This window comes from Oryza glaberrima, chromosome 12 (genome assembly GCF_000147395.1).
Source record: "Oryza glaberrima chromosome 12, OglaRS2, whole genome shotgun sequence".
NCBI lineage: Eukaryota > Viridiplantae > Streptophyta > Magnoliopsida > Poales > Poaceae > Oryza > Oryza glaberrima.
Genome location: NC_068337.1, coordinates 12,970,011 through 13,042,099, shown reverse-complemented (window position 1 = coordinate 13,042,099; position 72,089 = coordinate 12,970,011). Strand labels below are relative to the sequence as shown.

The window sequence follows — 72,089 nt, the reverse complement described above, 5'->3', positions numbered from 1 at the left end:
AGGGCGACCAGCGGGCAGGACGGCGACTCGACGAGCCCGTGGGCCAGCAATGTAGACTGCAGCCTGCTGGTACGACAAACGACGATGATGAACAGATGACGCGGTATCGTGGACTCGCGGTGGGAAAAAAGAAAAAAAAGAGACGAGGTGCGGCGGTGATCGAGACTCGAGGCGAGGCGCATCGCTCCTGGGGGGCGTGAGGGGCTTCTCCTGGCGTTGCAAATGGGGCTAAGGCCTTTGCTTTCTTGCTCATGGGTCAGGGTGGTGCACACTGTTGGGCTGAGGGGTTCCCATATGGTGAAAATGAGGGGTAAGAATTAAATCTGAAAATTGGACCAGGTGCCTGTGAACCCCCCTAGGCTTATTGGGCTCCGCCCCTGATCCCCACCATCACTGGTGGAGAATTGCTTTTTAGTCCCGGTTCGTAACCCCTATAGTCCTGAATCCGGGACTAAAAGTCACTATCTTTAGTCCCGGGTGAAATAACCGAGAGACGATAGGGGCAGTCACTGGGCAGTCCATTTTCTTTTTATTTTCTCCCAAATCGAGTTGTTGTATATACCCAAATCAAATACCAAATCCCAAAATCCCCAAATTTGAGTGCCATGCATGTACCCAAATCCCCAAATCATTGTAACATTCCAAATCATTCACATCCCAAATACAAATCCTAAATCTTACAAAACATCACAAATCGTAAACAAATTACACACAAATAAAATGCATCACAGATTGATTATACATCTCAGATCTATGCAATGAATCACAAATTGTAATAGAAGAAATTATACATCTCTCAAATCACAAATTATTAAAAAAAAAAGGGGAGAACCGGCGCGCTACCGCACGCTTGCCGCCGCTTGCAACGGCAGCCGCGCGCTGCCCCGCCGGCAGCACCGGCCGCCGACGCTAGCCGTCGGATGTGAGGAGGAAGGGGGGGAGCTAGATCTGAGAGATAGGAGGAGAATCTGATGAGGAGGATGTTGGTCTGGAACTTAACCGATTAGATGTGGGAGAGAAATATATACTCCCGGTTAGAGTTTTTAACCGGGACTAAAGTGGCAATCGGTCCCCTGACATGCCTCTGACAGACCATGAACTGAACTAAAGATCAAAATTTTAATAACCGGGACTAAAAACAATCTTTAGTCCCGGTTCTTTTTTGAACCGGAACTATTGTGGAATTTGCCAGACCGACTAAAGATGGTTTCGCCACTAGTGCATGAGCCACAGTAAGAAGCAAGCTTGGGTGGAGATGCCTCTCCCCCCATTAAGATGACTTGTATCTTTCCTTTTCATTGCATGTTTAATTTTTTGCATTGCATTTATAAAATCAGAAAATAATACAAAAATTTGTAAAACTAAAAATACCAAAAAGATAGGTTAGATTTAATATGCTAGGCAAGACATGCTTAGTTATTCATGTTGATATGATGAATAGTTTCTTTGTTTTATGTCTTTTATGTATGGGTTCATAGTCAATTATTCTTGCTAGTTTTATGTCGGAAGGCCAACCATTGCTCGCGAACCTAAAATTTGTGAGTAGCAAATTGTCGGATCCAAGTCTAAGTTGTTGTGAGATATGAGATGGTAAAATAAAGTTTCTATGATACTGTTCTGAGTTTGACTGGATTTCCTCATTTGATATAAATTCCTACCAGAACCATATGATCTTTTATTGAAAAACCTTATATCTTATGGTTGCTTGTTCCATTGAACTTTGTCAAATTTCTTGTGACCTTTGGTATATACTTCTCATGCTTTATGATCAAGATCACACACTTCCACATATATGCACACATATGCTAAATCTTCCACACTGGAAGTTAGCATCCACTATATCCACCATATCCATATTTTATATTTTCTCCCATCATTACCACCAAATAAATACTCCATATCATATATGCCTTTTCCCTCCAAAAAGCTCAAAATAAAGAGAGGTGTGGCTGTGCAAAAAAAAAATCCTGCTCATACAAAGTATGGGGCATGATGTTGAAAAAAAGGGAGAGAAAAAAAAAGAGAGAAAGAAAAAGGAGGTAGCCATGCTTTCTCAAGGCTTGCAAAAATAAAGGAGGAGGAGGTATATCAAAAAGGAATAAAGTTTAGTTCTATATTTATCCACCAAATAGGTTTTAGTTCCACCACATATTCCACACACACATCTTGCACGATCTTGATCAGAAGTATGTTTTGCTATCTTCTTTGGTCCAGATTTTTGACTTAGTAATAAATGTGAATACAAGTATGCCTCATTTGGTCCCAACCAAACTCCACATATATGACCTTAGAATAGGGAAAAAAGGCAGTATCTTGGTAAGGAATACAATTATACACCGCTTAGGGACTGAGAGAATCATTTGAGGAACTTGGTTTTTATTTGCAAAAATCATTTGAGAAAACCTCCGGAATAAAGTTAGACAAGGAATGGGTGAGTAGGTCTTTACTAACTGTTCTGCCTCTCAACTGCCCAAGACAAGGTGAAGCATGATGCCTCATAGTTTAGGCGTATGGGTAAGCCACCATGCTGACTGACTTGATTCTGGTAAGAGTACCCATACTATGCATTTAGTACATTCGAGATATACAGTATTGCAGCAACTCCTGATCAACAACCAAGTCTTTGTTTCCTTTCATCCTTTACTCGGGACGAGCAAAGGTTCAAGCTTGGGGGTTTGTTGACGATCATTATCGACCAATTTCGACCGTCAATATTACCCAATATATGAAGACTAGCTATGCATAAATTCCAAATAAAATAACTACTTCCACTATATGCTATGCTACTAACGTGTATGCAGGAGAAGCTATCAAAAAGAAGCAAAAGAAGGTGGAGCAATCGGTCGAAAGTCTGCCGGTGGCATACAAATCCATTAGGAGGCCCAATAGTCCAAATTCAATATCTGAGTTTGGCCCAAAATGGATGTCACCGCCATAAGGGCCCACATATGAGTCCACCAGAGAAATATGGGGGCCAGAAGAGCCAGCCAGTGGTTGGCCGACCCTTTGGTTCGGCCGACCTACTACTGAGCCCAATCGGCCAAGATTTGACCGGGAGGATGTTATCCACTTGCTATGATAGTTGCTCACGATTCTACTGGTAAAAACCGCCATGAGTGGATAGATGGCATGAGGAGAAGGAAGCTGCTCCTTGGATGCTATGGAGGATCTCCACCCTCTCAAGTCATCTCCACCGATAAATACCCCTTCACTTCCTTCATCCAAAGCACACACTCAAGAAGAAGAGCTCTCTCCGTTTCTCAAATTTAGTAGTATCTTAGAGCTAGTGGAATAGGAATTGTATTCTTAGTCCTCGGGTCTTCAGGAGTATTAATCGGGTATGGCTGTAGTAGCTTTCCTCTCTTCTTTTGTAAGACTTATTGAATTAATAAAATATTCTTCTTTATACATCTTCGGTATTTTATTCCATTTATATTATTTGAGTACCGACTTTACTTTATACTTGTATCAATATAGTTGTGTAGCTAGCCTACCAGAGAGGTGCAATGGTGTGGGTTTAGTCTCCGTTTACTCGGTTGCTCTATGTCATCTCGGGGGATGTAGAGTAGTATTTAATAATGTAGATATGGTGTCTGGATTATTAAGTATCACTATGTGGGCATATATGCTGCGGGACAGTAAAGGTGGGCCGCTGATGGTGATAGCTCAGTACGGGTATTCCTCCACATTAGTATATATTCCTAAGACAAATTCCTATGAAGGGTACTCCTCCGTATTTAGCCCCGGTTGGACGGCCATGACATGTTGTTGTAAGAAACTCGGCAACCCGGGGTGGTCTCTCGAAACACCAAGAGGCAACTGTTATGGTATTGGTTGCATGGCTGTATACTAACAAGTGGAGACTAAATGTATATGTATACTAGAAGTATAGGAATGATTTTTTTTTATTTTTTCTCCACTTAGCTTAGATTATATTTTAGTGAGAGTATCATAGTTCTTTCTTCTGTGTGTCACCTACCCTTTGAATTACTTAACCACTGCATAGACCTTGATGTATACAACTAACATATAAATTATTAGCATAATATTCTCTTATTATATCTTTTTTTGGGATTAAATAAATACGATACCTTGGAATACTCCAGGGTGAAATGCTACAATGGTATATCCATGCACTTGCGGATCATATCTATAACCATAAATATACCATGAATATTTCTACGTCATTGCTGAAAATTATATTTTAATGTAGTTAAGAAATATCAACAATTACTTTCCTTAACCGAATATAGCATGAATCCGACTATTGGCGACTTGATAATTTCCATCTGCCGATTCTAGGACTCTGAAGCCGATACTGACTCACTGATGTGACTTCGGGGCTTACCAAATTTCACTGTTAACAATTATACACCATAATGTTTTACCATTATTTGGTAAAAGTTTTCAAATTTGAGTTCTAAAAATTGTTGAGACCATCAAACACTATGCGCATTGTATTGAATTGATGCACCATATAGAAATTTTAAATGCATGAGCAGTTTTGTTCAGTAACAATGAATTGGTAGCTTCGGTGGAGTTACACAAGCTGTGCTCCGTACCACTAAAAATATCGTAGATTGTTTAGTATTAGCTTTTTCAAAATTTAGTAATTACTAAATCCATAATTAATAAGAATTAATAGACACGAAGTAGCATATGACTGTCCATTAAGTATTCTCTATTGATTAGCAAGTTGTTATTCTTATGTACTCTTATTTTAATCTAAGCCAACGAAATTAATTTTTTATGATGTTTATCAATGAATAACCCGTGCAACACACGGGTCGACAGCCAGTAACTTTAATTTTGTACTATACTTTTTCATACTTTTTTATTGGTTTATTTTTGCTCTGTTTTAATTGCAAGTCATACTTTTCTTGTTCGTGGAATTTCCTTTTTTTACTTAAATTGTAATTACAGATTGTTCACACGATAGAATAATTCAGAAAAAAGTATGCCATTTCTCATGAATTGATGGTTTTTCGACCCATTAATTCAACCCAATCGGTCATTATAGATGCATGTATTTTATGCAGGATGTTGCTTGTTTACAGAGGACCCAAGCTTTCTGTCAATGTTTGTCTTTATTTTCGCAAACCACGTACTTACCCCAAGGCTTAATGAAATTTGGGCAGCCAATTACTTCAGTCGTCACAGCTAGAAACAATAAATCCTACTGAATAAAATGTCTCAATTCAGAAATGCCTGCAATAGTCCATCTTGGTACCACCAGTATAAGAACTGGTCATCGTGGACGGACTATCATGAATGAACTATCTATATATGCTAGTGCTGATATTTCTTATGGTCACAGATAAAATCCGCAATCGCATGGATATACCGATGTAGCACTTCACCCGAGAGCATTCTAATGTATCGATTTTTGCACGGAACGTGAGTGTTTAACTCTTCTTCAGTTTCATGTAAGGATAGAAGGCAAAATAGGCAAAGGCAGAGAGGATTTCCTAGTGAGAAGTAGTGTCTATAGAAATCTTAATTTAATCCTATCGCAAAACGCCAGACACTGGCTTGCATGCTGCTACTAGAACGCGCTCTACTCTATACCCGAATAGGAAGGACTGCGGTGATCTTGAGGGCTATCAATACCCCTATACCGACCTCTAACAATTCGAGCGGTACGCAGCAATCATTGGAAATTAATAACCTAGACACCATGTCTAAGAAATTAATTACTACTATAGTGTTCGTAACTCACAAAAGTAATCACTATGTATAAAGAATAGGGAACAATGATCCAATATGCTAATAGGAACTGACTAAAAGATAATTCTCACAAAGTAAATATATTTTTATTAAAGTAGAGTAATTAACAAGGTAAAAAAGTAAGAGGAAAATACCGACAACTCCAGAATTCCACTGATTTTTTCTACTTTACTCTCTCCCTTATCTAGTGTACATAAAAAAATACGATAGAGCCTCTTATAATACAACTCTATCTAGGTCTGTATTGAAATGGAGGATCAGGGCTCCTTTTATAGAATTCCAATGACGGTTATGGCAGTTGGAATAACCGGAAATGCCCTGCAACTGCAATCACACGGAGTTGGAGGCCAGTGCGCGCATGTTGTGGGATGGCCGGTGCGGGCCACACGTAGCCGCTAGGGGGATAGGCCTTCGTGGCCGGCGGGAGGACTGTGCAGCCGCTGTAGCCAGCAGGTGGAAGCGGACGACGACACGCATAGTAGAGGCCACCACGCCCATGACAACGGTAGGGAACGATACGACAAAGAGAAGACGATGTGGACGGGCAGCCTGTGGCAACACGGTCAATCTGGCCAAGGCGGCGACGATGGTGGTGCCCTGAGGTAGACTTGCGGGTCACGATTCCAACACTAGTCCTCTTGTGGCAGCGTATTGCTACCACAAGATGACCACGTTGGAAGGCTAGTGTGGGGGGAGAGGCAATCCATTCTTCTCTCTCACCCTCTCCCTCTTCAACTTAACTGCGTGGATGGATATGGAGCACGCATTACTACAAAAACGAATTTTCATGACGGTATCGTATTTTTTTCGCTGGGGTCAGATGACAAATCCGCTTATGAAATTCTAACCAGGGATGGAGGGTTTATGACTATTAGTGAAAATCCATTTTCGTTGGTGGTGATTTTAGGACCGCCAGTGAAAATCCATTTTCGTTGCGGTTGCTTAAGAAGTTCTCTTGCAAAAATAACCCTATTTTTCCTGGCGGGCCTCTTAACCTATCGCCAGCGAAAATCTGTCACCGCCCTAGAAAAAATATCACGCACTTAAAAATATCAATGCCCATTAAAAAATCGCTACCCACCACTCCTTATCCATCTACCAGTCCTTATCCTTTAATTTCTCCTCCTCCCTCCTCTCTCCAGATCCATGAGCACCCTCTCCTTCTCCATCCCCACAGGCTGCAGTTCTCGTCGGTGGCTGTGGCAGCTCGACCAATGGTGCGTGGCGGCAACGGTGACGGAAGGCGAGCATGCGACGGTTTTAAGGTGGCAGCGCGCAGCAGCGGTGGATATGTGGCGGCGACGACGATGTAAGCCGAGCACGCTTTGGTTCTTGGGCGGCAGCGCACGGTCCCTCCGCCTCCCTCCTCTATCCACCTCTCTCCCTCCTCTCTTCTTTCTCCACCACCGCTAGCCACCCTTCACTCTCCACCGCTGTGCGAGGAAGGGGGCTGCGGCGGTTCTCGATGGCAACGGCGCGGCAGAGTAGGCAGTGAGGTGTGGGTCTGGCGCCGCCGGGCCTAGGGAGCGGCGCACGGGAGGGTGCAATGGCGGCACTCGGTAGCATTGGCGTGTGGGAGGCGCGCTGGGACCAGTGCTGGTGCCGGCGATCCCTGGCTGATCGGATCCGCTGTCGGCCATCCACGGCCTCCCTCGAGAGCAACAAATCCATCATCACGTCTTAATCTTTGTGATGTGATTTTTTTTGCTCGATCTATGATGTGGAACTTGTAGAATTTCTATTGGGATGTGAATGTGGCATTTTTGTGGAATTTGTGCTTGTTGTGGGTTTGGGAATGCAGGGTAGCAGCAAGCTGGCATATTCATTTTTTCTGGCGGCTACAGGGCAGCTGCATGGTTTTTTTTTTTTGCCCCGAAATCGATTATCTCTAGTGGCCAGTTTTACATAACCGCCAGCGAAAGTGATTAGCGCTAGCGGTCGAGGTTCCGCTTGTGAAACCTTAGATTTTCACTGGTCTTTAGATGCTGCCGGTTAGCCTAGCCTCCAGGAACAACATAGCTTGACCGCCAGGAAAGACTTTTTTTCTAGTAGTGACGCCAAATGTTGAGCTTCTATTTCATGGCCGGCCGATGGTGAGGCGCTAACGCAGTGGCTGTGCATCAAAGGAGTGCGGTTAGTGGTGACTCTGTCTCTCAAGCGTCCTCGACACATGGGAGCAGAAAGATGACAAGCGAAAGCCTAGCTTTGTTGGGCTAGAAACGACGACACTCGAGGGTGCCGCTTACCCCTGGGGGTATTGTTGAGTGACCTTTGCTACCCCTTGATGGATTCTTCTAGGTGAAATCCACATCCTAGGGCGGCAGCGGCTCTCTTGGTGTTGTATCTTTCCTAAAGGCACCATTTTGAAGATCCTTTCCTGCGGGAAGTTGAGTTTCTAGTCTCAATTGTAGCGGGATCCAGGTGTAACGCGTGGTGTGGTTATCTTTTTTCTTTTCCGGGTATAGCCTTCAAAGGCTATAGTCTTGTAATTTTTTTGTGCTCTATCAATATGCAACTTGCACTATATTATGCGTGTTGTTTATATATATATATATATATATATATATATATATATATAGTAGCTCTATTATACACCCCTCCCTTAGAATAACTATTCTACACCCCCCTCCCCAACCAACTCCCACCCGATCCCGCCCTCCCCCCTTTCTCGTCGCGATCCCGCCCCTCCCTGGAGCCCCCCTACTCCCTCACCCGACGCGCCCCCTTTTTTTTCTCAATCTCTCTCCCCTCTCCCGGCGCCCTCTCCCTCTCTCTCTCTCTCTTTTCTCTGTCGATCTCTCTCCCCTCTCCCGGCGCCCTGGTTTTTTTTTCTCTCGCCCGGTGGCCTCTCCCCCTCTAATTTTTTTTCACCTCACCTTGGAAAGAAAATTTAAAATTAAAATGACAAAACCAAGACTTGAACCCATGACCTTATGGTTCAAAGAAATTCTCTATTAACCAATTAACCATATGAGATCTTGTGATTAGAGTTTATTGCATCAATTTTATGTCTCTATTCAAGCTTTATGAGAGCAAATCACATATATTGTTGTGAAACTTATAATCTGTTATTATGTTCTAGTAGTAATATTATTGTAAAAGTGCAATAACATGTCACGTTACTGCAAAAGTAAATAGGCTGTTACTGCAAAAATATATAGGTTGTTACTGCAGTTCTGACAGTAACATCATGTGGATATTGTAGTAACACGGAACATGTATGTAGTAGTAACGGTACTTCTACAGACTACGAATGTTGTTACTACGAGCAAGTAATCATGTTACTATAATATGGTTGTCTTATTACTGCGCAATTCCTGGGAGATGAGGACACGAAAGAGGTGGGCATGGAGGGAAGTAAGCAACACAAAAGATACATAATAGCAAACAAAACACAAGTGGATTATTTGAAATTATAATCTTTAAACAATCGTATCTCTCGCATCACATATTATATTTTTTGAACCGTTTCCATCATAATGCTTTAAAAAAAGAGCTTTACAAAACTAGATCCATCATCACTATATTTTGACAACGTTATAATATTGTTATTGCAAGAAAGTAACCCTGTTACTGCACGATGGTCGTCTTGTTACTGAGCAATTCCTGCGAGACAAGGACAACAAAGAGGTGGACATGGGGGGAAGTGAGTGGGCGGGTTTGACCGAGGTCTGACCGGCGGGAGGACGCTTTGACCGACCTTTGACTGGGGTGGGAGGGGGGTTTTGGGCCCAAATATATATATATATATATATATATATATATATATATATATATATATATATATATATATAGTGAATCTATTCTACACCCCTCCTCTAGAACAACTATTGTACACCCCCCCTCCCATGGGTCAAACCCACCTCCCCCACCCTCCCTAGGGCCCAAAACCCCCCTTCCACCTCGGTCAAAGCGTCCTCCAACATTATCGCAGTAACAACGTCAAAAAATAGCCATGATGGATCTAGTTTCATTAAGCGTTTTTTTATGAACTTCATGGTGCAAACGGATTGGAAATACAAGATATGATGTGAGAGATATTGCTCTCTAAAGATTGAGATTTACCTCTTTTTTAGTCCTCGTCTCACTGGAACAATGTAGTAACACGATGGCCAATATGCAGTAACAGTATGCTTTTCGCAGTAACAACGTTAAAAAATAGTTATGATGGTTCTAGTTTCGTTAAGCACTTTTTTTTACGAACGCCATGATGCAAATGATTTAGAAAAATAAGACATGACGTGTACATTAGTACTCTCTAAAGATTGAGATTTAAAATACTCTAGATCTAAAAAACATTACTACTATAGGGCCACTGTTACTATGCAGGTTCTCTGTTACTACAAATTTCGTCATGTTGTTACTGCCAAAAGTGCAGTAACAAGCTATAAATTTTATAGTAACAACATATATAAATTTTGTAGTAACGTATCATGTTACTACCCTTTCATGATTATATTTCTGTCGAATCATAATAATAATATATGATTATTACAATTACATAACTAGCTAATTTGTTCTCATAAAATTTGGACATACATACAAAGCAAGCAAACAATGATCAAATCACATAATCACATAGTATCATAAGGAAAATTGCCTAGAAGAGTTTGCTATGAAACATGAGATCATGGGTTCAAGTTTGTCATTTTAATTTTTAATTTTCTTTTCAAGGTGAAGCAAAGGGAGAGAAGAGAAAAAAAAAAGAAAAACGAAAAAAGAGGGAGGAGAGAAGGATCGGGAGGAAAAGAAAAAAAGGCAGGAGAGGAGGGAGAGAAAAACGAAAAAAGAGGGGGAGAGAGGCGTGAGAAGGAGGGGGACGCAGAGGAGGGGAGAGAGGCGCGAGAAGGAGAAGCGGATCGGGAGGAGGGGGAGAGAGGCGCGAGAAGGAGGGAGAAAGCGGATCGGGAGGAGGGGGAGAGAGGCGCGAGAGGAGGAGGGGCCACGCGTGGGATGGGGAAAGGGAGGCGGGGACGGATGGGAAGGGGGAGGGGGGTGTAGAATAGTTATACTAGGGGAGGGGTATATATATATATTATGCATTTATACATATACACATATGCACATATATATATATATGTATTATATATATATATACATATATATATGTGCATATGCGTATATGCATAAATACATATATTACACACATATGTATAATTTAAAGCACTTAACATTTTATTTGCATATATGTTACCAAAATATATATTAACACTAAGTAAATGTGTACATATATAAATATATATATACAGGCATATATAGTACAATTCATTTGCTCGCTAGTTATAGCTATGACTTCGATGCCGGCGTTATGTCAGAAGAGGAAGGACCGACGTTATGAATTGTCGATCCGTCGTAGTAGAATTCACCATTGGGACTAAGGACTTCTTCATTGATAAATCCCATTAGTTGTTCTTGAACAGCCGTGATAAAATCCTTGTGTGGGAGATTTTCCCTCATGTGAATACGCTATCATTCGAAAAATAATGACATATCAACATCTGAAATTAATAATCAACTTAACAAATCGATACGCAATGAAATTTTGAATGGTTTATGTCTACGTACATCGAGCTCTCGTGTGGTGAATATTTGGTTTGATAGGCAGTGGGCATACTCACATACGTAGTAGCCACATAAGTTAGTTCCCTGGTCTTGCTTTGTACACTACATGAGAAACGATGAGAGATTTAATATACTCTTTATATTAACTGTAATTAGAGATTCAATTCAATATAATTTTGAATCATGCATGTACTCACTGGAAAATGAAACCTCCGTCCAAGTTTTTCTTTCTAAGTCCCGTGGACCAATTGATGGAACCGATCCCAAGCCCTACATATACAGTTGCAAGCTATGATTAATTAATTATTACCCGAGATCAACATAATAGCAATAGAATCCCCGCGACTTTGGAATAGATGACATTATATTACCTGTCTATCAGTTGGAAGACCTTGTCAAAAATCTTCTCCTCTTTACTCATTGAGTCGTACACAGTGACTCTGCATGCGTCCAAGTCAAAAAATAACAGGACCCAGTGGAATCTAGAATATGCGTGAGACGAGATATCTATATCTATACTAATATAAAAAGGAGGAGTTGTACCGCTCCAATGCTACAAGCCAAATCACTCGGATTAATCCCTACCGTCCATCCGCGCGCACGAATTCACCACCGCATGATTCCACGCGCAAACTTCGCTCCTCCTCCTCCACACGCGAAGACTTCGCTCCTCCTCCACGCGCGGACTTCGCTTCTCCTCCTCGCTCGCTCCTCCTCCTCTCCGCATGTAGCGCCGCCGCATCCTCGCCGGAGCCGCTACCCACGCCGACATCTTCTGCTGCCGCCGCTAGATCCGGCTTCTTGCCTACCGTCGCGGCCGTATCCGACCTCGGCCCCATCTGCCGCCGCCGCCGCTGCCGAGGTCGGCCCCTCCTGTCCCTGCCGCCGGAGTACATCCATGTTTCCCTCCTCGCTGTTGTCCACAGGCTCCGCCAATGCAATGGCCTCTTACCTTCCCTCAACCACCGTCTTCTGGACAAAAAGCAGAAGTACCAACAGGTAAGGTGAAAATGCCCAAAATCATCATCTTCTATTTTGCAATCTGGCTACTCTTTTGCATGTATTCTTCTGTCATATGGGCTGGAAGGGGTGAATATGAAACTTTCAGATTAATTAATGTGTTGCAGTTTGCCGAACAAACAAATCAACAGTTCTTTATATTATATTGGTATTAGAATGTGGTTAAGAAACTTGTTTTCTACTGGATTCATGTTTTTTCTCTAACGATTTGTTTACTACACGCTTGCAGACAATTATCTGAACCACAAGGGGATATCACACCAACTCACTCTCTCGGCTTGTTTCTGGTATTTATCACACCCAACCTATTCTCCAAACATAATATTTGTACTGCAACTCACATATTAGAATTACTGTACCGTTGTTTCAATAGATGGGAACACTTCAATCAAAAGTTGTGTTGTCTCACTTTCGTTATAAAATAAAATAAAATTCAGTGCTCTTCAACCATGTTGGCAACATATCCGAGTGTGAATTGTTGGGGATGATTATTCTTTTTTGATTGTTTGGTGAGATTTGATAATTCTATTCTATACAATTCTCTATTCTTGTGAATTACTGATATTTTTTGAGTCTTTTAGAAGGATACCCTAGAGTTGATGCCGATAAATTGAGGTTTATTTGTTGGTAAAGGATATTTGTAGGCTATTTGATTCGTTCTATAAATTGCAGAGCAACTTTGCAAAATACAAGTGTTGTAGGGCTAACCCTTAGAATTTTGGATCATTTTGGTTGCTATACATGTCATCCTGAAGCAACACTTCTTTCCAAATACTACACAGCACCATAGCAGCTTACCATGGTGATCTAATCATGGCAGTTAGGAGGGCAGTAAATGGCGATCTCACACAAGGATGCCATGCATGATGGCGTTATACCAGCATTCTCATCACAGCTGAACAACGACCAACAATGATAGGTGAGGTTTCTCTCAAAAGTGATAGGTGAGGTTGATGTATGTTGACTAGATACTTTGGAAATTAAATGAAGGCATTGAGCTGGCAATTTGGGCAAAGTAGATGGGAAATGTTGAGCACTATTAGTATGCACATATAATTAGAACTTACAGCATGCACTTTAGTTTACAACTCTCTAATGTTTTCTGCCAAGAAGTTCCATATCAAAATGCCTGCTAAAATATTTCTGGGTGTTTGCTTTCAGAAATATTTCTATTTATAATAGAAATGTAAAATCAATCAGGGTTGTCAAATCAAGGCGTAAGGCGTAATGTTAAGATTTAGTAAGGACTGCTAGCCCTGTTAACCAGTTCAGCATGCATGCCTGAATTCATTTTTCTTTCTTACTGCCACCTGATTGTAATATTTGATTGATGTGAAACAGGGTTGTGGTCCGACGTGAGAATCTGAACAGCTATTCATATCCTAGATATCATCTGTCTAAGATTTTATTTTTCAGTAATAGATTTGAGATTCATGCAGTTAAAATTACTGCAGAGTATATCAACTTTACAGTGATATGCTATGATCCTATGAGTTATGATCTTGTTCTTTTCTTTTCAGGTTCTCCAAAAACTGGAACTACACCAAGCAGCAGCAACACCAAGCGATGTATCTAGCGTCACTGGCGGAATCATTCGTGACCTATCAATGATGGTCATCCCCATTGAGCATCACATGGTTCACAGAGGCCATGGCATCTTTGATTTCCAACAGGTTAATCCTTGTCGTCTCATGTTTTGAATTTTTCATCTCCACGTTTGCTTTTGATGGTCTACACTTTAAGTTTGACACTAAAATGTTCATACTCCAGATGAACTGGTTCTTGATCATGTGATCATCAGATACTTGAAAATTTGCGCATTTGGTACTGAAATTAGACTCAAAGTGGACTCTGCATTTATGTTTCCAACTACCCGGTCCAAAAAATGCTTGTAGTAAATTACAATTATCACCTAAAAATGTTGGTGGCACATAACTTAAGAAATTACGATGGTTCTTTCGATATAAAGTGATGTCATCGGAATTGCTTCATGAATTACTTGCAAAGCTGTTTAGCAGTTGAATCTTGTGCTTATTGTAATTCAATAATCTTTTGATCATCAAATTGACCTTGAAAATATTAGCCTTTACTATCTCTGATGAGATATCCTTTATCTTTATGATTGGAATCTGGATTTTCTTTGATCAATGTTAATTTGACTTGACATACATTGTGCATAAGAAAATATTTTACTATCAATATTGATATCCTTTATCTTGGCATACATTGTTTTGTGTTTTACTTGATGGATAAAGTGCTAAAGGCGAAAGAAGTTGGACAGACCTTCTCGGTGTGACACTTGAAAACACATATGAGGCTGTGGATGTATGAGATGTGAGCAACTGGGTGTGTGCATGATCCTGATTTTGTCATAAGAGGGAGGTAGTGAAGTTAAGTCGTGTGGAATACACTGTAATAAGCAAGTATAGTTTCACATAAAATAGGCTTAGCACTTTCACTTATTTATATACAGTATATATTTATTCTGGTGATGGATTCTTTGGTGCTACCATGCATGTATAACTTGCTTGCTGTTATTCTTATTTTTCTCCCACAATGGTTTTAATTTACATTTGTTACTACGCGCATAGCACGTGCACGGTTACTAGTATATGAAAATGTACATGTTATATGTATGGGAACGAAATTTGTTCGAACGACAATAAAAACTCACTCTGTGTTGTACGGCAGTAGTATGAACGTCTTGAAATGCTGCTGCGTTAGGAGATGGACGAGATTGTCCTCTATGTCTTTTTCGTACTTGTCGATCATTTCGGTGTTGATTTTCCAAGGGTCGATGAACTCAGTATCGTAAACCCCCCGCCGTCGGGCCCTTTGAATCTCCATTCTACAACGATAAAATGAAATTATTATTGTTTACATATATGCAAGGAGCTAGTTATTGAACGAAACAAATCAAACTCAAAGATACTTACAAAATCCATGCGCTCAGAAAAGAGACGTCGAGGGCGTCCAGATGGTACAGATCGAAGGCATCCTTGAAATGGATCCAAAGAACATCTTCTCCTTGCAAGAAGTCGGGGTTTCTGATCCTGAGAAATTTAACTATTTGCCACTCTTGTGAGATGGCAATTAACGATTTGCCACACCCTATCAATGACATGTGGGCCCTCATGTGTCTATGACATGTGGGCCTAGTGGCAAATCGTTAAGCACCACTTGTAAGAGTGGCAAATAGTTAAAAGCCCCTCTGATCCTCGCTCCGAACATCTCTCTATCCTTGGCGCTCATTTCCATGTACCGTTCATGGAATTTGTACATCTGTGTCGGTAGGGACTGCAGCTGCTCAGGAGTGACAAGCGGTTTACCGAGTTTAAACTTGTATGCCACTTCCGCCTTCGGGATTGGTGCGCCTCCAATCAGCTGATCCACAGTTAGACCGGTGTCTGAAATGAAATCCGTTATGACAAAATCTCCGCCGGTCACCAACGGCTAGACCTCTTGGTTTGGTTGTTCTCCAAGCTGAGGGACTGGTTTGGACTTCTTAAATAGGCTTTCTGAAGTGTTCGGTCATAGTCGGTTAGCTTTAAGGCCTCCTTGTTTGTTGTGGACATTCCCTTGAAGAAGTTCTTCACGCTCGGGTCAATAGGTATCTTGTTTTCAGGACTCCGAGGCTTGAGTTGCCTCTTCACTTTTCTTGCCACATAAGCATCAAGCTCCTCTTGACTGCAATTGTACGATGGTTCCTTGTTTTTGGTGGCGTCAACTTTCGCCTTCTTCGTTGCCCTTGTGTGGGCAGGCGGTGGAGCTTGGCGAGACCTTGTCTTGGGAGGTGCAGGCGGACTCGGTGGAGGTGGAGGAGGCGGAGGAGCCGGAGGAGTCAGAGGAGATGGTGCAGGAGGAGGTGGCGGAGGAGCGGGAGGAGATGGTGCAGGAGGACGTGGCGGAGGAACCGGAGGAGATGGTGCAGGAGGAGATGGCGGAGCCGGAGGAGATGGTGCATGAGATGCCGCTTGTCGCCCAGGGAGGATGATGTACCACTTGCGCCATAGTATAATGGCATGGTTTGTGTCTCGTAGATGCGTCTCACCGTCTCCTCCTTGGTAGTCCAACTCGAGGTCCTCGTACGCGGCTTCCACCAGCTCAACTTCGACCCTCGAGTATCCTGCTGGAATCGGCCTGTAGTGGTAAGTCCCTGAAATGTCCGTTGGGATGGCCATTCCCGACGCCACCTTCACGTGATGAGAGGTTATCTATTAGTAATCAACCTAAGCAGCAACTTGCGGAATGTACAAGTCAAAAATAATAAAACTACGAGCATACCTTGATTGATAAGTTCTTGAAGGGAATATGCAGCTCACATGGTGTCCGCTACGTGATCTCATCAACGGGGCAGGTGGTTTCGTCCTAGGTTTGCATGGCGTCCATGCTCTGTGATCCTACCTGCCCCATTGAGGCGCAGCTGCTACGATTGCCTGATGGGCTGACCATTGCAGGAGGAATGTACGGCTGGGGATCCTGGGACCGATGTGCGGCCATGCGTTCATCCACCTTCCTTGCCACCTCCTCTTGCATGCTAAGCTCGTAGCTCGATACCCTGTACTCAAGATCTGCAATCTTCGCCTCGGTATCTCTCTTGCTCCTCATCCGACTCCTGTACGTGTGTATGTCCTCCTTGAATCCAATCTTCTAGGGAATCACGCCTTTCCCTCGTGTTCGTCCTGGATGCTCGGGAGTCTGTAGAGCGAGTGATATCTCGTCCTTCTCTCTGTCGAGTCGGAATGTGCCCTGAGAAGCGGCTTCCACTGCGTCCGTTAGTCGACTGGCAGCCTCGCATATCTGATCACTGAAGACAAGGGAGTCATCAACTGGGTTAAGCGTTCCACCGTGAGCATAGTACCAGAACTTCGATCGATCTGACCATTTAGCGGTGGCCGGTTCGATACCCCTCTCAATCAATCTTGCCTCCATCTTCTCCCACTTCAGCATTGCGACGCTATAGCTGCCTGACCCCAAGTGGTGATGGTACTGGGTGGCATTTTCTTTGTTTCTGACCATAATCGCTTGCCCTTGTTGCCCTGTCTTGTAAGCAATGAACTCGTCCCAATGATCCCTTAGCTTTGGGAATACGTAGAAGCTCGGTGTTAGTCCCTTCAGGTTGTATTTCTTGTAGAGATCTCCCTTGAAGCTCTGGAACTGTTCTGCCATTTTCTTAAGAGTCACTGTTTCACTATGTTCTCCGTACCCGCTGGGAGCGTGAACGTCTCGAGCATTGTGGTCCACAGCATCTTTTTCTTTGATTCCGGGACAAAGCTGTCATTATCCCCGCGTGCCCTTGTTCTGCACCAGTACACCGTGCTGATAGGCACGTTATCCCTCACAACCCAACCACTGTGGCGTACAAAATTCTTGGCTGCTTCTGCCGGGGCACTAGGTCGGCCGTCTTCGTCCACCTCAGTTATGATGTGCCGACCCTCTATCTTCTTCGCGGCACCTCGTTGTCCGCGTGCCCTCTTCTGTCCAGCGGAGGGATGACTTCTACTAGCCTCCTCCTCCTCGTTCCCCTCCTCGTTCCCCTCCGCATCCCTCTCCACGTTCCCCTCCTTGTTCAAGTACTGGTTTGGATCCTCGATCCCCTCTTCTTCGTTCCAGTACTGGCTGCTTCCCTCTGCAGTTGTATCCTACAATATCTGTTCCTCATCGCGATCAGCCATCTATTCATACAAGAAATATTTGCTAATTCTATAGGTCATATTTGCTAAGCGTAATATTAAAACTCTACTAATCTTATATTAAAACTCTACTAATCATATATGCTAAGTCTAATAATCTTATATTAAATCTCTACTAATCTTATATTAAAATTGTAATAATCATATATACTAAGACTAACAATCTTATATTAATTAAATGGTAAATTGGAACCATGCCATTATAATTTTGCAATGTTTGAGATATGCCATCGGTATCTCAATGATATGTAGGACCCACATGAGTCAATGACATATGGGTCAGGATGGCATATCTCAAATTTTGCAAAATTATAATGGCATGGTTCCAATTTTCCCCATTAAATCGCTACTAATCTTATATTAAAATTGTAATAATCATATATGCTAAGTCTAACAATCTTATATTAAATCTCTTCTAATCTTATATTAAAATTGTAATAATCATATATGATAATTCTAACAATCTTATATTAAATCTCTACTAATCTTATATTAAAATTGTAATAATCATATATGCTAAGTCTAACAATCTTATATTAAATCTCTAATACAATATGATCAGTCTAATAATCTAATAATCTCTAACACTCACATTTGCTAAGTCTAATAATCTAATAATCTCTGACACTCACATTTGCTAAGTCTAATACAATATGCTAAGTCTATCACGAATCTCTAACACTCACATATGCTAAGTCTGATAATCTAACACTCACATATGCTAATAATCTAATAATCTTATATTAAAACTCTAATAATCTTATATTAAATCTCTAACAATCACTTCTTTACATCACTTGCCTGTGCGAATTCCTTCGATGGCTAGCTACCTGTGGACCCCCCTTTTTATAACAGAAATCATTCGTGTAAACAGTACCATTTCCCTGGATCAAGTAGTCTGGTACACACGAGTTCATAGCTGAAATACCAAAAACACATACACGAGAGTCTAGTGCTAATTATTACATCATAAGCCCGCAGGCATTGTTTTAAATCATCGAACCGAGCGGTCCGGAATACATTCCAAAAGCAGAAATAGATAAGGCAGCGGAATTCAGGCAGCGGCATGCCATTGCCATAGGCAACGACCGTACTAAGACCTACTGAGCGCCATCGTCTTCATCTCCTTCCTGGTAGTAGGCATAGGGATCCTCCGAAGCTTCATCTCCCGCTTCTGATTAATTTTATAGTTGCAAGGGTGAGTACCAACCGTACTCAGCAAGCCACCACAGCAACAATGCATATGAAAGGGGTATTTCAAAGGATGGCTATGGCTCTTTTGCGTAAAGCTAGTTTTGTAACTCTTTTCACAAGCCTAAGACCTAGTATTGACTGATCAAATTTTAGTACCAGTATTTATATTTAAACAACGATGGTTCTGTCCACCATCCATTGTGTTCCCAAGGATAGCTTCCCGCCATTGAGTCGTCATGGCTTTCTGGGGACGCCCACATTCCTGCCTCTTAGGAAGTGGCTCCATCAGCAAAGAAAATCATCATGCAATATCCCATCCCACGCAAGTTATGGAATTTATAGTCTAGCCAAGTGTAATACATGTCCCGGTGCTCAATAACCGCGAGCACGGCTATTCGAATAGATTTGGTTTACTCACACTGCAGTGGATGTACACTTTACCCGCACTCCGCGACTGCCCAACACATGAGCCTCGTCCCAACACATGAGACGCGTCACGCAAAGCTTTTCGGTAACCTCGCATTGGCAGTACCCGCTCCATGAACTTTAGACCTATGGCACTCTTGGCGTCATACGTTTCTAGCAGTGAGAGGAGTTCTGACGCTCCCGGGAAGGGAAAAACACACACTCCTACGTTGATTCTTGTCGTTGAACCTAGTCCATCATGATTGTTTTCTTATGGGTATCCTCATGTAGTATTGCCAAGCCAGCCTCTGACCATCCGGAACGGGCATCCGCCATCCAGCCTCTGATTATAGCATTATTTTGCAAATACTATATTTTCGTTAATCCTATACTTAAATTCTAATATTTTTAAGTGTCCTAAATTTCCCCTAATTTTTCCTACTTATTTCCTTCTCTTTCCCCCCTTTTCTTTTCCTTTTCTTTTCTTTTCTTTTTCTCTTCCTTCTTATCTTTTCTTTTCTCTCTCTCTTCTCTCTTTTTCTTTCTTCTTCCTCCTCCCGGCTCCTCCCTGCCCCTCTCTCTCTCAGCTCCCTCTCTCCCTACCCGAGCGGCGACGGCGGTGGATGCGAAGGGGGGGGAGACGGCTCACCGGCAGCGGCGGCGACGATGACGACGGCGGCGGCGGCGATGCAGACGACGGCGGCGCGGGCGGCGCGGTGGCTCAAAGCGGTGGCGCAGCGGCCTAATGCGGCGGCGCGGCGGCGTGGCGACGGCGGCACGTGGGGTAAGGGAAAGGGGAGGGGAAGATGGGGGATGTGTGTGTGGGGAGGCTTGGGGATGGAGGGAGGGCTTATATAGGGCGCGGGAGAGGGGCGGCGGCCTTATGGCGTCGGCGGGGTGACGCGGCGCGGGCTCGACGCGGCGATGTGACGACGACGCGGCGCGGCAGGGCGCGTGGAGCGAGGCGGCGACGCGACGGGCGACGGCGACGGCGGGGTAGCGGCGCGAGGGGCGAGCGGCGTGCGGGGCGCGGGGCTCGAGGCGGCGCGCGGCATGAGGCGGCGACGCGACATCGGCGCGGCGCGGCAGCGGCGTCGTGACGGCGATGGGACGGTGCGGCAGCGGCGGTGCGCGGCGCGAGGCGCGGGGCGCGGGCGCGGGCGCGTCGACACGATGGCCGCGCGGCGACGGCGATGGCGCAGCAGTGGGATGGCGACAGGCGGCGGCCGCACGGGGCTCGGGGGCGCGGCGCGGCAGCGGCGACGCGACGACGGGTGCCGCGGCGCGACGGGCGGCAGCGGTGACACGACGGTGGGCGGCGCGGTGCGGCGGGCGAGCGGCGCGCGGGCGACGGTGGCGACAGAGAGAGGAGAAAAAGGAGGAGCTGGGTTATGGGACCACGTCGAACACCTGGCGGCCGATGAACAGTGTAGTTTCCTATTTTTCCCGATTTTAGCCCATTTTCTATTTAAATTTGATTCCATAATTCTTAACTTTTGTACATATGATGTTTAATCAATATTTGTGTTATTTTAACTAATGAATTCACCCTAGATTAATATTACTCATATTTTATTTTTATATAATTTATTTGAGTTTTAATTAGGGTTAATTCTTATTCCATCGTATTTAAATTTAATTGATCCAATTATGGTCAAGTTAATATTTTATTTATTTCTATCCACACCTAATCTTTATTTTAATTTATATTTATTTTACCAATTTGTTTTTTTAAGGTTTATTGCTAATTAACTATTCTTTACTCACGATTAATAAACTTCGAGATCAAATCAAAATAAAATAGGCGAATAAGATCGGCATGATGTAATTAATTTAAAAAGTTTTTGAAAAACCGTATTTTTAGAGTTTAGATTTTTGTCGTCGAATTTTCAGGGTGTTACAAACCTACCCCCCTTAAATAAATCTCGTCCTGAGATTTCTTACCAGTTCTCGAATAGATGTGGGTATTCTGTCCTTAAGAACTCCTCACTTTCCCAGGTGGCTTCATTCTCGGTGTGATTACTCCATTACACCTTGTACATGTGCCACACTTTACTCCTAGTTCTCTTTTCGACTTCGTCCAATATCCAGATCGGGTGTTCTGGATACGTGAGATCATTGCTATTGTGAATTTCTTCCAACGGAGCCTGCTCTTCCGGCACTTGTAAGCATTTCTTTAATTGTGACACATGGAAGACTGGGTGCACATCGGCGATATTTCCTGGCAGCTGTAACTGATATGCAACTTCCCCTCTTCTAGCCGTGATTTGAAAGGGTCTCACATATCTTGGTGCTAGTTTTCCTTTAACCATAAACCTTTTTGTTCCCCTCATCGGAGAAACTTTGAGATATACGTACTCTCCTTCCTTAAATTCTAGGTCCCTTCTTCGGGTGTCGGCGTAACTCTTTTGCCGTGATTGTGCCACTTTTAGACGATCTCGAATCAGGCGAACCTTTTCTTCGGCTTCTTTGATAATGTCAGGTCCAAATACCGCCCGTTCACCTGTCTCAGACCACATCAGTGGGGTTCGACATCGTCGACCAAACAATGCCTCATTGGGTGACATCTTTAGGCTTGCTTGAAAGCTGTTGTTGTAGGAGAATTCAGCGTAGGGCAAACACCTCTCCCAGTCTTTGCTAAAATCCAATGCACAGGCTCTCAGCATATCTTCCAGGACCTGGTTTGTCCTCTCCGTTTGACCATCTGTCTGCGGATGATAAGCCGTGCTAAAAGCAAGATAACTCCCTAGGGCTTCGTGTACTTTCTCCCAGAAGTGCGAGGTAAACTGTGTGCCTCGATCAGATATAATCCTCTTAGGCACTCCATGAAGGCACACTACCCTGGTCATATGTAGCTCGGCGAGTTTAGCACTGCTATAATTTGTCTTGACGGGGATGAATCTTGCTGTCTTGGTAAGTCGATCCACAATCACCCAGATGGAATCGTACCCTGTTGCGGTCTTGGGCAACCCAACAATAAAGTCCATACCTATCTCATCCCATTTCCATTCGGGAATCCTCAGGGGTTGCAGCAAACCTGCCGGTCTCTGGTGCTCAGCCTTCACCTTCTGGCATATGTCGCAGAGTGCTACGTATTCAGCCACATCTCTCTTCATGTTGGGCCACCAATAACCCTCCTTCAAGTCCTGGTACATTTTGATACTCCCGGGATGTAACGAATATGCCGACTCGTGAGCTTCCTTTAGGATTAATACTCTCAGTCCACCCTGTTCGGGTATATAGATCCTCTTCTTGTACCATAGAACACCTTTTTCATTGGTTGAAAATTCCTTTGCATGTCCTGCAGCTAAGCATTCCTTTACTTCTCGGATTTCCTCGTTGTCCCTCTGGGCTTCTTCTATTTGGGTTCTCAAAAGAGGTTGAATGTCCAGGGTGTTTCTTTGTCCACGAGGTACTATATGTAGGTTCAGCTGGGCCAATTCTTCTTTAAGCTTAGGAGCCATCTCTCCCAAACTCAGATGATTGCAATGGCTCTTATGACTCAAAGCGTCGGCTACGACGTTTGCTTTGCCGGGGTGATAGTGAACCTCGAGATCGTAGTCCTTGATTAATTCCAGCCACCGTCTTTGCATCAAGTTCAGGTCTGACTGGGTGAAGATATACTTCAGACTCTTGTGGTCAGTGTAGATATCGCAATGGTTCCCAATCAAGTAATGTCTCCAAATCTTTAGCGCATGAACCACAGCTGCGAGTTCTAGGTCATGGGTAGGGTAGTTTTCCTCATGTGGTCGCAGTTGTCGCGATGCATAAGCCACGACCTTTCCTTCTTGCATTAGTACTCCTCCTAGTCCTTGCCTCGATGCATCACAATATATAACAAAGTCTTTCCCGATGTCGGGAAGAACTAAAATAGGTGCCGATGTCAGCTTCTCTTTGAGTTGCTTAAAGCTTTCCTGGCACTGTTCTGACCACGCAAACTTCTTCTCCTTTTTGAGTAGTTGTGTCATTGGCCGGGCTATCTTTGAGAACCCTTCGATAAACCTCCGGTAGTATCCGGCCAAGCCTAGAAAACTCCGAATTTCGGTCACCGACTTGGGTGTTTTCCATTCCGTAATGGCCTCTACTTTTGCAGGGTCTACTGCTACTCCACCGGCTGAGATTACGTGACCAAGAAAAGCGACTTCCTTCAACCAGAATTCGCACTTGCTGAATTTTGCGTATAATTTGTGCTTTCGGAGTTTCTGGAGTACCAATCGTAAGTGTTTCGCATGTTCTTCCTCATCTTTGGAGTAGATCAGAATGTCATCGATGAATACTACCACGAACTTATCCAAGTAATCCATGAATACTTTGTTCATAAGATTCATGAAGTACGCTGGGGCATTGGTTAGACCAAATGACATCACTGTGAACTCATACAATCCATAACGTGTGGAAAACGCGGTCTTGGGGATATCTTCGGTCCTAATCTTCAGTTGGTGGTATCCTGATCGAAGGTCGATCTTTGAAAACACCTTAGCCCCCTTGAGTTGGTCGAAGAGATCATCAATCCTTGGTAGCGGGTACTTGTTCTTAATAGTTACTTCGTTCAGCGATCGGTAGTCTACACACATTCTCATGCTACCGTCTTTCTTCTTAACGAATAATACTGGGGCTCCCCAAGGTGACGAACTGGGGCGTACAAATCCCTTTTCTTGCAACTCTCTGATTTGCTTTTTAAGTTCCTCCAACTCATTGACCGGCATCCGATACGGTCTCTTGGATATGGGAGCAGTTCCAGGTATCAAGTCAATGATGAACTCTATGTCCCGATTGGGGGGCATTCCAGGTAGGTCTTCTGGAAACACATCAGGAAATCGTTGCACTACTGGCATCCCTTTCATGGGTAGCATGGTGAATATGCCTCCGGCACGTTCGGCCAATCTGGGATCTTGATCCATAGTTGTCCTCATATCTGATCCCCAGGGTGTGGTTAAGGTCACCTCTCTACGCCTACAGTCGATTACACCTCTATTCTTTGTTAACCAATCCATGCCCAGTATGACATCCAGGGTCTGAGGTATTAAGACCATAAGATTGGAGGGAAACACCACGTCCCTAAGACGAATTGGTACGTCTATGCAAGCATGACTCACTGTTATCTCGCCCCCAGGTGAGTGTACTATCATAGGCTTTCTAAGTCCCACTAGGGTTAAGTTGTGCTTTTGACTAGCCTCCAGGGATACAAATGAATGCGATGCGCCAGAATCGAAGAGAACTTTAACTGGAGTGGAGTTGATAGAAAACGTACCCATCAGTACGCCCTGGTCTTCCTGTGCCTCTTCAGCTCGAACGTGGTTCACTTGTCCGTGCCCAAACCCGGTAGCGGTCCTGTTAGTTTGCGGGGTCTTGAACAGGCCTCGTCCAGCAACAGGGGTAGTAGTTCCGCGAACAATCATTGCATTAGCGCCAGTATGGACAGGAGTTTTGCGTGGATGAGGGCAGTTGTTGGCGTAGTGCCCATACTCCCCGCAGTTGAAGCAGTCCACATTTTTTGTGGCTCCAGGGGCAGCCAAAGTCGATGTAGGGGTATGGTTCTGAATTGCGACTAGCCTGTTGAAGTTGCTAGGTGCAGCGGGACGGTTGGTCGCCACGACAGGGGGCTTCCATCCGGACGAAGTGGCTCCCTTGGATCGCTGAGGCACTGTCTGAGGTGGGCGACTCATAGCAAGCCTCCTCTTGCGGTTGTGTTCCACCGTCCTTTGGTCGTTCTCTAGCCTGACGACTTTGTTGATCAAGCTCTGGAAACTCTCGTGATCCTACCCGATCATGGGTCCACGCAATTCATCATTCAGCCCTTCTATGAACTTGTCGATCTTTTCTTCTTCATCCGCCAGGTCTCCAATTGCATAGCGGGCCAACTGAGTGAACTTGTTCAGATATTCTTGCACCGTTGTATTCCCTTGCCGCAGTCTTCTAAACTCGTTCTTCTTCATGCGCATCACTGTAGCAGGTACGAAGTTCTCGTGAAACGCTGCAGTGAACTCCTCCCAAGTTGGTTTTCCAACATTGGCTTCCCGAGCTTCCTTGTAGGTATCCCACCAATCACTAGCGGGTCCTTCCAGTTGGTTTACTGCGAAGATTACTTTGTCGGCTTCGCGTACCCTGACAAGAGTTAGTTTCTTCTGTATGATGCGTAGCCAGTCTTCCGCTTCCATGGGCTCGTCTGCTGTAGCGAACGTGGGTGGCTTGGTTCTCATGAACTCTCCAAAGCTTGATCCTCCGCGGTTGCCTTGGTTGTTTGCGATAGCTTGCAGAAGTTGTGTTTGGGCGGCCATAATTCCGGCCAGAGTGGTTAGGTCGGGTGTCTGAGTTTCATCGTTGCTGGTTGATGCCCGACGTTGGCTTGCCATCTGTGTAGGTTGATTGATTGAGTAAGTATCCTAATTTCCTAAGTGTCTTTTACGGCTTTGCCCCATTAGGGAAGATTGGTTGATGTGAACTTTGTTTTGCAAGCATGGTGGAATAAACTCATTTATAACACAACAACAATAGATTTCATAAATAACATCATAGAGTTTCACAAATAGTACATAAATCATGGTGCAATCGACTGCATACATACGCAGTCCAAATAAGGTTCATCCAAAAGATACATCGAACTAATCATCAATCTACTCGTCAATCTAGGTAGGGGGGTGCGTCTCGCATGCTATTCAAAAACCACCTGACACGAGATCGAAGCTGCGAAGAGTCCTCTAGTCTAGTCCTCCAACCATCCGCAGGATCCTGGTGCAGGTAGAGGGTGGTCGCTGGCACGGGCAAACCTGAGTCCCCACGGCTCAGAAGTAGTGGCCTCTGGATCTGGCTTGGGCCTCTTGCCCGGAGGTCGTGTGCTCTTGCAAGCAGTGCTGAGGGTGCGAGGGCCTCCGAGGAGGTGATGCGGGGAACAGGGGTCTCATCCTCTGAAGGATCAGTGATGTCTGGCTCGATCTCTGGCTCGGTGTCGGTCCCCTCTATCTCGGAGTCGACCTGGATCGGAGTCTCCAAACTGGAACCCAGCTACGGAGAAGGTGTAGGGATCAGTGGAGTGTGCACAATCTCTGGGGCAGGTGGCTGTGTCACTGTCGGGTCCACCAGGTAAGGTGCTGACTCGGTAGCTAGCATACTAGCCTCTCCCAGAAGAGCGTGGAACGCTGGTGGGTACGGCGGGGTGAGGAAGAAGTAGCGGTCACGGCGTACTGCTGTGGAAGTAGAAGCCCCTGTGGTGCTGATCGTGGCTGCTCGAAGCTACTCCTCCAGCTGGCTGACGTGCTCCTGACTCTCTCTCAGCTGCTCCTCCAGTGTATCCATCATCCCGCGGCGATCGTTGTACTGGTCAGATAACTGCTGGAACTGGTCGCCGTGGACCTGGAGCTGTGCCTTCAGTGAGTCTATCTCACTGCCCCAAGCCTGGTGCTCCTCCTCCAGCTGAAGCTGCTGCGCTGTGAGGTCGGTCACCTCAGTCTCTAACTCTCCCATACGTCTCTGGTGGTCGTCAATCTCCAACAGAGCCTTCTCGTAGTAGTCATCTACTGCCTCAGCCCATCGTGACAACCGAGTCACCATCGGGTTGTAGCAATAGGGCGTGTCCTGAACTGTGCAAACTGAGTTGCCCTCCTCCCAGAACGGGTGATGAGCAAACTCGGTACTCGCTAACTCAGCTCGGTGGATAGAGCTGAGTCGGAGGAAGGCCTCCCGGGCTGCATCCTGCATCGCGGTCTCTGGCAGGTCTCGGTGGTGACGTGTCTGAAAGTTGTAATCCAACTCGGAAGGGACTCGGGGGTGAACCTCGACCCGAGCCTCCCAAACTGAACCACACTGTCTCACTCGGTATGACGGGAACCCAGAGTATCGCAGACGCCTCAACATCCGATGCAGCTCAATAATATACCCCTCTGACTGAGGTAAGCTCAACTCCTAGGTAGCGGGTGAATCCTGGTCTGCCATCTAAGTTTAAGAAAAACCCAAAGTCAGCTAAGAGTAAAACTTGTTTTATGAAGAAAATAGTTAAGAGTAAGATGAAAATCGTTCCGAGTTTTGTAAACATAGCGTTTTTATTTTTGAAAGTATTACTAAATGGGAATTTCTTCCTTGGCCAACTTAGAAAAGGGGTGGGGCATCTTTTTGGTCTTTCCTACAGTCGTATGGCTCTGATACCAGCTCTGTGGACCCCCGTTTTTATAACAGGAATCATTCGTGTAAACAGTACCATTTCCCTGGATCAAGTAATCTGGTACACACGAGTTCATAGCTGAAATACCAAAAGCACATACACGAGAGTCTAGTGCTAATTATTACATCATAAGCCCGCAGGCATTGTTTTAAATCATCGAACCGAGCGGTCCGGAATACATTCCAAAAGCAGAAATAGATAAGGCAGCGGAATTCAGGCAGCGGCATGCCATTGCCACAGGCAACGACCGTACTAAGACCTACTGAGTGCCATCGTCTTCATCTCCCTCCTGGTAGTAGGCATAGGGATCCTCCGAAGCTTCATCTCCCGCTTCTGATTAATTTTATAGTTGCAAGGGTGAGTACCAACCGTACTCAGCAAGCCACCACAGCAACAATGCATATAAAAGGGGTATTTCAAAGGATGGCTATGGCTCTTTTGCGTAAAGCCAGTTTTGTAACTCTTTTCACAAGCCTAAGACCTAGCATTGACTGATCAAATTTTAGTACCAGTATTTATATTTAAACAACGACGGTTCTGTCCACCATCCATTGTGTTCCCAAGGATAGCTTCCCGCCATTGAGTCGTCATGGTTTTCTGGGGACGCCCACATTCCCGCCTCTTAGGAAGTGGCTCCATCAGCAAAGAAAATCATCATGTAGTATTGCCAAGCCAGCCTCTGACCATCCGGAACGGGCATCCGCCATCCACCTGGCCATCCGAACCGGGCATCCGCCAGCAGACTGCTTGCCGCATCACACACCTAAAAGAAGACCACTACGCATGGATACTACCTCCGCTCAGATATCTACTCCACTAGGTCTATACCCATACGAGAAGTGCGGTTGTACGGGGGTCGTTTCATGCTTAACTTCATGGATCGGTCCTTAACTGACTAGGGATGGCACTAGCCCTTTCCGGACACCACCCAAATCCTCCAGCCGCCCCAGTCGAAAATAGTTGTTTAGCTTTTATTTCTCCTTTCACAAATCATGTCATCAATATCATGGCAATGTGGCGCTCATGTCTCCACATGCCGCATCTCAATTACCTTCTCAAAGGTAATTGCCCAAGCATATAACATTTGATAAATATGAGTATGCATGATTCTAAAATAGCATTTCTAAGCAATTGTCATAATTGACTAGGGACTCATACGTAAACATGGTTACAAGGATTTTAAGGGTAAACAATAATCACGGCATGGCATAATCACAAGTAGGATGTTTATCATTGCATGCAATTTTATTTGTAAACAAAATAATTTCGCAATTGGGATCAACATGTTCAAAGAATAGTGATGACTTGCCTTGCTCAAGGTCTTGCGGGTCTTGGTCCATTCTTGGATCCACAACTCCCTCGGGCTCTACAAGTACGTGCGAAGAATCGATTTTGAATTCGGTTAGAATTCAAGTAAAATCCAAATAAATCCAAATGGGAGTCGAATGCGAAAGTCAATTCTTTTATATTAACTTTACTATTTGCGAACTAAGGCAAACCCAATTTCGATTTTAAATATTCTAAACTATTTTGCGGGTGTAAATATGTGGTTAGCATAAGTTTTTGATTGAATCTACCCGAGTATTATATTCATATATTAGGTTAGAAATTTCTACTGCGAGCTAAACATCGGACGGAATCCTAAAATTATCTTATAATATTATACGATTTAATTTAGTCTATGACTAAATTATTAAATATAATATACGTCTAAATTCCTAGTGATTAAATCCGAATTTCTATCGTGAATCGATTTCTTATAGAGATTACCCAAATATAATTTATAATAGCCTATAAGAATTCATCTAATTAATTATATCTAAATTACTACCGCGAATTGATCATTTGTAGAGATCATTAAAACAATCTACAATAATCTATATAATTCACCTAATTGTTTAGTTTTTAAATACATCTATGATCATAGCATTATTTTGCAAATACTATATTTTCGTTAATCTTATACTTAAATTCTAATATTTTTACGTGTCCTAAATTTCCCCTAATTTTTCCTACTTATTTCCTTCTCTTTCCCCCTTTTCTTTTCCTTTTCTTTTCTTTTCTTTTTCTCTTCCTTCTTTTCTTTTCTTTTCTCTCTCTCTTCTCTCTTTTCTTTTCTTTTCTCTCTCTCTTCTCTCTTTTTCTTTCTTCTTCCTCCTCCCGGCTCCTCCCTGCCCCTCTCTCTCTCTCTCGGCTCCCTCTCTCCCTACCCGAGCGGCGACGGCGGTGGACGCGAAGGGGGGGGAGACGGCTCACCGGCAGCGGCGACGATGACGACGGCGGCGGCGACGCGGACGACGGCGGCGCGGGCGGCACGGTGGCTCAAAGCAGTGGCGCAGCGGCCTAATGCGGCGGCGCGGCGGCGTGGCGACGGCGGCACGTGGGGGAAGTGAAGGGGGAGGGGAAGATGGGGGATGTGTGTGTGGGGAGGCTTGGGGATGGAGGGAGGGCTTATATAGGGCACGGGAGAGGGGTGGCGGCCTTATGGCGTCGGCGGGGTGACGCGGCGCGGGCTCGACGCGCGATGTGACGACGACGCGGCGCGGCAGGGCGCGGGGCGCGAGGCGGCGACGCGACGGGCGACGGCGATGGTGGAGCAGCGGCGCGAGGGGCGAGCGGCGCGCGGGGCGCGGGGCTCGAGGCGGCGCGCGGCACGAGGCGGCGACGCGACATCGGCGCAACGCGGCAGCGGCGTCGCGACGGCGATGGGACGGTGCGGCAGCAGCGGTGCGCGGCGCGGGCGCGGGCGTGGCGTTACGACGGCCGCGCGGCGACGGCGATGGCGCAGCAGCGGGATGGCGACAGGCGGCGGCGGCACGGGGCTCGGGGGCGCGGCGCGGCAGCGGCGACGCGACGGCGGGCGGTGCGGCGCGACGGGCGGCAGCGGCGGCACGACGGTGGGCGGCGCGGCGCGGCGCGCGGGCGACGGTGGCGACAGAGAGAGGGGAAAAAGGAGGAGTTGGGTTAGGGGACCACGTCGAACACCTGGCGGCCGATGAACAGTGTAGTTTCCTATTTTCCTGATTTTAGCCCATTTTCTATTTAAATTTGATTCCATAATTCTTAACTTTTGTACATCTGAAGTTTAATCAATATTTGTGTTATTTTAACTAATGAATTCACCCTAGATTAATATTACTCATATTTTATTTTTATATAATTTATTTGAGTTTTAATTAGGGTTAATTCTTATTCCATCGTATTTAAATTTAATTGATCCAATTATGGTCGTGTTAAAATAGGCGAATAAGATCGGCATGATGCAATTAATTTAAAAAGTTTTTGAAAATCCGTATTTTTAGAGTTTAGATTTTTGTCGTCGAATTTTCAGGGTGTTACACTACCACTTCAACTTGAGGGACGACGACGACGTCTTCTCTGCAACATTACCAGGAAAATGTATTAGTCTAGACGCAAAGAAACATATATTGTATTTCATGTTTTCAACTATATACATAATCATATATATATGCTAAGTTTAATAATCGTTTAATTATCTCGTTCGTACACGTTTCGCTCACATTCGTTCTCACACTTTTAGTACAAGTGCATTCACGTTCGTTTGCGTTTCGTTCACGTTCGTTCGCGGTCGTTAACGTTTTGTTCACGTTCGTTAAGTGTTCGTTCACGTTCGTTCACGTTTCGTTCACGTTCATTCGCGTTCATTCATGTTTCGTTCACGTTCGTTCGTGTTCCTTCACGTTTCAATCATGTTCGTTCACGTTCGGCAATGGCGGGGCGCGCGGTAGTGGCGGCAGCGGAGCGGTGGCGTGGCGGCACGGTAGCGGCGCTACGGCGCGGCGGCGGCGTGTCGCGGCGGCGTCGGGGCGTCTCGGCGGTGTGGCGCGGTCCGGCGGCGTGGTGCGGCCCGGCAGCATGGGGGCGCGGCGGCGTGGGGTGGCCCGGCCGCGTGGCGAGCTCGAGGCGGGGGCGGCGGCGTGGCAGTGGCGTCGGCGTCATCGCCGTGGCGGCTGTGTGGACGTTATGTCGTCGGCGGTGGCGGCCGCGTCGAAGTCGGGGTCAGCATCGGCGGGAGGCGGAGTCGGGGTCGTGGTCGAGCGCGCGCGTCAACGTCGGCGGCGGCGTCAGCAACAAGCTAGGCGGCTGCGGTTTGGAGAGAGAGAGAGAGAGATCGAGATCGAGAAAGAGAGAGGGGCAGCGGCGGCTCTCACCCAAGAGATGCGGCGGCGGCGGAGGCGGCGAGGACCGAGAGACGACGGCGGCGTCGGCGCGGGGTTGCCCTAGGCAGTGGCGGCGAAGGAGAAGCCGAGATCGATCGGAGGAAAAACTTCTAAGTGTTGGTGGAGAAGACGAGGGCGGACCGGGAATATATATACCCCTAGATCTTTAGTCCCGGTTGGTGAGAACATCCGGAAGTAAAGATATCTTTACTCCTGATTCGTAACAACAACCGGGACTAAAGAATGAGAACATCCGGGAGTAAAGATATATCATATTAAATTGTTAAAAATTCTAATTAACATATGTAAATACCACACGCATGATTTAAAATTAATAAAAATTCTAATAATCATATATAATTAGCATATGCATGGTACTAAATTGTTAAAAATTCTAATTAACATATGTAAATACCACATGCATGATTTAAAATTAATAAAAATTCTAATAATCATATATAATTAGCATATGCATGGTATTAAATTTTTAAAAATTCTAATTAACATATATAAATACCACATGCATGATTTAAAATTAATAAAAATTCTAATAATCATATATAATTAGCATATCATGATATTAAATTGTTGAAAATTCTAATTAACATTTGTAAATACCACATGCATGATTTAAAATTAATAAAAATTCTAATAATCATATATAATTAGCATATGCATGATATTAAATTGTTACAAATTCTAATTAACATATGTAAATACCACATGCATGATTTAAAATTAATAAAAATTCTAATAATGATATATGCAGTGAGTGCAAGCCTTGTACCCCTTGTTGGACTACCTGGAAAGGTTGCTAACTGCAGGCCAATAGTTGATGGTTATGAACAGCAGCGCTCATAGGTTAAAGTCCTCCTGTTTGTCCTCGTCCCACACGGGGACACCTTCCTTTTTCCACAACAGTTTAAGATCTTCGACCAGTGGTCTTAGGTACACATCAATGTCGTTACCAGGTTGCTTGGGGCCTTGAATAATAATCGGCATCATTATGTACTTCCTGTTCATGCATAGCCAAGGGGGGAGGTTGTAGATACACATCGTAATGGGCCAAGTGCTAGGGCCGCTGCTCATCTCTCCAAAACGATTCATGCTATCCGTACTTAAACCAAACCGTATGTTTCTTGCGTTTTTTCCAAAGTCTTTAAATTTTCTGTCAATGTTTCGCCATTGCGAACCATCGGCGGGATGTCTTAGCATCCCGTCCTGTTGACGCTCTTCAGCGTGCCATCGCATCATTCTAGCATTACCCTTGTTCCTGAACAAATGCCTTAGCCGTGGTATTATAGGGAAATACCACATCACCTTAGCAGGAATTCTCTTCTTCGTTAGCTGCCCGTCAACTTCTCCTGGATCGTCTCGTCTAATCTTGTATCGTAGTGCTTTGCAAACAGGGCATGCTTCTAGGTTCTCGTACTCCTCACCGCGATATAGGATACAATCATTCGGACCTGCATGAATCTTCTGAACATCCAGTCCTAGAGGGCAGACTGTCTTCTTAGCCTCGTACGTTGTCTCGGGCAATTTGTTTCCCTCCGGAAGAATGTTCTTGACGAGTTTTAATAAATTGCCAAATGCCTTGTCACTAACACCATTTTTTGCTTTCCATTGCAAGAACTCCAGAGTGGTATCCAACTTTTTGTGCCACTAGTTGCAACCTGGGCACAACGACGTTATGTGGTCCTCTAACATCTTGTCCAATTTATGAGCCCCCTTTTCACTTTCCCAGTCCTCCTTGGCGTCCTGCAACATCTGACCAAGATCATTCGCAACGTCGTTGCCATCAGCATCCCTTTCCTCCTCGCCCGTTTGGTTTCCTTCAAATCCAGCGTACTGAGCAAAGTCCGGAATATTGTCGTCTTCCACTTCATCTTCTTCCCTTTCAACCCCTTGCTCTCCGTGGGATGTCCAACAGTTATAACTTGGCATGAACCCCGACTCAAACAAGTGGAAATGAATAGTCCTGGATGCAGAATACTCCTTCTGATTCTTACACTTATTGCATGAACAACAAATAAAACCCTTATGCCTGTTAGCTTCGGCCACTCTCAAAAAAATAATGCACGCCGTCAATAAACTCTTTGGACCGCCGGTTAGCGTACATCCATTGCCGATCCATCTACATGAAATGAAAAAAAATCGTACACAAATAATTATTCGTACAAGAATGACAGTCATACAATAATGATAAAATAATTACAAACTCTTTCAACAGTCATACAATAATAACATATCATTATTCATACAAAAATTATAAAATATTACACCAAATAATTCTTATTTACTATTTCTACAATTTTAAACTAATATTAATGTGTTGTACTTCTTTTAATTTTCATTTTAGTTTGTTTTCTATTATTTAAGATTAAATTTCACTATATTTTCCTTCTCAACTATTTTATAAAACCTTCTTTAGGAAATAAACTAAATTTCTATATATTCTTTCTTCCCCACACAAATTTTCTCTCTCGTTAACTTACAACAAAATTTTGGAGACAAAAAAATGTGCAAAACATAGCTCCAAATGTAATATGAAAAAAAAAACATTGGAGGATGAAGTTGCTAACCTTTTAGGCACCTCTGATTTGTATATAATCACCAAAATAAGTTCACTAGAAATTTTGGCATGACCTCCCCTCTTTTTTGAGGAAATTTTGAAGCTTGCTCGGGCTGGAGGAGGAAGAAGACATATATATAGGGGTGGGACTTTAGTCCCGGTTGGTGTTATGAACCGGGGCTAAAGATCACTGGGATCTTTAGTCCCTGTTGGTAACACCAACCGGGACTAAAGTTATGATCTATAGTCCCGGTTGGTGTTACAAACCGGGACTAAAGATCCTGGGGGGGCCTGACAAGCCCTGACATCGTTTGAACCGGGACTAAAGATCATGTTTAGTCCCGGTTTTTATTACAACCGGGACTATTGTGGAATTCGGCCGACCGACGAAAGATGGTTTCTCCACCAGTGTTTGTTAATTGCCTGCCGACAGCTCAACAGCTATACATATGAGAAAATGGAGATGATAATAAATTTTATGTCTGCTCAAGAAAACAAACGGAACGTATCTACTAGCTAATTCAAGGCCCATAATCTCATGACAAATATAAAAATGCAGATAATGTTTTCCAGAACAGGAGTTAATTAAGCACTATATATCGGTATATTTTACCGACGAGCTAGATCTCCTTCCGTTCACTTTCATTAGCATTTGTGATTGTGTGGACAAAAAAGTGTACAATGTTTATATTTTCTACATGTGACTGTATTTCCCTAAGGATGTTACGACATTAAGTGTTATAGGTCTCAAGTAGATGGGATATTATAAAATATTTGTCTAGTTTGGCATGAGTGCATATTCAATTATCTACTATAGGGCAAAATGACAAATTAGGCTTTGGGTTTTTGCAGCAAATTAAGTAATTAAAAAACTTTTGGTCACATACTTATTAATTAACTAGGAACAGAAGGAGAAATAATTAGACCAGATGAGCTAGTTTCCCTTTGTGTGTTATCATTTGTGTTTGTGTGTGTGGTTCGGGTTGTCTCGTTTTAACAAATATCTTTTGTATTCGTGTTCTAACATGTTCGATTATTATTTGTATTTCAAATATGATTTTCTTTTGCTACAGATGTGAAAACAAACATGACATGCACATTATTCGTCTGTATATATCCGCGCTGTTTGGTTTCACACCGGCCCGTGCTACAGCCACTAAACAAGAACTCTAATTGTTTAGTTTTTCGAGCATTTGTCTTGGGTTATTTTTTACAGGCCAGTACGTTGTTCCCTGTCAGTTTACACACCCTTTGTCTTTCTCTAATATATCTAATACTCCATCAGGTAAAAACTATTGGTTTATATCGTCGTGTTCAAATTTTAATGTTTAATTTTTCTTTTTTGACTGAAAAAAATTAATGTTTTATTTGTAACATAATGTATTGGCAAAATCTAAAGAATTATATTATTATCAAAATGTTCTATTAGTAACAGAAATATTCTACGCAATATTATTTTTTGCTGAAATATTTGATGCTCAAATCTTCAAATGTTTGGTGGTTGGGTAAAATAATGATGCGTCTTAATAATTTCACATGACTATATATATATCAGGTCACACTCATGGGCCAACTTCACGCTATGCTTGTCTTTCTATGCATATCGTCACGCTAGTTGTTGTAAACGAATGATGATATGTCTGCAACTGTCCATGAATGTTTTCGATTGGTTTGAGCAGATTGTGTCCACACATCCACCCATCAGTCATACACGCATATCTTAGCTTGTATATTATATCATATTTTTTTTAACCTATTAGCTTTATATTATATCATATTTAAGTAATACCTATAAGCGATTATTTATAATTTTCCTCATCATTTGAAAAGAAAGGTGTTGTTTTTCTCTAGTTGCATTTGTATGGTCATAGTTTATTAAAGGGTGAAATGGGTGGGACATGAAGCTCCACTAAATGTTTGGGTTTATAAAGCTTAATATGATTGATGTAATTTGAGAGACGATCCATCTACAAACAATTCATGTTGAGTGGGTGAGAGGCTCCATGCATGTAGTCTAACATGAATACGATAACGGCGAGATATAATTGTTCACAGTATTAGAGAAAACGCTACAGAAAATCCACATTGGTTCACATCTTTTATTTATGGCCTCTGCAAGCAATTGGTTGTGGCCTTGAATTAAACCCGTGGCAACAGGTAGGAACAGCAATTATGCTGGGCCTTATTTAGATCTTTCGGACTAATAATTAGCCCTCCAGAATCTTGCTATTTAGAAGTATTAAACGTAGATTACTAACAAAACCATTTCTATAACCTCTGAGATAATTTGCAAGACGAATCTAATGAGGTATATTAATCCATGATTAGCGGATGATTGCTGTAGCATCACTGTAGTAAATCATAGATTAATATACCTCGTTAGATTCGTCTCGCAAATTAGACCAGAGGTCATGAAATGGGTTTAAATGGGTTTTGTTAGTAATCTACGTTTAACACTTTTAAATAACAAGATTCCGGAGGGCTGATTATTAGCCCGGAGGATCCAAACAAGGCCAAGATTGGCCTGTCACCTTTGCAAGCAATGCATGTTAGGCCCTTTTTGGATCCCCTGGTAAAATTTTTTATACTGTCACATTTGGATGTTTAGACACATGCGTGGAGGTTTAAATATAAACGAAAAAAATAACTAATTACACAGATTGCATGTAAATTACGAGACGAATCTTTTAAGCCTAATTGCTTCATGATCTGACAATGTAGTGCTATAGTAAACATTTACTAATGACGGATTAATTAGGCTTAATAAATTCTTCTCACAGTTTACAGACGGAATCTGTAATTTGTTTTGTTATTAGTCTACGTTTAATACTTTAAATGTGTGTAAGTATATCCGATATGACACGCCAAAATTTTACACCCCTGAATCTAAACAAAGCCTGCGATCTATATATAGTTGCATACATTGTAATATTATGGCTGAATTCATATTCCCATCTGAGCCAACCATGCATTGGTGTTTTGCATAATGGAGGTACCCATTGCTGCCATGACTTTTGCCCACCCAGCCAATGTTATGACTCTGGCTTCAAGGCAGCCAAAGAGTAAAAGGTCCCACATCTCCCCTGCTACCACGGCTCACCGTAATCTACAGACTCGCCTGGCTCACCACCACCATGCAACACCAGCTTCATTGCCTATGGCAATCTGCAACACAGTAGACAAAGTGATTAATAGGTTCATTGACCTGCCGGAGCAGCGACCAACGGTGGATCCGCGGCGTGTGCTCTCTGGCAACTTCGCTCCTGTTGATGAGCTGCCCCCGACAAGCTGCCATGTCATCCGCGGCTCCATCCCAAGCTGCCTTGCCGGTGGGGTGTACATCCGCAATGGTCCCAACCCACAGCACCGGCTTCCCCGGCGAACACACCACCTCTTCGATGGTGATGGCATGCTCCACTCCCTTCTCCTTCCCTCGGCCTCGTCAACACCGTTGTCGGAGCCTGTGCTATGTTCACGCTATGTGCACACGTACAAGTATCTCTTGGAGCATGAGACCGGAGGACCGGTTTTACCAAACTTCTTCGCTGGCTTCCATGGAGTGGCCGGCTTGGCTCGTGCAGCGGTCATGATCGCAAGAGTGCTTGCTGGTCAAATTAACCTGAACAAGGGCTTCGGGCTGGCCAACACTAGCATCACTCTTTTTGCAGATTGCCTATATGCGCTATGCGAATCTGACCTTCCCTACTCTATGCACATCAACCCAGCCAACGGAGAAGTCACCACACTTGGTCGATGTGACTTTGGTGGTGATCTTTCTTTTAGGATGACAGCACACCCCAAGAAGGACCCGGTTACCATGGAGTTGTTTGCTTTTCGCTACAATGTCTTCCAACCATTCATAACATACTTCTGGTTCGATCGAGCAGGCAGCAAGGTCGCAGATGTGCCCATTTTGTCCTTGCAGAAACCATCGGTGATGCATGACTTTGCAATAACAGAGAGATATGCAATCTTTCCAGAGTCACAACTCATCGTTAATCCCATGGACATGGTCATGCGGGGGAGCTCGTTGGTAGGATTGGACCGTACCATGGTGCCACGGATTGGCGTGCTTCCAAGGTACGCCAAGAATGAGTTAGACATGAGATGGTTTGAGGTGCCTGGATTTAATATGTTGCACACGACCAATGCTTGGGAAGAGGCTGATGGAGAGGAGATTGTGCTCGTGGCACCCAATATCCTATCTATCGAACACATGCTAGGAAACATGGAGCTCATGCGAGCTCGTGTCGACATGGTACGCATCAACCTCTGCACCGGTGACGTGTCGAGCACTACGCTCTCACCGGAGAGCCTTGAGTTCGGTGTCATCCACCAAGGTTATGTTGGTTGCAAAAATCGCTATGGCTACTTTGGTGTAAGTGGTCCGTTGCCCAAGATCAAGGGGATAAGAAAGCTTGACTTTGATCTCGTCGGCTCTGGTGATTGCACGGTTGGACGTCGTGACTTTGGTCTAGGGTGCTTTGCTGGGGAACCATTTTTTGTTCCAGACAACATCGACGGGTATGGAAACGAGGATAGTGGTTATGTGGTGTGCTACACCCATGAAGAGGACACTGGAGAGAGTTGGTTTGTGGTGATGGATGCAAAGTCTCCAGAGCTAGACATTGTTGCAGAAGTTCAACTTCCTAGTCGTATCCCCTATGGCTTTCATGGTATTTTTGTCAAACAGGCCGAACTTCTCGCACAACAATAAGCATGTTTGTGAAAAACCTTACCCACTACTCTACGTATAAAGATAATACTTCATAACTTCATAAGCGAGATCTGCTACAAATGTACTTTCCAGCATTTGATTTATAATGGTCATAAGAGAAGTATTATAGTCTGGTTGTCATTTCACATCTATCTATCTATCTATCTATTATATACTAAAAGTCCATTAAACTTCCTACAAACGCTCCTAAGCCGCCACGTGTTCTTCTACAAACGCTCCTAAGACGCCAAGTGGCAGTCTAAAAATCTAACCGTTGATTTTCCTTTAAATTGGTGGGTCCAACACTTTTAACTATTAGATCAAATAAAATAAATAAAATCCTCCTCTCCACACCGGTCCCCACCACCTGTACGTTCACCTGCTGGCTTCCTGTACGTACGTACTCCCTCTTTCCTCTCATCTCTAGTTGGCATATTATATGTCACCTTAAATAATTCTACAAATATGTTTCACTAAATTATATCGATGATATCCAATCTATCTATTATATAGTAAAGGTCCGTGAAAATATTTATAAATGCTTCTAAGCTGTCACATGATGCTTATATAAATGCTCCTATAATGCCACGTGGCGCTCCAATAAATTAGAAAAAATCTGAGAAAAAAAACCTAGCATTTGATTTCACTAAAATTAATAGGCCCATCACTCCAAGCCGTTGGATACTTGGATTAGATTGATTTTTCTATTTCTTACAAAGAGGCATCCCCTCTTCCCGTGCATACGCATGTACATAACTCCTCTCCATTTCTCTTTTAAGGAAGTTTTTTTTTTCGCTATCGGATGAAATTACATGTTCTATTTGTGTCATTATTATGACTAAAATCACAAATTAGAATTTAATACACCTCTTAACTATAATTTAGCTTGTAAAAATTATGAAAAGAAAGTGACATTATTATATTGTTTCATGCTATATAATAACTTCACTGGCATGTAACTAAAATAGTTCTACAATGTCAGAAAAATGTAGTTTACACCAGTATAATTTTACTTGTAGAAATATATTCCCTAAAGAAACATGTAGATATATATTAGGCACATTTCGACAACTTGCATGCCATATCTATCCATTATATGCTAAAAGTCAACTAAAATTCGTACAAAATACTCTCAAACCACCACGCGGGACTCCTACGAACACACCTAAGCCACCATGTGACACTACCACTGGTGGATAAATGGTCTTTCCTCCCGGTTTGTAACCCCCCGTACTCCTGGTTTTGAAATAACCGGGAAAAAAATCAATTTCTAGTCCTGGTTGATGTTACTAACCGAGACTAAAAATGCTAGAGCCATAAACGGCGGTTGGCAGTTTCTTTAATTGTTTTTTTTCGTATTGATTTCACTAATCATTACATCCCCTAATAGAGAAATCCCCAAATCATTTCCAAATCACAGATCAAATTCATCATAAATTCTAAAAAAAATTACATCACAAATTTTGAAAAACCATCACAAAAAAATTAGAACGATAGTATTAAGTAAATTAAAACAATATGAATTCAGCCGATTATAAATTAATAAAGATAAAAGAATACTGAACCTCCACAAAGAACTCTACTAAGGCCTGGTTTAGTTCCGAAAAAATTTTGTTTTGGGGTGTCACATCGGATATACGGACACACGTTTGAAATATTAAACATTGTCTAATAACAAAAAAAATTATAGATTTCGCCAGGAAACTGCGAGACGAATTTATTTATCCTAATTACCATCAATAGCAAATGTTTACTGTAGTACCACATTGTCAAATCATGGCACAATTAGGCTTAAAAGATTTGTCTCGCAATTTACACGCAAACTGTGTAATTGGTTTTTTCCCCACATTTAATCACATAACAAATTCTCAAAAACAATCATCACAAATCCTCAAAAAAAGAAAATCAATTCCGAAGGCCGCCGCGCGCGCTTCCCCAGCCCGGCCAGCCGGCCGCCGCCGCCGCCGACCTCGACCGGCCGCCGCTGACCCAGAGAGGCCGTGGTAGGAGGAGGAGGCGGGGAGGGGGAGGAGAGGGGAAGTGGGAGGAAGGGGAAAGGAGAGGGGGATCGGACCGAGGAGGCCGATCGAGAAGGAGAACGCCTGAGATTGAGATGGGATCGAGGAGGCTGGGGAGTGGAGATGGTTTTTAATGAGAGAGGAAGTGCAGATGGTTTTTATCGGTCTTATCGATAAGACCGAGAGAGAGGACTCGACATGCGCTCGGGAGGATTTTTGGTCCCGGTTGGTATGAAGAACCGGAACTAAGATCTAAGATAATTGGGGCCTAACTCAACCCAATAACTTCTTTGAGCCGAGACTAAAAATGATCTTTAGTCCCGATTGGTAACATCAACTAGGACTAAAGATCAAAAAGTTTTTAACCGGGACTAAAAATAATCTTTAGTCCCGGTTTCTATTCGAATTAGGACTATTGTGGTTTTTAGGCGACCGACCAAAGATGGTTTCTCCAGTAGTGTACAATAAATCGTAGAAATTCTAAAGAAATTACATAATACACCTAACCATCGATTATTTTAACTTAAACATGGTGTACCTATTATTTTCTACTGCTATCTTAACAATATAAAAATGGAAAAGACCCACTTCCCATCCCTTCACACGTCATGTATGTGTTCAAGTGACGTCTCCATACGTACATTATCTCTGCTTCTCTCCCTTCACATCCTCTCTTTTTTTCAATGGACAACATTACGTAAAAATGCAATAATTAGAAAGATTAATGATTATAATTTTAAAAGTTCTATCTTATTTTTAGTTTGTTTCAATTGTTGTTTTATTTATAACAAAATAAATAATTCAAGTTCCATGTTATCCATATTTTTATTATAAATTTAAATACATCATTTGAACATTGGCACCTATGTTTTGCATGGAAACGAAATAGGAATGAGACATTTCGAAAAGGTTGACTATATGCATTATGTTATATTAAATCAGTCTACTTGATAAAATTTGATTAAACGTCCCATATTGCACTTGTAAGTAACCATGTATCATGTCTCCAAAAATAGAAAATGATCCAACTTAACTCGATGGATTTCATTATTTTCATCAATTAGATCAATTTTTGAAAGAACGATAAGTACACATGTCATCTATTTTTAGAAAAAAAAATCATAAGACAACACGTGTCATGTCTTACAAGTTATAAAAACAATAAAAGAAATGCTGAGAAAAAAGAAACATCTCTCATCGGTTTTCACTAAAATCCTTCCACCTCCTCCTCCATCTCACATGTAGAGAACACTGCCCTCCCATTCCTTATTTTTGTAACATGTAGAGAACAACTACAATTTTTTTATAAGCTATACATGTCTGATTTCTATCTAATTATTCTCTATTTATAATTAAACTAACAATGTAATATTTATATATGCATATATTTTGCTGTATAAGAATTATAGCATTTGGACACAGTCCACCCATGCACTTTGCACCACATCTAAATACCTTAAAATTTTGACAATAAATATTATGTCATTATGAAAAATTCTACAAACATGCATAGCTAAATTAAATCAATAGTACCAGAATAAAATTTTCATATTTAATTTGCCAAAAAAAAAGAAATAACTCAACAACATAGAGTCGCACCATGCTATGTTTTGAAACATGTATAGCTAAATTAAAGGTACACTTTGTAAAAAAAAATAACTAACTGAAATATGAATTGTCTGAGCCACTGCATAAAACATCGAGTTCCTTCAATTAGAGAAAATAGTCCAATTACTTAATCTTTTTTTCTGAATGTGCTCAAATAATCCAAATAAATAAAATGATCTTTTATACGTTCAGATTAATATTTCATCATTATAAGTTCTCAAATATAGTCTACGATGCATGCCCGTGCGAATGTACAGGCTACCTTCCTAGTTTTTTTAATTGATACAATGGCTCTGTTTTTTTTTACAAAGTGACTTTGATTGTTTACGCCAAATACAGTACTAGAATATTTCTCTTCAATGGCCACGTGACTAGAGTAGTTTTTGCGTGTATTTCCTTGAGCTGTAAGTCTGTAGGCTGGCTTGGGTCTCATCCCTCTTTGAGGCTATGCACTTTGTTGAGTTTGTGCGGTTTTAGACACGTAGCCAGTTGTCAGGGCCAAGAAAAAGAACAAAAATGATTGATTATGCTGTAGCGCTAATCGACGCGCTGCACGTGGAATATTAATTCAAGCGCCGCACAATGCTCCATCCTTCCGGTTTTCCCCTTTTTTACCACCTCACCTTTACTCCGCCTCCCACCTTTCCTTCACTACTAGAAAAAAGATTTTTCCGGGCGGCCCAAAACCATTTTCGTAGGCGGGGGAGAGGACCACCGCTACCATCTCGCTTGCGAAAATAGACCATTTTCGCAATCGGGCATGTGGCCCGCCTGTGAAATTCATCTTAGAAAAATAAAAAAAACCACGGGGCGCCGCCACCGGCCTCACAAGCGCCGCCGGCCAAGGCTCCCCTCCGTCCGCTGCCATCGGCACCGTCATCGTCGTCGTCGCGTCGACGAGGATAGCCGGCGGCCGGATGCGACCCGTCGTCGTCGCCCGTCGTGGCCAGTGGAGGAGGCGGCGAGGAGGGAAGCATGCGGCGGAGGAGGCGAGCCGTCGTCGTCGTTCGTTGTGGATGGTGGCGGAGGGGGCGAGGAGGGGAAGCGGCCGGCAGAGACAGCGAGGAGGGAAGCCGGCAGCGAAGAGGGCGAGGAGGGGAAGCGGGCGGCGCAAGCAGCGAGGAGGAAGCCGGCGGCGTGGGGATCTGGAGTGCCGGCGTCGTCGCTCGTCGTGGCCAACGGCGCGCGGACGTGGGAGAGGAGGGAGCTGGCGACGCCGCGGTCGTCGTCGTCGTCGTGGCCGGCGGTGGAGCGAGCCGGCGGCGCAGACGTGGGAGAGGAGGGAGCCGTCGGCGGAGGGAAGGAGTCGCCGGAGAGGAGGGAGACGGCGGCATCGCGGTCATCATCGTCGTCGTGGCCGGCAGCGGAGGGAGCCGGCGGCGCGCGCGCGGACGTTGGAGATTTTTTCTATGTTTGTGTGTGAGAGAGATGTCACGTCCCAAAACGCCTCTAAAATACATCCTCTAAATTATGCCTAGAATAATTAAAATTCGTGTGAAAGCCTCCAAAAATTAAAATGTGCAAAGTTAAAAGCCAAATAAGGCTTGGAGGATTTTTGTATATTTCCTAAAAGCCTAAAATGCGTAAATAAATTTTAGTGGAATTTTCAGAGCACAAATAATAATTATTAAGAAATAAACAAATTTAAAAAGGTTTTATAAAAAGAAAAACCCTAAAAGTCCCCCTTCCCTCCCTTGGGCCGGCCCGGCCCATCTCTCTCCCCCCCCTCTCTCTCCTCTCCCCCGCGGCCCATTCAGCCTCCCTCCCCGCGCGCGCGCCGCTGACGGGCGGGCCCGCCCGCCACCCTCGCTGACGGGTGGGGCCCACCCGTCATCCCCTTCCTCCCGCCGCTCCCGCCGCCACCCCCGCGCCCTAGCGCCGCCGCCGCCGCGAATCCCGCCGCCTCCCGCCGTCCCCGCGTGCAATAAAGTGGGGGGAATCACTCCCCGTGATCTCCTCTCCCTTTCCCCCCATTTTTCCCTCTCTCTCTCGCGTTCAAACGGGCGGATTTGCCCCCGCAAATCTCGCCGGCGCCATTGATGGCGGCCGGACCTCCCGCGCCGGTTTCCTTCCCCTCCGGCCGCTCTCTCCCCCTTCCAACCCTACTTAAACCCTCCCCGCACCTCCTTCGCCCGTTTCCACCCTTTGCCGCGCCTTCTCCTCGCCGGAATCGAGCTCGCGACGTCGCTCTCTCTCTCCGCCGTCGCCGCCGAGCTCCGGTCCGCTGCCGTCGTCGCCCCGGACCGTCTCCCGCCCCGGCGTCGCCTCCTCCGGCTTCGCCGCATCGCCGCCGTTCCCGTGCACCCCCTCGCCGAGTCCGCCGACCGCCGGAGCGTCGTCGACCCCGTCGACCCGAGCCGTGCCGCCGCTTTCCTCCGCTCCGGCCGCCTTTTTCGTCGTCGCCGTCGACCTAGGGTGAGCCGTGGACCGCCGCCTCTTTTCCCCCTTCCCTTCCCCTCTCTCGGCCGCCGCTCTGCCGTGCCTATGGCCGCCGCCGGCGACCATAGGGGCGCGGGCGCCGCCTCCCGCCGGCCGCGTCGAGTGGTCGCCTTCGGGCGCGCCGAGTGGCTGCCGCGTGGGGCCCAGCCGTCAGCCGCCCGCGCCCTTGGGTGCGGCTGACGCGTGGGGCCCACGGCGCCGGCCGGTGCGAGCCCGGGTGCGCCCGGTCCACCGTGGACCGTGGGGCTGCCGCGTGGGCCCCACTCCCGTGGACCCGGTCCGTGCGCCCCCCTCCCCTCGGCTGACGCAATAAACTTTTTTTAAATTAAAATTTAAATGAAGAAATTCTCAAATATTCATTTAAAGAGCATATAAACTTCAAATGGCCATAACTTGGCCATTTGAACTCGGAATTGGACCGTTCAAGTCTCTAATTTTTCCTTAAGAAGTCAAGAACCCATTTTTGTGCTTTGTTCCTGCTTTTATATGGAGTTTATTAGAGTAAAAGCCTTTTCTTTTCCGTTGGTCGTGTAGACGCTGCAGCTTCGGAAGATCCGCTCTTCGTGGAGGTTGAAGCCGACGTTTGGGAAAGCGAGCAAGGCAAGTCACATCATCCTTGAACATATTGAATCCCAGTTTATAAAATTATTTTGATTTAAATTATTGCATTTTCGCTTTATTTAAATTCCCACGTTATCACTGTTTTATCTAGCCATGCCTATTTACCTTTGTTATGACCTTATTATTGTTATTGCTATTATTACTTTGTTCACCCTAGAATAAACAAAACCTCAACTAGTGGGCACTTTATTCATGGTTCCACTAGTATGAATTTAGGTAGATGCTTCGCTGATTAATAGGACAACATTAGGTGGTTTTACAACTCTAGACTTTGGGGATATTCATATCACCTGGACAGTATGGAATGGTTGGATTATTGTGGAATTGGATTCACACCTCTGCCTCTATTCAAAACCCTCAAAATGGTTTTAGGCTGGGCTCGGGGTGCATGGTTTTGATAGTAGCACCTCAGCCATATAAGGACCGGTCTTCGGGCCTCTGTTGCGAAGCACTACCGTACTTCCACATGTCTAGTGGGTAAGGCTTAGTTTGTGGCTCAGTCTGGTCATAAACAAAAGTACACGGATGGAGATGGACGATGTCGGGGGTCGATGGACATCTCTAGGGCAAATGAAGGCTACACGAGCTGCGGCCCGGTAGTCGAGATGTCATGGCACAGGGCCGGTGTCCTGCTGCTAGGGGCTCAGTCCTGCCTACCTGTCCCGAGGGTTCCGACCGTAGGTGGGGTTGGGTCGGTACTCTTGTCTATGGCTAGGATGGGTTGGAAACTATGTCACGCCTTCCGTCCGTATACCGTGGTGGTATGGGGCACGTGGTTACACGTGAGGAAGATGTGTCTTGTGGGTAAAGATGTACACCTTTGATCAGAGTATAATCTATTCGAATAGCCGCGCCCTCGGTTATGGGCAAGCCAAGCAATGTACCCAAGTTAGTGTTTTAATTCTTAAAACCTGCTTAACAACTAAAATGTGGAATGGTTGGCCTGGGTTGGCTTGGGACGAGCTGGGACCCAGGGTCGGGTTGCCAGTTCGGTCTGAATCGTCGTAGGCCTTGGGTTAAGACAGGTTCGTGTGGGTTCACGGCCTTGTTTAATAATATTGTATAGCTCTAGAATCGTGTTTAAAAAATAGCTTTGAGCAACTAAGTGCCTTTTAATGCTGTTTACTGCAAACCCTAACCCTTTATATTATAACCCCCTTGTACTCCCTTGCATTTATTCTGCACTTATGGGTGTGTCTTGTTGAGTACGGTGGTTGTACTCAGTCCTGCTCAATTTTTCCCAAACCCAGAAGAGGAGCCCCTGGAAGATGAAGGCTTTGGTGTCTAGCTCGTGCCTGCCGTCAAGCGCCTGTGGTCGTCGCCCTAGTCTTCCGCTGTTTTTTTTCCATTTGTCTTCTTGTGTGCTGGGCCTTCGCCGCCCATGTAATAAATTAACTATTTACGCTTCCGCTTGATAAACTCTGAAATGTATCAACTTTTGGTGTACCTTGCCTCCTGGAACAAGGAATAATACACGCACGTAAGGAACGCCCGTTGGGTTATTTCCGGTCGTGACAAGAGAGAGGAGGGGGAGGGAAATGAGTGGTGGAGAGAGAGGATAACGATGGTGAAGGAGAGGATAAGGATGACTAGATTTTTTTTTGTTGGTACTATTTTGGCAGGCGGACCACATAAGGTGCGCCTGTGAAAATAGATTTTCGCAGGCGTCCGATTGCGAAAATAAGACCCCCACGCCGGGGAAATGCTTTTTCTAGTAGTGCTTAGTTCGTTTTTTTCTTTTTTTACCACCCCACCTTCCGTGTTTCTTTTTTCTCTTTTGCATCTTACCCATGATTCATCAAAGGGCCCAGTAAAATATTAACCATCTAGATTTTTCCCTTTTTTGTCCTTCTCTCCAGTTTTTCTGTTTTCTCATTTTAGTAAAATATTTACTGTCTAGTTTTTCTTTCTGGGTTTTCTATTTTTCTAGTGTCTCCCCACGTTTCAAAAGTAACGAATTTACCCTGTGAAGTTTTCGTTTAACTCCCAGCCTCCCACTTCCGCTCCTTTAAAAGTAACAAATTTACTCGCATGAATACCCCCTTCAAAAGTAACAAATTTACTTTCATGAATGCCCCCGCATCCTATAGCACTATTCCTAGATGGTCGTAAAAGAATTACTACCAGCTTACAACGCTAGTAATTCTTTCACCAGTGTATGGTCTGTGAGTAAAACAATTATCACATTCCTCTCAATATAGCGCATGATCTTAGCCACTTTGTAGTAATTTGTTTACTGAGACTACGTGGTCTGCAGGTAAAACAATTATCACCTTCCTCTCGATATAGCCCGTGATCTCGTAGCAACCATGTAGTAATATATTTAAGAATGTGTTCAATACATAGTATAAGAGTAAAAACTGATACTAAGAGTACTGTTAATCTGTATCACAAAATGGACATACGGATAAAAAAATTACAGACTCAATCACATAGAAGTGATAAAAATTACTCACAGGTGTATCAAACTAGAAAAGAAAAAAAATGATTCAGTCAAAAATCCATCGTAAAACTAGGATCCTGGTGGCTTTTCCTGGTGGCTTTGCTGGATCTTGCTATAAGGATGGAGAGGCTGGTTTGTGTCTTGTGACACGTAGTGGAGAGGGAAACCGGGTGGCGAGCAGTAGTCGACGATGAAATCGTGTAAGGGTGTAGTGGTGTGGTATAGAGATGGGCTCGACATTGCGCAGAAGCATCCATCCATCTTCTAGCAAGCACGAAAAAAATGCAAAAGCTTTCTCGTTTATGTCATAGAGACGACAAGCAAAAAAAAAATAGCAAACAACCTCTATCCCTGGAGGACTCCACCCTATCCTCTGAGGCTAGCTACATGGAGCACCATGTGCAAATGTAGCACCTGTGCATCCTATCAATTCAGATAAAATAATATTGGAGGTTGCAGTAATTTGTAAAAAGAAATTGGTGGTTCATGCGTGAAGGTAAAGGAGAGTATGCAGATGCAAATCGGAGTGCCAATTCCTTACTTGCTTGTTCTGTCAATGTCGCCAACACGGAGCAGCCGCTAGTTGTTGCTCTTGGCCCAGGTGAACACCTCCTTGCTGGCTAAGGTGCTGCCCGACGTCTGGCAGTGAGGCTCAAAGCAGCGCCTTTGCCTCAACCGCCACCAGCCACCGCTCGCCGGCCACCGCCATCAACCACCACGGTGTCGTCGTCTTCCTGCATGGTGCATCACCGATCTGTGGTCTAGATGGTGGATCGATTCAAATCTAAAAAAAAAGGGAAAAATGAAGTTGGGGCAAGAGTGGTTGGTTGGGTACCGGAAAAATAAAATATATACATACCGGAATCAAGGAAAGTTGTTTTTTATTTTCTCCGGTAATAGTGGGAGCAGGATGACGGGGCGTAGGGTGGGATCAGAAGTAGGGAAGTTGTTTTTATTATCGAAGTAAATCGTTTACTCCAATAATGATGGGAGCGGGATGATAGGACGTGGGGTGAGGTGGGCCTGGACGAATACATGTTTGGCGCTCAGACACGTTGCGCTCCTAACAGTAGTACTATTGATTATGTACATTTTGTTTTGTTTGTTAGATGTACCAGTGACTAGTAAATTTTTTTTTGCCAACTCATGCACTCCTGCTATGTAGTACCAATAACCACAACACTGTTATATAATGAGCGACAAAAAGTTTTATATAGATGCGCATGCGAATTAGTCGATAACTTTTTGGAAGTATGGATCCTCCAAATTAAATTAATCTAAAACAAGTTAGACAGCAATCTTCTGAGCAAGTTAGAAATACATATCTCCTGAGCCGCTTTGTTTGCACATCCACCAATTTAATAGCCACACAAAACCCTATACATGCTCATCTCTCATATATTATAGTATCATTTTGCTTTTTTCCCTCGGCTATTCCTAATCAAAATCTGATGAGAAGCTTTCGGTCGTGCCCCTTAGGGTGGACAGAGTTGCAAACATGCAGTTCATGTTACTGTCTCAACTGATTAGGAAAAAACTCCGAAACGTTGGCCGTCTGATTTGATCTGAATGGCTCTGTACTCTACAAGGCTAAGCTGGTTGCATATGAAAAAGCCCCAGTTCACACCCTGGCCCACCATACCATCCGACCCTTCATCTCCTTCCCAGGACGGAGCAGCCCGCTGCTCAATGCCTCTGCCTCTTCCTCCAGCGCCAGCGGCGCCTCCCCTCCTCTCCCCGGCTCCCCCGCCCCATTGTTGCTTCCTCCAGCAGCACCTCTTGCCGCCTCCCCTCCAGGATCCTCTCGGTTGCTTGACGCCGGCAGGGAGCATATCCGTTGCGCTAACGGTGCGGTTGCGCTTCCCCTGCCCCCACCACACCCCCGCGGGAAAGCCGGAAACCGATGGTTCCCTTCATAACGGTCATCATGTGCTACCGACAACCCTTCCCTCCATGGCTCCATTGATTCGTCTCTTGCATCTTCTTTCACCTCCCGTATGTTCTCTCCTTCACCCGTAACCACCGGCCTCGTCCACTTTGAAGAAATTTCAAGGACATCTAGGCCTTGTTTAGTTCCCAACTTTTTCTTCAAACTTTTAACTTTTTCATTACATAAAACTTTCTTACTCACATCAGCTTCTAACTTTTTTCTTCAAACTTCCAATTTCAGTCAAACTTTTAATTTTGGTGTGGAACTAAACACAGCCCTACTGAAGGAACTCCTTTCTTTGGCTTCAACAGGCAACAGCGCGCCAAAAACTCATCTATTCACCGGTGGCCACGTTCCCGCCCATAGGTATGCTTCCTCGTGATCTTTCCCTCATTTTCTGTTTTGACGCCTTCCAGTCGGACCAAATTGATTTTTTTTTTTATCTACTGACCCTCAGAGTATCGACTAACAAAAAAAAAAAAAGTCCCTGCTCTTCTCCAGCTTATTGAAAAAGGCATTTCTCCCGTCTATTTAGCCGGGTACTGAAATTGATTTCTTTTGTAAATTTTACTGGTACTCTTAAGATGAGACGCATGTATAACCAATTAATCCAAGATTATGTAGACCCAATTTTACACCATTGCTGCACAACCCAATTTTACACCATTACTGCACATATCATTTATTTTACTTCTTGCTTCTGGTCGCAGATCATTCCTGCCAACATAGTGCTCCAGCAGATTCTTACACAATAATACATCCAGATTTTTTCATGTAAACTACAATGAGCTGAAAGGTTGCTGTGCATGAATCTGATTCATCAAGATAAGGGGCCAGGTCTGTATCTCGATGACTTTGTTTAATCTTTCGTTTAGCTTATTTAATCTTTTAGCCATCTATGTTTAGTTTATTTTATCGTTTGTTTCTCCAAGGTTTATTTACCTAAACCTTTGATAGCATGCATTCCCTATTCAAATATGTGTTTCACTCTTCCTTTATCATTCCCTGTGGGCAATTTGATTGCTTCGTAATCTGTTCAGTTGAGAAGATGTTAGCTGTGCAATCCTATATTGCGATTCACTCTTTTATCATCCCTTATAGCAGTTGTATAACTTTACGTCTTTCTAATCCATGAATCTTTTATTTCTCTCACAAACAAAGAGGTATTCACACTTCAGTGTTGACGACTCATTTAGGTAAGACTTCAATCCATACAAATTCAGCTCCTCAGTTGTCCAGTAACTTTGTTCCATCCAAGTTTCCACCTGTACGAGGTACTACATTTTCATCTATGCTGCATAGGTGCCACCTGCAATAATCCCCTGTATTATTTGATTGATTAACTGTTGTAGGCATCTGTTAGCTTACTTGCTGCCTCTTTCATATGTACAGCTGCTTCCAAATGTGGTGTGCTGCTCCTGTCAATCTTCAATCTGCAAAAAATAAGGCTGGTGTGTAATCACTTTCCCTTATATATTTATTTTGGACATGGCCAAGCCAGTAACGGGGTTTGAGGCTATCTTTTTCATACTCCGATAGTTGAAATCCCTGCCTCGACAACCATCGATTTATTTTAGAGTTTTCTCGTCCAAATGCATGAATCTGCAACAGCTGGACAGCAGTGCCGTTCGACCCAAAGCATTATAGAGGAAGCCCTCACAGTTAAAGCTTTACTAAAATGAATATCGAAAGAAAAAAACTACAAAAGTTAAAACCAAGAGCTTAATACTACTCTCTCTAAAGGGTTTAATCTATGTAAAAGCAAAAGAAGATATTCTTCATGAGAGATCTCCAAGATTGCACAGGAAGAGCTATATTATCTTCATATTACTTTTTATATTTTACTCATTCTTTCTTTCTTTTTTATCACTTGCTAGCCTGCTAGCTCGGTTTGATCTTCCTCTGTTTTCCCTTCAACAGATAGCCAAAGGTTTGTTTGGAAGATTCAGTATTCTCCGTAAGCAGAAGTTCTCAAAGCTACCTTCTACCTAGATGGCCACCAGAAGGTTGGACTCTCCTTTTATGCTACTAGATCATACATCCTTACATTTTTTCTTTGGATTTTCATGGCACATATTTTCGCTAATGGCGAACAAGTTTATGATCCCCTATGTTTCTACCTTCCTATTTCATTTGTTTGTCACTAATGAAAATTAGGATGGTGATTTCAGAACTTTTTGAGGGATTCACCCTATTTTCCAGTTCTTTCAGCTCAATATCGTTCCTTTTGATCGTAATGATATAATGTCATCAAGTGATTTGATCAAGCAGAAAGAGTGCAACTAATAACCATTTGCATCAGCACACAGGTATATATATTTGATTTTTGGTATGTTTAGAACTGATAACCAATTTCTATGTTCTGAGAATTTTTCTTACCATCATTCAGAATTGAGTCACTGAATTTCACTTCCCTTTACTAAAATGTTAATTTGAATACAACAATTTGTTAAACCATTAAAGTTTTCCTTGCCCTAATATTACAATGTGCGTGTATTTCTTTACTATTTTCAAGCCATTTTGCAATGCCACGTCCTATATAGGTCAGCATGCGCAAATACGCTGTTGCTCCATTGATCACGTTGTTTGCTGGTTGTAGATGAAGATGCTTGATGCTTAATCAAATAATGTACGGACTGCTGCTTAAAGCAGATAAATTATTATGTTTAAAAAGAATGAACCTAATAAGCAGTTCCATTCTTGATGAACTTGCCGTAAGTTAAAAACATATTTGCATGCTTTTCTAATTGTTTGAGTTTATATTGTAGACAAGCCCATATCAATTGACTTTACGCGCTATAAAAGAGGTGCACATGTCAATATGTAATATTGCTCTGCTCCACAAGTACATATCCTAAAATATGTGTTATTTAGTTGAGTCCCAACTACAACTCCGAACTTTCTTCTATCCTTGAGTTTATCACTCTCTCACTATTAATTCTTAAGCTTTCTTACTGTCCATATATTTTTTTAACAAAAATCCCCGCAGCAACACGCGGGGAATTATCTAGTGCTCTATACAAGTTTGCTGTGGGGACTTCAGCTCCTAAAGCAAGTCAGAAGTGAAATCTCCAAGACTCAGTAGGGTTGGAGAATGACTCTATGAAGGCTGGATAATGCATGATAAAGAACGTGAAGCTTTCAAAATTGGGGAATCTGTAGTTTTTTGGCTTGCTCTGTTTGGTCTTGGCGATGTAATTCATCTGGCGAGGAGCTCTTTCAGTTGCAGCATTTTTTTTCCTTTCTATCTACTCCCTCCGTTTCACAATGTAAGACTTTCTAGCATTGCCTATATACATATAGATATTAATGAATCTAAACACATACATATATCTAGATTCACTAACATCTAAATAAATATGAGTAATGCTAGAAAGTCTTACATTGTGAAACGGAGGAAGTAGCTTGCTATCTTGACATCTCTGCCAGACAGTGTTAGATCCTGGTGGGATAGCTGGGTTGTCGGTAGCCTGAACAGTTGTTTTTAGCTTTTGTTTGGTGCCTTGGAGATTTCCAGGCAGATGTGATCTTTTCGCAATTTTCACATTTCTTCTAACAGAAATGGAGGGCTATCACCCTTTCGATAAAAAGAATGAATGCTCTGTCAAATTAACTTCTTGCCTCTTGGTAGGACCGAATAGCAACAATTAAGCCAACCAAAAGGGGATGAATGGTTGTAGTACCCAAAAACCAAAACATTTAACAGAATTAAAAGTTACCCTCGAATCCAACATAAATCGGTCTGACCGGAATTGATTCGCCGGTCTGATCGCCGCCGGTCTGACCGCTGTGGATTGCCCGGTCTAACCGCCCTGAGATCACTACTGTCGCCTGATCCCGTCGCCAGTATAACCACCGCTCTCTTGTCGGTCTGACCGTAGGTATCCCGCTAGTTGAACCGCCGTCCCGAGCAAACACAGATCGAAGAATTATCAGAGTACATTGAAACTTTATTACTTCTTTTTGTATTTAGAAAGTACAACAACAGCACTCCTCATAAAATTCTTGACTAAACTTGAAGCCCTAACTTTACTCTCAACTGAACTCTCTCAAACAAGATACCGGAAGGACACACCCTGCCTCTCTATTTATACCCGAGGTAGGTGGCCTAAAGCCACGAACCAACGTTGTACAAGAAGTCCTAATCCCCTAGGAAACCTTCCTGTACAAGAAACAAACTCTACAAACTCCTATTGTGAACTCCCTCCAAATTTGACTCCGCATCCGGCCCACACGCACACAATATCTCTATCGTATCCCATTTTCATTGATGTTTAGCCTAGACATCCCGCATGATATCCTAATCGTTCGGACGTCATCTGCTCCCAAGTTTGACTCCTGATCCATTACCGGCAACACTCTCCCGATGTATCAGGACCACCTACACATGCATCAACTAAGAAACCATAGCCAAGCACAAGTTCTCACTAACTTGACTCATTGTTAGGCAAACAATAGTTTTACATACACATAGTATCTATCTAGAAATCAAAAACATGAATTATCCATGAATATCCAAAGAATCAACCCTAAATTGAAACCGACACAGAGTTAGCCAGACAGACCACGGGCTGGCCGGTCTGACGTCTCGCATAGCACTGGTCTGACCGGCCTTACCCAGCCGGTCTGACTGCAACCGCCAGACTTTTACAATCATGTCCATGACCTGTAAAATCCAATAATCTCCAAAACCACTTCATCAATAATCTCCAAATATCAAAACCGATAATCTCAGATGCCAATTGTTCACCACAAAATAACAATCAAACATACTTTGATTTTATACTCTTCACCCAGGATATCAATGTAGGATAAATCTGTCCATTATCCATTATTTAAGTATAGAATTGAAATGTCATGCATCATCTCCCTTAAACGCAATATCTGATCTTCATAAAAAGACTAGAATACACACAAGCTATGCTAGAGACAAGTAAATCTTCATAATATTGCCTGCATGCCAAGAATATACCATATGCATAAGACAAAGCTCGCTTTTCTCAATTTGTCTTTTATTTTCAGATTTTGCTTAATAAAACCAATAGCACAAACTCCACCTCAAATCATGCCAAAAGGATGAATGATTCCCAGCGCTCCATGAAGAAAAGCAAAGCTTGAACTATCCAATAGTTTCGTGAAAATTTCAAAAAGTTGCAACTTTGTATCCAAAAACTTCAATTCAACATCTCCCTTCTCAACCTGATCTCTCAAAAAGTGAAAGCGAATATCAATGTGCTTTGTGCGTGAATGTTGTATATGATTCTTAGCAATGTTAACAACACTTGTCTTATCGCAAAAGATAGGAACTTTCTCAAAAGTAAGACTATAATCTATCAAAGTTAATATTAGCCAAAGAATCTGTGAATAACAACTAGAAGCAGCAACATATTCCGATTCAACTATTGATTGAGCTACACTAGACTATTTCCTCGAAGCCCATGCAATTAATGATGTACCAAGAAAATGACATGTTCCATTATTACTTTTTCTATCAATTTTACAACCAACAAAATCAGCATCGGAATATCCACTCAAGCATATAGAAGAAGAAGTAGAATACCAAATTCCAAACACAAGTGTATGACTCAAATACCTCATTATCTGCTTGGGCACATGATGATGTAAAGCACGAGGAGAAGCTTGAAAGCGTGCACACTCACAAAAAATTGTATGTCTAGCTTAGAAGCAGTTAGATACAACAAAGATCTAATCATACTTCTATACTTCTTTTGATGAACAGCTTCACCATCTTCATCGAGATCAAACACAATCGTAGAACCAATTGGTGTAGATATTGGCTTGCAATTCTCCATCTTGAAACGTCTTAGAAGATCCTTGGTGTACTTTGTTTGATGCATAAATGTACCTTGAGGTAATTGCTTATTTTGCAATCCCAAAAAATACAATAACTCACCCATCATGCTCATCTCAAATTCCCTGCGCATAGTCTCAGCAAACTTCACAACTAAAGCATGAATTGAACAACCAAAGATGATATCATTCACATAAATCTGAATGAAAAGTTGATTATCACCATGCTTAAGAACAAAAAGCGTTTCTCCTCAACATCAAGAGACGCTATCAACCCCTCAACGGAGTATTCATGTCTCTTGTGTTTGAGTGCAGTACCAAAACTTCTCCAAGATGGAGGAAGTTTCGCAATAATGCACCCGGCCACAAATTTGTCAGGTAAGACACACTTAAGGAGTTCGAGTTCCTTAGCCATGGTTTGTATTTTATGAGCCTGCTCAACTACAGAATGGTTGTCAGCCGTCTTGTAGACATGAAACTGCTCCATGATGTACAGATCATTGCTAGCATCAGTAGCACCGAATTTAGTATTCAGTGCATCCCACAACTCTTTAGCGTCGGTCATATGCATATACACCTCGACCAGACGATCGCCATGAACACTAAGAATGCATCTCACAAAGAGAGTAGTGGCCTCATCGAATTCTTTCTGCTGGTCAGCATTAAGAACTCCCACAGGCTTGCCAGTACTCACCTAGAAGCATTTCATAGCTGTCAGCCACAGAGTGATCCTGATCTGCCATCTCTTAAAATGCTCACCGGTGAATTTATTCGGTCTCAGTGCATTGGCAAAACCAACCATTGTAAAATCACAGTGCCTATAATAAGGTTTTTGGATTGTTGAAAATATAGGCATATAATGATTTAATATATTCCCTAAATAAATTATGACATTGCTGATGTATACTAGTATTAACGCATCATTAGATCTACACATGTAAGCTAAGAAGTAAAACATGAACAGATAAAATATGCGCAGCATACTAAGCACGTACCGAGGTTGCATAAAGATCGGTTGCTCAGCAGGGATTACTCGCGGTTGCGAGCATCGACGAAGGCGCGCAGCTCATGAGCGAACAGGAAGACGAGCCGTCGCGGACGAACAGGGAGCAGTCACGCGAAGCACTTCCCAAAAACCTTATTGCCGCCTTCTCCCAGTGCAGGACGTTGAAGGCAGAGGTTCCGGAGACCTGCTCTCCCGATCGCCGGTGCACGCCGGCGAGTGGGATGGAGTAGTCTACGAGCGATGACACAGTACAGAGTAGGAAGCAAACCCTAGATTGATTTCGCGTGTATCGCGTGATGACGGCGGCTCGTTTTATATAGGGAAGGGTCGCTTGATCAGGGTGCCCGCACGATCTCCACTCCGCGTAACCGAACCGGATAAGTCGCGTGTAACTTATCCGGACTCCATGCCGTTTTCACGGTGGCTAGGTTAATATAGAAAAGGGTCGCTTGATCAGGGCGCCCGCACGATCTCCACTCCGCGTAACCGAAACGGGATAAGTCGCGCGTAACTTATCGGACTGCACGCCGTTTTCACGCAGTGGATTTTTCGGAACGTTTCCAAAACAAAACAAATCCGAATTTCCCGCACGTAACTTATCTGGACTCCACGCCGTTTTCACGAACCGGATTTTTCGGAACGTTTCCAAAACAAAACAAATCCGAATTTCCCGCAGCAAAACAAAACTGCAAAAGAAGGCTACATCTGCGCAAGGGTAACTTATCTGGACTCCACGCCGTTTTCACGCACCGGATTTTTCGGAACGTTTCCAAAACAAAATAAATCCGAATTTCCTGCAGCAAAACAAAACTGCAAAAGAGACTCCACGCCGTTTTCACACACCGGATTTTTCGGAACGTTTCCAAAACAAAACAAATCCGAATTTGCTGCAATAAAACAAAACTGCAAAAGAACGCTCAGCCTGCCCTGCCAGGCCAGGCGAGGCGAGGCGAGGCGAGCGTGTGTTCCCCCTCTTCTCTCCACCACACATGCTTCAAGTGGCTAGGAGGGCATCCTCCCTTTTAAGGAGGTCCCCCTCTTCTAGAATAAGTAAGGTGGTACTAAACTCTACATGCTTGCCATCCCATGAGGTGGGCTTTTGTGATTTTGCAAAGAATTAATCTTCGAGTGGGCTAAGGCCCATCCATTAATTCCAACACATTGTACGGTTGGAGTGGAACGCATCCCGAGTTACTGCTGCTTGTTCTTGCCTCTCATATCTGTGGGTAAATATTGCTTCAATAATGATTAACCAAAATAAATAGCTCCACGAAAGAAAACACGCCATACAACTAGCACATATTTCCTTTTGTTTAATACGGTCTAGAACAATTCTCATGAAATATATACTTCCTTGAAAGGTTGCATCAGTTGGAGGGCATCCTGAGAAGTAGCAATACAACTAGCACATAGAGGTTCTGTATTCAGCACTAAGAAAAACAGAGCATAGGAATGAAGGGCAAAGGAAAAAGAAGCTGCCCAAGGGTAGATTAGATCTCGTCGGCAGGTCTATTGATGGCTTGACATTTTGGATTGTGGAGAAAACTGGACGGACAAATGAGTCCAACGGAACTTGTTTGGACACTGTTCCGATCAACGTCTGAGTAAAGTCCAATCTATGGCTGCTTCTATGATTTATCAGAGTTGTATCTTGGACTCTTGGTACCAATAAGTTCAAGTTGTGAAGTCCCATTTTCTCACGTTGGCGCACAGGGTTATGGTATGTACATGTGCTACTTTTTTTTTCATAGTATAGTACGTAATAATTTTCTACATTTTCCACATGACTCGCTAGAGTTGTTTCAGCGTACTCCTAGCTTGTTTCAGCATATATGCATTATATATGTGATAGAAAAAAAAAGAAACAAGAGAATGCTTCTCGGCAAATGAACATAGGAATCAGTCGAAGTGCAATCTGCAAATTTTAGCGTTTAAAAAAAGATTCATCGAAAACCAAGTCGTTTCCTGGATTCGTCGATCAGCCTATTTCAGGATTTCTAGATTTGGCTGATAATTATATTTGATTCTTTTCCTCAAGAAAGTAAACCAATGATGATATCTCTGTATTATACATTCATTCATAGTTTCTGTAGCAAGGTATTCACATCCTTCACACAACCATTGCGAAGATGTAAATGTACATGAGAAACTACTTGGATTTTAGAGGATAAATCAGATGCAATGCAATCAGTACTACAAAAGAGATTTTTACAAACGGTCAAAATCGATCATTGCATGTGGTTAGTCGGCCCACATGCACGAAAAAGGTATGTGAAAATCGTTATTTCTCTATGCGGGTAACGCAACCGTATGCAAAAAAAAAGGGGATTTTCGCATGCGGTCCACATACCCAACCGCATGCAAAGATATTTTTCAATGAAAAAATAAAAATAAAAAATAATCCCGAAACCCTAACCGGCCGGCCTTCGCCGGCCGTTGCGTGGTCGGCACCAGAACCACGCCGCTGCGGCCGCCCGCCGCCGGCCGTCGCAGGGCTAGCGCCAGATACCTCCGCGGCGCTGTGCCCGCCGCCAAGCGCCGAGCTCCTCCCTAGGGCAGCGGATCCGGCCGTCACGGGGCCACCCACCACTGGATCCGCCGCCCTCACCGTCTGTCCCTGCCGCTGCCGCCCACCGACGATGTCGCTGCAGCCGCTCCCGGCGCCGCCGGATCTGCCGCCCTCGCCGCTCGCCGTCGCCGTAGCCGCAGCCGCTCCCTAGGGCGGCAGATCCAGCTCTCCCGAGGATAGTACCACCGGATCCGCTGCCCTCGCCACCTGCCGCTGCCTCCCACCGATGCCATCGCCGCAGCCACTCCCAAGGGCGGCGGATCCAGCCCTCCTGAGGGCGGCACCGCTCGATCCACCGCCCTTGCCGCCCACCGACGCCATCGCCGCCCCTACTGTCGGCCACCGCTCTTGTTGCCGCCCCTCCCGGCCGCCTACGCTTGCTCGGAGAGGGAGAGAGGAGAGAAGAAAGAGAGAGAGGAGAGGAGAGGAGAGAGAGAGAGGAGAGTAGAGAAATATTTGGATAGGGAGAGAGCAGATGGGTGGAAAATGTTGAAGTGGTGAGGAGGGAAAGAGAGAGGAGAGAAAAAAAAGAATGAGCATTTTTACATGCGGACCATTTAAGAGTCCATATGCGAAAATAGATTTTTGCATGTGGCTCTTTAAAGGACCGCATGGGAAAATAGTCATTACAAATTAATTTGAAAATATGACAATTTTGAATTAAATTTTATGATACGAAATGAACTCTTGTGAAAAAGTGGTCAAAAACAATGTTGTAGAACTCATTGAGATCTATCAATTTTCTTTTGGTTATTTCTCCATCTGAGTTCGATTGAACTATATAAATTTTGAATTTTAAATATCAGAAATATAAATATTTTTTCGGGTAGTAAATGATTTCAAATGGAAAAATTGTCAACAACAAAGTTATATAACGTATCAAGATTTACAACTTTTGTTTTGGTCACTTTTCTTCATGACTTTCTTTGAACCGTTTGAATTTGAATTTCAAAATATGACAAATTCAAACAACATTCTCAAATACTAAATGATTTCAACTGAAAAAATTATCAACAACAAAGTTGTATAACTCATCAAGATCTATAACTTCTATTTTGGTCATTACTGCATCCGATAAAGTGATAGTAATATTGTTCACAAATTTTACATCTCTCATATGGTTTTATAACCTATAAAAGAGATAATATCGCATTGTCGGATAAAGAAATAACCAAAAAAAAGTTGTATATCTTGATGAGTTCTACAACTTTTATGTTCGTGACTTTTTCAACTGAAATTATTTACTGCTTGAAAATTTTATTTGAAGTTGCCATTTTTTGAAATTTGAATTTTTAATTGATAAAACAAAATCACTGGAAAAGATGGCCAAAATAGTAGCAGTAAGAACACAATAAAATGATAGAGCATGATTTTAGGTAAAAGAATCAACACATTTGAAGTTAGTACGAGGTAGAAAGACTAGTTTCAAGTTTTATTAAAAAATTAAAATGAGAAACCTCTCTCGTGGAAAAATTGATTTTCACGCTCCTTAAGACCCCCGTGTGGAAAAATCAATTTTTTCATGCGGACCTCTTAAGTGGTCATCATATAAAAATGAGCTTATTTTTACATATAAACCTCTTAAAGGCCCGTATGAGAAAAACGATTTTGTCATACGGGCTTCTTAAGGAGCCATATATGAAAATACCGCTCGAATTTTCCAGATGCGACAAATTATGGTCCGTTTTGTTATGAAAATAGATGCACAACGGAGACACGAATTTTACGTGGAAAACCCTTGCAGGAAAAAAACACGGGCGCCGACCAGCAATGATCACTATAGAGGAAATGATGACAAACGTAGGGGAATCACAATGGGAATGTCACCCCTTCCCGTACGGCTTATAAGAGTATATACAGAGGATAAAAGAAAGACACTTAATAGAAACTCCTACTAGCAAACTAATCCGAATATATTGTGGGCTCAAAATTCGGATCACATATTTAACACATTTGCAACCTATCGAGGGTCTCATACCCAAAAATCGTTCATGTAGTATTGAATAAAACTTCAAAAATATAATTCTAACTCTTTATTCGATGGTTGGGTTTACTCTTGTATACAATTATCGGGACAAGAATATGATCCCATCTGCATGTCCATAATTTTACGCACGGGCATGATTGTTAAAAGATGTATTGTCGAGAACAGCTTTTAGCTGTGCCATAAAACAGAGCTCTTCACCACAAGAAATGAACCGCTAAAGTATGCTTCGGGAGTGTAATAAGTTTTTTTTTATCCTAATGAACGTGCTACTTCTGTATAAATACAGCCGTAGAAATCTGTGTCCAAACGTTTGACCGTCTGTCTTATCTGAAAACTTTATGAAAAAAATTAAAAATAATTAGTCACACATAAAGAACTATTCATGTTTTATCATCTTATAACAACAAAAATACTAATCATAAAAAAAATTCGGATAAGACGAATGATCAAACGCTGGACATTAACAGTATAAAATTGCACTTATTTTGGGACGGAGGGAGTATTAAACAAGTGAATCAAGACTGCTACATGTTCACTACATATTCTTTGACAGATTATATTATTGTTCTGCTATACATTTTTGCGATAAGACTTGAGACCAACCAAATGCTCCTATGCTCGAAGTATCCAGCTACATTGTCCATATGTCATTCGCTGATACCAAGTAGAAATAAAGCGGCACCGTGAGAGTAGAGTGATCCCTATGTCTTGCTCCCTGATGCATCCCACTCTCATTGTAGATCGTCAACAAGTTCATCTCTTCATCAGTTTTCACAGTCAGCATATGGCTTGGCTGTGGATGCATATATGTGAGCGCGCGGTGAGAATGGGGGGCAAGAATGCGGGACGAGGCATCTAGTGGGTTGTGTTGCTGGACGGATGGATGGGAGGTCACCAGACAGAGCTTTGTGAATCGCGATTTTATATTTACAACCATGATTTACAAGGACTATATACTGGGCTCTAAGATCTTGTGCGTTTACACATGATCAACTGCATTAGAGTGAGTGCATTTGGGTTGTTTGAATGGATAGGCAGATGTTGAATTTTAATAAACATGGATGGAGAAATTATATTGTTCTTTTAATGCATTTACTGCTATGGTCGCAATTCAGATGCATCTACAATTCTACATGGTTGCTAAAATATGTCAAACATATCATATTACCTACTACTCTGTCCACACAAATAATAAGTTGCGTTTAGAGCCTAAAAATGATTATATTTGTGGGTGGATGTAGTACCATACGTGATGTCCACCCAAGTCTTATCACATTCTTTTTTCTTATACTCATCACTTCTTGTCCTTTGTCAAAAGTAACTAGTACACACTTGTTTTTTTTTTTTTTGAGGGAAGTACACACTTGTTAGCTGTTAGGAAAATAGAAACGACACTGTTTGCCCATGTTACGTCCAGTTCCCCTCTCTTTGCAGTCTAAATGAGCCCCGGCCATGGCTTGTTGCTGCATGATGACCATGAGATGACAAGGCAAACATGAAGGTATATAAATCAAGCGCACAGTTTTTATTGAAACTGGACGGATGGGATGAAGTTATCTCCAGGATAATGTCATTTTATAATTTCTGGGTGTCATAATGGACTATTATGATTTTTGGAGAGGGTCACTTGCATTTATGACGACTGAAATTCAGTCTTATTAATAGTATTTCTCCTTTTTTTTATTACAAGAGATGGATGTGCACACACTGAAGGAGCTGGTGAAAAATTCACGAAGCTCATAAATTTCCAACCAACTGCACCTCAATTATGGTCCATTAACTGGTTTCTTCTTTTTTTAATCGGGTTTTAATCTAAAAATTAACTGTCCTTAATGGGAAAGACTCGGCTGCTACATATATTTATCCTTTATTTGAATTGAACGTATTTAAAATTATTATTTCACATCACATTTCAGTGTTTGGTTTTCTTGACATTATATTGTATTGGATGTTTTACCATAATTTTTCCTTCTAATTCAATGTGCTTACATTTTTATACATTTACAATTGTACCATGAAGTAAAAAATAGAAACACTTTACTGAGTAATGGATGTTGAATAGATTTTTGTAGGAAATCATCATCTAAGAATGTTCGTTGATAATTTAACGAAATTATGACCCAAATACGCAAGAGAACGGCATAATGCATTCAAAAGAAGAAGAGGAGGACGAGGATTGGATATTTACAAGACACCCACTGCTGTGATGATGGAAAGGGAGAGGAAAAGACCACCAAAATCTTCCGAAACCAATAAAAAACCTGAAATATTGTAAATTTAAGTTTGCTAGCTAGTTATTATTGGGAACGTGGACTTTGAATATCGAAACTGCAGTCATACTTATTCACAGAGAATGTAAGAATTTAATTGCATTGTTTGCTAAGAAACGATTTAGTTTAGGAACAAATACTGATGAGAAAAGCCTCTTTAATCCTGGTTTGCAATCCACTTTAGTCCTAGTTGGTAACACTAACCGGGACTAAAGATCCGTGGTCCCCTGACAGCCCCTGACTAGGGTTAAACTTTTCGGTTTAGCATATTTGATCGGGCATCACCAAAATACCAAAATTTCCAAAAGTTTTAACAAAATTTAGTTGAATTTGAACAGATATTACCAAAATTCATGAAAAAAATAAAAAAATAAAAAATTTTGGCCGAAATAATATCGTATCGGAGGGGTCCGAAATGACTGAAATTTCGGAAATTTCAGTCCAAAATTTCCACCCCTGCCCCTGACAGAAAGTGAACCGGGACTAAAAATCATAAAGTCCCATTGCAATTTTAAACCGGCACTAAAAATGATCTTTAATCCCGTTTCCTATTCGAACCAAAACTAATGTCATTTTTGCATGACCCAAAAAAGATCAGTTCTCCAGTAGTGAATTCAATTAGGTGTAGTTGTCAACTGTATTTTTTTTTACTGATGTGGCAACATATATTCATGTTGTTCTTGCACTACAGCTGTTACTTTCAATCCGGCGAAGAAATTGTCAGGTTGAATTACTTACAAGCTTTAGTACTAGTGGTACTAATGGGATTGTTTTCTTGTAAGAAGATAGATCCAGTGTGCATTGAATATCATTAAATTAATTAGATTACGTCATATCATTTGTTTAGATATAGGGAATTACAGGATATCCATTATGTCAAATATTAACCCGAAGTAAATAATTTAAACAAGAATATGGATTAATTTATACAAGTAACTCTATCTGTAAATAGTTGAAGACATTGCAGGAAGCAGCATGAACGTTTGTAAAAATATGCATCATGCATAAACATCTCGTAAAAAGGGGCATATTACACTTCTGCAATGTGTAACCATGGGCAAGAAGAAACCATTCAACATATTTTCTTCACTTGTCATTTTGCAAAACAGTGTTTGGATTTCATTTGTTCAACAAGAAGTCAAAATGTCATGGTGCAAGCGGCAATTGAACATATCAAGATCAAGATACATGTGACTTTTTATGTGGAAGAAATTACTGCTATGGCTTGGAGCATTTGGATAAAAAGAAACAACAAAATTTTCCGGGCCATAGGTCCTCGCAACACAAGAGTTTGCAATGATTATCCATAGGGCAAAACATAGTTATTACCCTTACATCTTTTTTTAAGGGAGCCCCACATCTTACAATGGCTAGAAAGTTTGTAAAATAAAACCAGTAAATTTTGTAGCTCTGTTTATAAATATATAACAATATATATGTTATATGAATCTTTCATACAGTTTTTTCCAAAAAAAAAAAACATTGCCATATTATACATAGAGTTGTAGTGTATATATCAGATATACTAAATCAATAGCACAACTCCTTTATCTTAATATATATATCCTTTTTCGAGCGTTAAAAAACATTTACTAAGATTGCTTTATCTACTGAAATTATTTAGTTATGTTTCAACTATTCTCTTCTTAAAAAAAATTCCGGGCAATGAAGACTTGTGAGTGCGGGTGTGCTAGGAAAAAGCGCTAGAAATTATGCAAGTCAATGTTTTTTTTCTAGAAGTACAATGCAGATGTACAAACTTAGTACAAGTCACAAAAAACACATACATATAACGTATGTCCTTTATAAATGTCATGTCTGCGTCACCAGCGCAACTAATAGTTTAGCTTCGATTTATATTATTGAACTGATTATTGTCGTAGGCTATCTACTTCATTAAGTATGATTAAATATTTTAACGATTGAACTTAACAAATAGCTCAAACTATACCATGTAAGCAATTTAGTAATAAAACGATTTTCTTACTAAATGTATTGTCTTTAAAGAAAGAGACAAATTTAAGAATCCGTTTCAAAAAATCCTTGTCCTGTGCATGTCATAGTGTCATGGACGACAAATAAATAGAACAGATCCTGAAAAACAACAAGATCAGTGAGTCCAGTGCTTAGAAACTCAATAAAAAATACCACCTCCCATTCTCTCCTTGGTCTGACATGAGTCACTCACTGGGTCATCCACCCAGCAGCGGTGCTAGTGCAAACTGCACCATTTGTGTACAGCGAGAATGGGATGCATCAGGAAGCAGAAAGCTGCGCCGTCCAATGCCACATGCCGACCTGTGTCTAGGTTCTTTACCAGAGCAGATGTTCCGCAACATGGTGACATGTACTCTATATTGCTCCTCCACCTAGCTGCAAGCCTGCAACAAGTGTGAGAAGCTTCCATGTAGGAGTAGACAGCTAGAGGAGCATAGGGTTCACAGCATTCACCTGCTAGAAGGATGGCTGCAATCAACCACTTTGCATCCTGCACCCATGAGACAGAGTTTCAGCACTGTGTTCATCCTCGTTGTGTGGATGGCATGGAAGGGGCGGAATTCGCGAGTCTTCTCTGTTTTTCGCCTGTGACAGGACGCCAATCATCTACGTCTCAAGAACTTTTATTCTCCGAGAGACGCGGGAAATTAAGTTGGAGCTGAAAACTTACATTTCCACATTTAAACCTGTAATTTCTCTACTGTTGTCTGGGGAGTAAAATGCACGAGTCTTCAAAAGTTCCTCAAATCTTTTGCGTGTTGCCAAAAAAAAAGAAAAGAAAATTTTCAATTAAATGTACAAATAATATAGATTCAGTAGTGTGAAAATATTATTACATGCAGTTAATAATCCACTTATACAGATATTTCATGAACTAGGAAGGTAGCCCGCACGATGTGCGGGCATTTATATTGTTGAAAGATGAGATTATAGTAATTTTAGAAATTGTCTTATAGGTATCGAACAATATCCTTTGGAAATTGATTTGGGGGTTCTATTTTCTTAACGTATCTCAAAAAGCATTCATCGACTCTTGAATAGAAGATGGATCAACTAAATATTAAACTACCGCTAGCTTAATTATGAAGCATATCACTTGTATACATACCATTCAAATATGGCTACAAGCGAAAATTGCGAGATCAAGGAACACAAAATGAATGATCTTATGAAGGCATATGACAAATAAATTAAGGATAAATTAAAAGTTGGATTTCCTCCATCTATACAAGTTCTCCATAGTTCTGAAGAACTTTAAAAGGTTTTGGTGCATACAAAATACCTACACCATTGCTTTGCTTGGTATTGCAAAATATCAACATTGTTTGAAGCTAATTTCTTTAGTTTTGGCAAGTTTGGTTATTTTCTTGAAATAATATTTGTTTAAAATAATACCATAATTATATAAATTTAATTAGTATGGTAGTTTACTTATACATTTTGAATTGTTTTGTAGTAAAGTTTTTCTATCATGTAGTCTGGTTATATCAAAAATATAGTTTTGTTCAATAAATTGAATATTATTTACATCACCAGAATTAATAAAAATTTATGAAACCATCCATGACTACTTAATTTTTTTTGGTTTTCTTATTTGTTTATTTTAAATTCAAATAATCACATATTCTCCTTCTAACTGGTATGTTTGTCATTATTCATAATAAAAAAAATTCCTTGTACAACTAACACATCGATGTGGTCACTCAATCACATATAAATGTAAAATATTTTGTCATTATTCTTGGACCGCTCATTCCTCGGTGGTATCCTCCACTCATCTATCATCTTGTCATAGTCGCATACACCATATTTTGTCTAATTTTTTAGTTTACATATGGAGCGACACCACGTTCCTCCTCCCTCATGCATGGAACACAGTGTCCAAAATGTTTTTTTCCAAAGCAAGTTCTTAATTAACCTGTGTAATTTATTAGAAAATTACATGTGTAATATATGTGTATGTGACACATGGTAATTCCAAAGCAGTGCTTGATTCTTCTTCTTTCTACATTGCATCTTCGCAATTTATTTTCATGTTATTAAAAAAACCAATCACTTTAGCAAAGCAGTAGCGCTACAACATCATGATCACCTTAGCTACCTTAGGTATACGATGCTTCGTCATACGTGTAGAAGGTAAAGATATCACATGTGTTGTATAGAGAGACAAAGAGGACTTCCAAGGCTTTGTTTTTTTTAACAAAAGATAGATCTCATGGTCTAAATAATATATCCACCGGTTTAACTAAAAATCAACAAACAAATATTTTTATTAGGAAATAATCTAAGATAATATCATATAATGGTGTAAACTATATTTTTAAATGAGTAAAATACATGGCCGGTCCCTAAACTTGTGTGGTGGTGTCACTTAGGTCGGTAAACTTGAAAATTGCACGTTTAGGTCCGTAAACTTGGTTTAATGTACCACCCCGGTCCAATCGTCCTTTGACTGCATTTGACCACCAACATGGCATGCCAAGTAGGCAACACGTTTGCTCTCAGCACCCTCCACATCACAACACGTCGCATATATCTCCTTGTAGCTATATAGTGACACCAGAATCCAAAAAAAAAATCCTCAAATCGTTCTTCTCTCTCATTCTTCTCCTTGCATGTATAGAGAATGTGATCCCGATTAGCAATTGCCATTGCTCTGTGCTCCAAAATGACCTTATCCTTGGGCAACGAGCAATTGATCAACAACACCTTCTGACGACTTCAAGACGAGGACGAGCTTACATAATCCATGGGGATGCCTAGCATGCAAGCCACAGTGCGCCGCCTACCGCCGCTAATCAGGCCGCACTGTTCCTCCGCTAACCCCGCTGCACTACGCTGCCTCCTGCCGCTAATCTCACCGTCGAGGCTGCTACCGCTCGGCTTCCTTCCGCTAACCTCACCGTCGAAACCCTAGCCAATTTAGGGATATTTTGGGGGGGGGGGGGGGTTGGGTTGAAATGCACAGGTCAGGGCAAGTTATGTGCGAAGGTATATATGGAGGGGGCTGAGCACAAAAGTGTTGCCTACGTGGCATGCCACATTAGTGGTCAAACATGGTCAAAGGACGATTGGACCGGGGGTGGTGCATTAAACCAACTTCACGGATCTAAATGTGCAATTTTTAAGTTCACGGACCTAAGTGACACCACACCAAAAGTTTACCACAAGTTTAAGTACCGGCCATGTAGTTCACTCTTTTTAAATATTGTAGATCTAGTTTATTTACATCTGTTAAGACTTATATGCTGATATTCAATGTTTATAAAGCAGCTGTTATTTATAGTGTCTCAACTAAATACATAGAAAAATGGAAAGGGAAAAAGAGGAAGGTTACATACCTCCTGAGTGGAAGGAAAGGTGGAACCGCAGTTTAATCTAATGGCTCATAATATTGGACCCATCAATTTAAGTGGAAATTAAGGATATATGTTTTGCTTTTTTCTCAAATTTTATAGGATTTGGCAACTTGAGAGTGTTTTGAGGAAGTTTAATGGACATACGTCGTATGATTTGCTTGAGACACTTATATAAGGATAATATTAACCGAAGAACATCTACCATGTTTTCTCCCTAAATTGTTTTTGTCAGCTTTGCTTTTATAATTTTGTAACCTAATAGTTAGCTTTATACTATATCGTAGTTAAGTAATACATAGAAGCAATTATTTATAATGTTATTCATCAACTGTAAAGAATGGTAGGCATTTTTAATAGGATATAGGTTATTGTTTTCTATTAACTAGCCGCCAACCACGTCGATTCGCGTATTGCACATGTAGGTGGCCGGTTCGGGAGTTTCGCAACATTCATTTGCTCGTTCTCGACGACATGAGGCGGCTAGCTGTTGTACGATGCTGATTGCACGGTGAATGTGGTCATGGATATAACACTCAATCGACCACCTCTGCCTCCAGGGACAGATGCAACCTCCTTGAGCGAGAGCCGAGAGATCGTGAAACCTGGAGGCAGAAGTCTCGGTTCGTTCTCAGAAGTCTATGGTAACAGCCATTGAAAATAATCAACTTTAGAAACAAAATATTTTCCCGTTTCAGAAATTTGAAAACTCAAGTTCCACCATATTTGAAAAACGTGTACCAACCTAATGATATCACAAGCATAACACTAACCACGTATATTGCTAGTACAAACTGAATGTTAATTCTAAACTCAAATGTTGAATCTCCTAAAAACAAGGGAGCCCTATATTTTTTGGACGGACAAGGTAGTATTTATTGCTCAAATCAGTAATATATGAAGGTACCAAATGCAAGACAAGGAAGGTCGTCGACTTGGTATTAAGATTACGTACATGTGCAACGGCGAGCGGAGGGCGCCCGACGGTGTGTGTAGGTACACACGGATGGGTGGCTAGGAGCTTTCCAGGCCAGGGGGAGCTCCGGGAGAATGAGGGAATACCAAGTCGACGACTCCTCATCCTCGCGACTGAGTCCAGGAGGACGAGGGGTCGTCGACTTGGTATTTATAGCCCTGTACGTAAAAAAACTTTGTATTAAGATTAAGATCAAGATCAAGATAAAGTTGTTTCATAGTTCTTTTCTCCTGAAGATGAAGATCAAGTTTTTTTTACGCAAAACGTGGTGATATTAATGTATGATTGATTGAGTTTTAATTATTACGAACTTGAAAAATAGATTAATATAATATTATAGAACAGCTTTCATATAGAAAGTTTTCGCACGAAACGCACCGTTTAGCAGTTTGAAAAGCGTGCCATGAAAATCTTTATCTTCATCCAGCGCATAAACATTCAGTGATGGAAGATAAAACAATTTGGTTATAAAATTAGACGAGTAGTATCATCAATCAATAACTCCCCTACCCGTTGCAATTTTCTCCTTTTTTTGAATTTTTTTCGGCTCCTCGGGGAGGTTTAGCGTGATTTGCAATTTTGCAAAAATCTCTTCGCGTTTGCACGAAATATTACAAATGTTCTTAAACGACTGATACTCCGTTGTCACTTATCCAGAAAACACCTTGTCTTTCAGTGAAATACAATGGTAAGAAGAGAAAATTGCATTTGTAGGGGTAACGCTGTAAAAAAAAACACAGGCGTTGTTCTGAAAAATGTCCTAATCTAACCCAAACCCTACCCCATTCCCTCCCCGTCTCCATCACCTCAGCGCCGCCGCCTGCCCGGCCCGCCCCCCCTCCCCCGCGTCCGCCGTCCAGCATCCACCGTCCCCCCATCGCCGCCCGCCATTCCCCCATAGCCGCTGCCGCCACCTTCTTCCCTCCTCCACCCCACCGGGCGCCGCCGTCCTCGCCGACGAATTCGACCAACTGGTGGAAGGAGAGGGTCGTGAGCCATTCCCTCACCCTCCCGGAGCTCCCCCTGGAGTGTTCCTAGCCACCCATCCGCATGTACCTACACACGCCGTCGGGCGCCCTCCGCTCGCCGGTGCACATGGCCCCGTCCCTGCCCACCGTGCATGCGCCGCCGCTAGGAGCCATCTCCGCCTCCGGCCCGAGGAGGTGCTGTTGCTCGACACGGTTTGGAGCGGGGCCTACAGCCAGGAACAGGCTCGCCGCGGCTGAGTCTGTGGAGGGGAGACAATGTCGGAGGGGAAGCTGGAGAGCAGCCAAGGCGGCGGACGGTCTGATCGAACTCCACCCCGCTTGAGAGAGCGGTGGACAGTCTGGTCGCCACGGTGGTGGTGGAGTGCGAGATGTGCGGGAAGGCGGTGAGCATGGTGGCGACGGCCGGAGGACACAAGCGGCTGGTGGAGTTCGGCGTCATGACGCGCGTGGTGGCGGAGCTTGCCGCTGACCCAGCCAATGCGGCGGCGGGGGGCCAGGAGGGTCGCCGGTCGGGCAGAGCTGGACGCACTGTACATGACCACCTCACTACGACGACGCCCTAGGACGATGCACGTCGGTGTGCAGGGGGCGGGCAAGCCTCCACGGCTTCGACTTGATCCGGGGCTCCACATGCCGCTGAAGCTCACCGATTGTCGCAGCAGATGTAGTGGATGGAGGAGGTGGCCCAGAGCAGCCCATGGAAGCGGCACAAGCACAGAAGAGCAGGGGCCGATTTGGGTTCATCGCCGAGGCCTTGGGGGTCATGCTCAAGGTAAGTGTTGTTTTCTCCGAACCTATGAGAAGCCACTTAATATTCAGGATTGCTAAACTTTTGATTAATG

At 43.0% G+C, this 72,089-nt stretch overlaps 1 protein-coding gene, 1 long non-coding RNA gene and 1 pseudogene across 2 annotated transcripts; all 3 read left to right on the top strand.

Moving 5' to 3' along the window:
* The first annotated feature begins 12,009 nt into the window (after positions 1-12,009).
* Positions 12,010-14,857, top strand: LOC127758022 (uncharacterized). Its single transcript, XR_008013571.1, has 5 exons — positions 12,010-12,288; positions 12,539-12,596; positions 13,130-13,228; positions 13,830-13,982; positions 14,565-14,857. It is a non-coding gene; the product is annotated as an uncharacterized LOC127758022 (long non-coding RNA).
* Positions 14,858-37,468: 22,611 nt separating this feature from the next.
* Positions 37,469-39,355, top strand: LOC127757676 (9-cis-epoxycarotenoid dioxygenase NCED2, chloroplastic). Its single transcript, XM_052283241.1, has one exon. It carries the CDS (start codon positions 37,496-37,498, stop codon positions 39,224-39,226), a length of 1,731 nt encoding a protein of 576 aa, XP_052139201.1. The 5' UTR covers positions 37,469-37,495; the 3' UTR covers positions 39,227-39,355.
* Positions 39,356-69,805: 30,450 nt separating this feature from the next.
* LOC127756286 (uncharacterized) overlaps positions 69,806-72,089 on the top strand; it is a 5,123-nt pseudogene continuing 2,839 nt past the window's right edge.

Excerpts from the sequence above, each read along its gene's own strand:
- LOC127757676 (XM_052283241.1), top strand. The coding sequence starts at position 37,496 with ATGGAGGTACCCATTGCTGCCATGACTTTTGCCCACCCAGCCAATGTT.